The sequence below is a fragment of the Glycine soja genome, chromosome 19 (assembly GCF_004193775.1).
Source record: "Glycine soja cultivar W05 chromosome 19, ASM419377v2, whole genome shotgun sequence".
Classification (NCBI taxonomy): Eukaryota; Viridiplantae; Streptophyta; class Magnoliopsida; order Fabales; family Fabaceae; genus Glycine; species Glycine soja.
In genome coordinates this window covers 8,877,797-8,949,885 of record NC_041020.1, presented here as the reverse complement: position 1 = coordinate 8,949,885, position 72,089 = coordinate 8,877,797, and the positions used below count along the sequence as shown (strand labels likewise).

At 32.7% G+C, this 72,089-nt stretch overlaps 2 protein-coding genes and 1 pseudogene across 2 annotated transcripts; 1 reads left to right on the top strand and 2 right to left on the bottom strand.

The window, feature by feature from the left end:
* LOC114398576 overlaps positions 1–7,284 on the bottom strand; it is a 13,435-nt pseudogene extending 6,151 nt beyond the window's left edge.
* Positions 7,285–26,024: 18,740 nt separating this feature from the next.
* LOC114398575 lies at positions 26,025–26,438 on the bottom strand. Its single transcript, XM_028360757.1, has one exon. It carries the CDS (start codon positions 26,436–26,438, stop codon positions 26,025–26,027), a length of 414 nt encoding a protein of 137 aa, XP_028216558.1.
* Positions 26,439–45,852: 19,414 nt separating this feature from the next.
* Positions 45,853–49,145, top strand: LOC114399074 (pectate lyase-like). Its single transcript, XM_028361177.1, has 3 exons — positions 45,853–46,005; positions 46,779–47,519; positions 48,456–49,145. Exons 1-3 carry the CDS (start codon positions 45,893–45,895, stop codon positions 48,814–48,816), a joined length of 1,215 nt encoding a protein of 404 aa, XP_028216978.1. The 5' UTR covers positions 45,853–45,892; the 3' UTR covers positions 48,817–49,145.
* Positions 49,146–72,089: the final 22,944 nt, after the last annotated feature.

Sequence of the window (72,089 nt, the reverse complement as noted above, 5' to 3'; positions counted from 1 at the left end):
AAACAACAAATATGAGCATGTTAAAGGTGCCTCAAAATACTGTACTCACATGTGGCTTCATATATGTGCGTATTAGGTACATAAAACTATATGTCATTCTAAAAAAATTCTTTACAGCCTTCCAAGTTCCCTGCATAAATTAAAAGGAAAAAAGGTTAGCATAACTGTATAAAAACATAAAATTCAATTAAGTAAAATGCATTAGAAAAAGACATTTATAAAATATACACGACAAAATACCTAAAACCAAATTGCATGCAAAATCTGAAACCTAAGTATGGATACAACCTATAGTTTGTCTAAAGCTTAGGCAGCAAAAATTGAAATATGAAAAGTATTGGGAGTTGGATCTTGTTGGTCAGAAAATATAAAATTTAAAAATGTTAAAGAATATGCTTCTCTTCCCTTATCTAATGAAACACTGCCAAAAATGTCTTTGAACTTTTATAAGCTCTCCAAGCATCAAAAGCTTAAGAAGTGAGGGGGAAAATCAATTAATAGGTGGCGAAATACAAATGAAGATAGCAGCTTATTAATATAAAAGGTTACACCAAAATGAACTGCAATTGTCCAGTTTGGAAAGGTACAAAGTATAGGAGGAAACACCACTTGCCATTGAACAAATCAAGGAATTGTTGTTGCTTGTAGAATTTTGTTTTTTTTTTAACTCAAAAATCAACACTGTAACTTTTGTTAACTGTTAGAGTGTGATTCATTTAACTTGTTTTGAAGAGATAAAAGAGAATACCTATTTTCCAAAAAAAATCATTTGCCAAGCATGCACATAAGACAATTCCAAGACCTCCACTTAATAGCTTCAGCTCTTACTATTTGCATTTAATATAAGGATGCTGACCATATTTAATATAAGGCAAGTGGTTTGGCTAGTGGAAGTCTTAACCAATATCTTGAAAGAATATGTTCGTTGGAAAAGGAGTTTAGGAAACAAGCATCTTGGCCCCTTGTGTGTGCACAAGAGAGAACTTTACTTCCCATTGTAATGTTGCTTTATCTTTCTCTATTTTATTTTCCTAACTTTAATTTGAGTTTCATTAAAATATTGATTGAAAAATATATAATAGCCATAGTATGTATTCATAATAATGATAGTGTGTTGAATGTAACTAAAGTAATTCACTAATTACATTCCTAGTCTATTCACAAGAAACACAGTTGATGGTAGGTCTTGGGAAGGAGTTCAATGGTGGAGTTGGTATGCTTTGTGCACACAGTTGGAATGAATGAGACACACCTATTTTGTGAAATAACATATGTTGCATTTACAAGATAAAGTACAATATTTATATACAAGTACAAGAGAATAATCTCATAAGTTTAGGGATTAGACTCAATCCATTTATGGAAATAATCAAAAAACAATTCAACTTAAATATATGGGCAGTATTTTCATATATCTCTAATCATATTTGTCCCAAGTTGTCACGTGTTATTCTAGGTCCCTGCAAGGATTTAGTGTATTGGAGTATATGATAAAACAGTTTAGTTAGAGCTGTTAGGCATTCATTATGTACATGAATTGTCTCATATTATCTTAGATAGTTAAAATGGCAGCAACCTGGTCTTCTTTCTAGGGAATAGTAGCACAGACTACTCACCAGCAGCTTGTGATATCAGTCATAGGATCCCAGCTTTAAAATAGAAAATCTAAGATTACAATAGCAAACCTATATACTGTCTTTGCTCAACAATCATAGAAACAATTTGACGTGCTTTGTTTTAAGGATTACTTAAAGCTAATTATACTCATGCAATTATTTGACCAACCAGTTTTAGAAATATTTAGAGACCCCATTTTGGGCCAAACTCTGACGACCTCCTAAAAACTAAAAAGGTGATGCTAGTCATATTGTTTGACATGAGTGATTCCAATTTGGAATTTTCTATTCCGCTCATGAACATCATAATTATTGTTGGACAGCTCCAATTCTCAAAAACCCAGATAAAATTGTTTTAATTTCTAATTAACTCCATAGTCTTGAGCACTTGCAACACACTGCAAGAATGCAGCCCTTGCAGTGAGGTTTTTAATATATGAATGATAGTTTTATCTAAATTTTAATCAAGTGTGTTAGTATATGTCAATAAATATTATATATAATAATTATTAATGTTAATATATATTAAAATATTTTTATCTTCACACATCTCTTATATTACTTAAATTTATAAAAATATATTTTATATTCACACATGTTTTCATCTGATATTTTCCTTTTAAGAAAATTAAAATTTGATAATTCATATATAGCCATGTTTTATATTCTTTCACTTATATTCTGTCATGATCACTATAAATGGCTATCCACTTCTTCTGATTCTCTGTGCACTACTTTCTTTACTAGGACAACTCATGACCCATCCTTAGATGGGATATGTAGAAGGCAATGAATATTATACAACTTGAATCCCCAACCCATGAATATTCACCTAGAACCATTGTCCTTCCAATCAACCTACATATTTTCTTTCTTAATTATTATTCACATTCCCCCTTCCATAAAGCAATTAAATGTTTTGAAATGTAAGTTATTCCCTATTCTAAACTCTAAATATTATGCATATGCACATACAATATCACTTTCTTCTTTAATTTTCATGTTCTGATTTATTTGTATACATATGAAGTTATTTCAGATTTATCAATACATTAAAGTTATACAAATCTACTATTGAACCCCCAAAGTAAGTGTGTGAGTGTGTCCTTGTTGATGAAGGGGTCACAAAGATCCCAAACATTGTTTCATCGTCCCTGATGCAAAGAAAAGTTCACGCCAAAGATTGTTGGCAGGATACTGAAAGCAGGTGAGAAATAGGGTTTATTTTAGGTTGTGAACCATGGAAGTCCTGTCAATCTCACTTTTGTGAACCATGGAATTTCAAATTCATTAGAGTTAAAAATCACCACTTAAAAGATAATATGTACTTCCAAACATAAATGAAAATAAAAAGACAAATCAACGGAATCAAAATATGAACAGGAATTCAAGCAACAAACCCTATATCTTGTTAAACAAGAAAAGTTAGGCATCAAAGAACACGAACCTGGAAAGCGATAAATCTCCTTGTCGCAAAATACAACTAGCTAGGGGGTCCCAACCCAGCCTATGAACAACCAAGGGAGGAAGTTTCTGAAGATAGAAGTTCCTGAAAAAGTCAAAATTGGACAATATTAGTGCAACGAAAATACAATATCTCAAACCACCACACCCAACTCTTCATGCAACAAGGCCGATGTTACCTCCGTGAACAGTGTCACCCCGCAATGACCTTTGGGTTCTCAAAAGCTGAAAAACTCACTCAGAAACTCACTCACGAGCAACGTAGCGCGGAAAGGTTTGATGTGAAGGTTAGAAACTCACTCACAAGAAGCGCGGGAGGTTTCGTTCAAACGTACTCACGAAGGAGAAGGACGCGCGGGACCACTTTTATAATAGATACACCGGTGAATTTTTTTATAATTACAAAAATGCCCTTGTCTTGCCAAACGAAAACGTCCTTAAATATGTAAAATATTTACCAAAATGCCACCGCTCCTAATACAAAGCCGATCGTGTTGCGACCGACTTTGAAAGTACGTCGTAAAAAGCATTTATTTTAGTAGTGAGTCATCATTGGTCAAATGTGACTCTAGTTGTAAGGATTTGCTAGCAAAAGGAATAGTTGATGGCAGTCAAATGTTAATTGCAACAATGTTGAAAAAAAGAAAGTGCTAAAAGAAACTTAAACTTAAACCATTGATACCATGAAGAAATTGTATAATGTTTGTGTTCATTAGTCCACACAAAATATTCCTTTATTTATAATCAATGAGATTTACAAATAAGGAAACAAATAATGAGTAATAATGGGTATAATCCTATACTAATTTGTTGTACATATTTCCCTAATTACATAGAATCAAATAATATATTTGATAAGAGCCACAACTTTAATGAGTACCATGTAATTATAGGTGAAGAAAATTACCTTTATTTTTTTGCATCGATGAAAATGACATGATTTTATACATGCAGTTATTCTAGGAGAGGCCCTAGCCATGTTGATCACAAAATAAATACAAAGATGATATAAGGAGAAAACCCGGGAGAATAAGATCAAATTAGATTCAAATAATCTTATCTCAATCTTATTTACCAAAATTTTCTAGAATCCTTATTTGAATTTTGAAATAAAAATACATAAAATTGTGTTGTCGCGTGAAATTCAACTGATTAGATCAACTAGAAGCTCCAACATAATTCCAAAATAAAGATTAAGTGATTTGCATTGAAGAGGGAAACTTGTTCTCCAACAATGGATTTCCAAGTCGCTCCAAAAAGTGCTTGGTGTAGGTGAAGTGGCAAAAAAAGCTAAATTTAAAGTGATAAAAGGAAATTAAGCAAACGATAAAGATGATAAGGTTGTAAATTGCAAAAATAACTAAAAGATAATATAAATTGATTTGGATTTGAGTTGAAGGTCCTTTCATCTATTACATTTTGAGTATATATAGAAAAAAATCATCTTTCTTAGTTACATTGCAACTACTAAATCCATGATGTTAGGGTTAAGCATTATCTACTTGTTCCTTAATTCTAGGTCTCCCTTTCTATTGCCATGTCTTCAACTACTTTGACTCGGTCAAACAACTTCAGTAGCCCGTAGCTTGATTAAATTTAATTAATTAATTCAGAAAGGTCTCCAAAATCATTAATGGGCTTTGAATTTACTTAGACCCAATAAATTTTCTCAATTGGCAAACCCAAAATTGATTACCTTAACTAGTTGCCTAAATTTTAATTTTATTTACCAACAAATTGTCAATGTCATCTAATTTGTACTTGAAATTTAAAATAAAAGCACATACAACTATCAACACTTGTTTTCAAGTTGGTGCATAGATGTCTCACATGCCCAACTTATAAAGAATTCAAAATTAGGCCTAAACAATCTTTCTTAAGAATGTTTGCCATGTGGAGTAGGATCAAATGGTATGTAGGTTTGTCATCACAGCACAATTGAAGCTGGACCATCATGAGTTTATGTTGAACTCAATTTTATGCATAAATTTTTATTTTTTTTATATTTTTCGGAAGGGGCTAGGGGTGGCCAAGGACAGATAGAGAGTGGGGTGGCTAGGGGTTTGACCCCCCTTGCCACTTTTCATATACATAGATATGTATATTTTAAGTTAATTAATGAAAGGGTGAATTGGTTTCAAATCAATTTTAGACCCAATTGAAAACTTTTGCAATTTGCTTCATTTAATCCAGTTAATTGAAACAAGAGATTTAGGTGTGTTGCAAATACCTTTAAATTTCTTAAACACAATTAAACTTTTACACAATGATACAAAGCAAATATCAACCCACAAATGATAAGAAACTTAAACAATATGCAATAAAAGAGTTAAAGGGCACGAGAAAAAATGCAAACACAATTTATAGTGGTTTGGTTTCGAAGAAATATACATCCAATTGATCCACAATAACCTTACTTGGATCTTTCCACTATAATATTGGAGTTACAACCAAACTCACATGCAAATACAAAAATGCACTAACCCTTGAAAACCAATCAAGAATTACAAACCTACATGTAGAAGACCCACTACATGAACATAATTGAGTAACCCACTATATGAAAATGAAAAGATTCACAGATTAAGGAAAATATTCTCCTGATAAGTGAAAGTTGTGAAGATTTGAAAACACTTCCTATGTAGTATCAATTTTTCTTCATGATCCTATGCAAAGACCCGTTGATTCCAAATGTAAAAAGGAGTTTCTATCAAAAGGTGATGGCACTCAAAGTTCCTAAAGTTCTGTCAATGAAAAGTATACTGCAAAAATAAGAGAATAGATGTCACACTCGAGGTCCTTTGAAAAACTCATTTTTTTAGCCTCAGAACAAAAATAGTTAATTAAGCCATAGAGATAGTTGACTATATTGTTCTTTGCATCACCTAAGTTTCCTGAAGAATGGATAGTCGATTATATTCTCATGTAGTCTACTTGAAAAAACTCTTCAGACCCAAATAGTCGATTAGACATTAAGGATAGTCGACTAAATGGAAACCTATCTCAATTCTAAGATACAGGGGCCACGATTTAGTTTACTATATTAGCGTATAATCAATTATCTTGATGCAAAATTGCAGCTTAGAGATTTTAAAAACTAATTTATGAAAAAATCAATTTTCAAAAGCTAACCATCATGGATCAATGCAATGTCAATCAATTTGAGCATGTTGAATTACCTATCCTAGTCTCGGATGCATGTGTTAACATAGAGAAGAAAGGAGGCTAAGGTTCTATAACATTAGCAATTGTAAAGTGTATACAATACAAGGCACAAAATAGTAATATATATATATATATATATATATATATATATATCACAAAGCATCGAGAGTTTATCAGTCAGAAAATGGAAACATTTAATAGAATGAGATTTGGTGAACAAGTCAATAATTTGCATAGCTGAAGAAACCAAAGGAAAATTAATGGTGCCATGTTGAAGAAGATGAGGGAAAAAGAAAACCCTAAAATTGAGTGTGTTGAAGATATCTAAGAATATGAAGAATAGTTGCCAATGCACTTTAGTAGGAGAAACAACAAACTAGCTAATAACGTAGGTAATATCAAGTCTTGTAATAGTGAGATACACCAAATTGCCAACCATAGTACGATACAAAGTGGAATCAGGTAAAGGGACACCATCAGAGGAGACATATTTTACATTGAGCTCAAGAAGAGTGTTTGTTGTTCAAGTATCAGAAACACATACTTGTTCAAGAATGTTGGCAATATACTTAGACTAAGAGAAAAGGTCTCTTGGAGAATAGGCAACTTCAATCCCCAAGAAATAATGAAGAAGATCTAAATCCTTTATCTCATATTATCTTGTTATCTGTAATTTTAACTCTGCAATCTCATCCTCATCATCCCCTGTGATAAGCATGTCATCAACATATAAGGAGAGTATAATATGACCTTGAGGAGTGGTCTTTAGAAACAAGGCAGAATCATAATCACTAGAATGAAAACCACGAGATGCAATGATAATGGAGAACTTCTCAAGCCAAGCACGTGGAGCTTGTTTGAGACCATAGAGAGGCTTATTTAACTTACACCTCCCTAGATTATGAGAAATACCTAGAGGAGGTATTATGTAGACCTTTTCTTGGAGATCACCATTTAAGAATGAATTTTTAATATCCATTTGAAATATATCCCACTGACAAACAGAGGCAACTACAATAAGCGTTCGAATGGTAGTCATCTTAGCAACTAGGGAAAAAGTTTATGCGTAATCCATACCATATTGTATAGAAAACCCTTTATCAACAAGATGATCTTTGTAATGCTCAACTAACCCATCAAACTTTGTTTTGATCTTGTAAATCCAACAAGAGCTAATAGCATGTTTTCCTGGAGGAAGAGATACCACATCCCAAGTAGCTGTCTTATGTAAGGCAAAAAGTTACTCTTGCGTAGCCTATTGCCAAAGGGGATCAAGAATAACCTTTTTGTAGGAAGAAGGCTTAGACAAACTGTGAATGATGGTTAGGAAAGAAGCAAAAGAATTAGAATAAATGGAATAAGCAATCTAGTGATTAAGTGGACTTATGAACACATGAAGGATAACAAGGAGGAGGAGGAGGATCAACAACTGCAAGAGGTTCTTGGGAAGTCTTGGGGACATCTTGATCCGTAGAAGTACCAATCAACCTAGCAAGTCTCAACCTCAAAGTTATTTGGATCATGGCTATCCATGGGAAAAGGATCAATGTAGGTGAGATTAGACCTTGTAGGGTTGTGAGAGAAAACGTGAATAAAATGGTATGTGCTCAAGAAAGACAACATGACGGGAAACATAGAGTTTTTGGGTGGTAGTATCATAGTAACGATAACCCTTTTTACCATCTTCATAACCAAGGAAGACTCAACTACGTTCTACCCGTGGACGAAGAACAAAATAAGTAGAACCAAAAACCTTCAAAGAAGAGTAATAAGGAACACAACCATACAACTTTTGGAAGGCAGACAAACCTGAGGTAACAGAGGATGGGATTCTATTAATAGAATGGACAACAACAAGAACAACTTCACCCTAAAACTCACTTGGAACTAAGGTAGACAATAGAAGAGAACAAACGATTTTGACAATATGACGATGTTTTTTTTCTACAACTCTATTATGTTGAGGAGTGTAGGTACAAGAAGTCTAATGAAGAGTGTCATCAAAAACAAGTAATTCACATAATTTATTAGAAGTGTACTCACCACCCAAATCACATCGAAAATACTTAATAGCAATATTTTGTTGAGTTTTAACCAAAACACAAAACATATGATAAATATAAAAAATTTCATAATGATGTTTCATAAGATAAATCCAACAATAGTATGATCATCGATAAATGATACATAATATTGAGATCCGCCTATTGTAATAACTGGTGATGGACCCCATACATTAGAATAGTCCGAGTTAAACGGTGTAGAAGAGGTTTAAAAATGGAACCCATAACCTAACAAGACCGTTTATTTTTAATCCCTCGAGACTTACACTTTGAGACTCAAGAACTTTAGTTATGCAAGTGAAATTTCTCCCATAGTATTTTGAATCTAAAAAAAAAAAAAAAGATAATTTGATTTTAAAATAGGATTTATTTAAATATTTGCAGTAAAATTTGTATTTTTTTAATCCCTCAAATTCTGATGAAGAAGTCATTTTTTAATTTAAAAAAAAACATTAATTAACTTTTATGGAGCGGTTCTGATTTTATATTAATTTGTTAATATACTTCATTAGATTTTGCTTATCAGTTATCATTTTTTTTGCTATATAGCTAGCTTAAAATTGTTATTAACGACAAAATCTAATGAAGTATATTAACAAATACTTATATTATGTTGTTATTTTAAAATATAGTTAAAATACAAAATTTTAAAAACATATTAAAATTTGGATTAAATATGTTTTAGGTTGCTAGAAAATTAGCAAACTTTTTTATTTTCTTTGTAGTAAAACAAAATTTTTGTTTCTATCCTTGTTATTTTGTTTTACTCATTCTAGTATACTTATTTTTTATTTTAATTCTTATAATAATTTATTCATTTTTATCAATCTCTTTAAAAAAATATTTGATACAGACTAATAAATAATCTGCATATTTTTGAAACAAAAATGAAAAAAAATTAAAATAAAATAATAAGAACCAAAAATAAAATTATTTTATTAAAAATTCAACCCAAAAGAATTTTTTTATTAAAGAACCAAAATAAAATTTGTAAATTCATTCGAACTTATAAAACATGTTTAAACGTTGAAAATATTATGCTCATAAATAATTATTTTATTACTAATTACTACTAATAAAAAAACACCCCCTAATTAATATTCTTTAATGGGACTGAGTCTTATAATACAAATTCATATCTATCTATTCGTCCTTGTTCAATGCAAATTCGAAACGTAGCAAGCAGATATAGTAAATAAACACTGACAGTTTCAGATAAGACAACAAAATGAAGGACAAGCTTTCAAGTACATTGAAAAGAAAAAGGCAATAAGAATACATATGATCTAAACTTTTTTTTACCTCGCTTTCTTCCCTAATGAAGGTGGTGTGGTGGGATCATAAAGAAGCGTTGTAACCAAAAAGCTGTTCCTAGTTTTATCATAGACCTTTTCTTGTTGGGTGGACCAGCAATTAATAGAGAAAACAAAGAACAAAATTCAGCCATATGCATACACGATTTTATTTCATAGAAATAGAAATAGATTTTAAACAAAATAGCAAACAATGATTTTTAATTTTTAGTTCATTTATTATTAAATTTTAATACTTATTCTTAAATAATTTAAGAATTTAAATACAATGGAATGTCAACTTACTCATGTGTTAAATCGGCGATTTTTATGTTGACTAGCTGTCGATCGAGGGCCGAATACAATTTTAATTTCTCCTTGTAAGTTTAAATATCGGAGACCAATGTTACACAATAATAGTAAAATTAATAAAAATGTCCCACATAAAATGCAAGTATGATCGATGACTAAAATAGAGAAAAATATTATGATTATTTGTAATTACAAAGTATTTATCAAATTCAAGAATAAGTTTTATCATACTACTATAGAACAAGTGAGTGTTATACTTTATGATAGTGGACTTTAAAGAAACAAGAGAAAAAGGTTGGAGTGGTAGAAAGGAAAATGTGAAGTTGGATGTGCGTGACTATATACATACAAGAAAATAAAATGATTGTATATGATGAGAGATTTGGGGATCGCTAATTGAGAAAAAAATGACAAAATTAAGTAAGGTGGTTTCAACATATACAAATAATTGATACCATTGAAACCAATAGACTATATAGTGTTTGGTCCGGGGAAGAGGAGGAAAGGGATGCCAATAAAGACTTTGGAAAAATTGGTCAAGAGGGTCCCATGGAAAATAAGTAAATGGCATTGCTAAATCTTTGGTAGTTAACCAAGTTGAATGATGTCTTATGTAATCCATGTAGTCTATCTTAGTAGAATAAGGCTTGGTTGTTGGTAGAAATGTTATATAATGATTTTTTTTATACAATAAATAATAGTCATATTATTAATAAATAAATATACACTATATTTTTTAATGAAAATTAATCATTAACAAAATTCATTTTGTATGAATAGCATGATAACAATAAACAATACACATTACACTAAAACTAAATAAAAAAAAATGCTTTTAATATTTAATAATTCTACTTGGAGGTTTTTCCTTATATATATTTCATGTGATTTTTCTTGTGGAATATTTTATGGAAATCTATTTTAGTAATAGCGCTTGACGGTACTTTGAAAAATAGGTATAGGAGAATACTATAAGAAACCCATAAAGAATAAAAAAAAGTATGATAAAAGTGGTTTTCACTCTTGAAGAAGAGAGTGAGAGACAGTACTTTGAAAAATAGGTATAGGAAAATACTACAAGAAACCCATTAAGAATAAAAAACAAAGTATGACAATTAAAAGGGTTTTCACTCTTGAATAAGAGATCGAGAGAGACACTGATTTACTGTTTTAGTTTTTGGTTATCATGTTAAAAATGTGAACTATCAACGACGTTGTTAACTAATTTCTATAAAAAAAAATATGGTTGATTACTCTTAAGTGAGATTATTTAGTTTTTTATTGATAAGAATGGTAAGTTAATTTTGGTGATTTTTTCTTAATTATATATTTTCTATTTATATAACTGGCCGGAAGCCAGAAGTTTACCTAAGAAATTAGAGTCTGGTTTCATTCTGACCAACAACCATCAATTATTTTTTAATTTGATTACAATTCAAATTTACTTTTTACTCTCAAATATGCAAGTTCTCGAATTGTTGCCACATCAATTTCTTAGACATTTTATAACCACTTTACATTCTTTCTCCCTCACTAAGTGTCTCTTCAACTTTTTATTAACAATTGTTTTTCATATCCGAGAGTCTAAAAAACCATTATTAATTGCTCCTTTTTTTTTACAATCAACTTTATAAACAATCGATAAATTGTTAATTATCTGTATCACAACAAATTTTAACATATATATCATTTTTATAGAAAATACTTGATAAATAATATTTTTAAAAATATCTCATTCTAAAATATTAAACAATTTAAGTTTTATTTGTATGGGAGTAGTTATCATCTAATTTTTATCATTTGAACTTGCAGGTATATTAGTTTGTGCTGAAACTGGGCATTTACATCAAGGAAGAGAAAGCTTCAGAAAGCCGGTGCCTGGTAGTTACTTACTCAATCAGATGTTGACACCACACATTAAGTTTACTCTATTCCTGTAATACGTAGTTAGTTTATTCTTAACACATACTTTTAGAATTTTTTTATAATATATTTATTTTTATCTCTTTGTTATACTTAAAAGAGTTAATTACTATTTTCATCATCTAATTTATTTATTTTAACTTAAATTAGATCCTCTTATTATTAAAAAATTAATTAAATTTTATACTTTTTAAAAGTATTTCAATTAAATCCTTTAATTTTTAGAATTTTTAATTACGTCTCTTATTTTATAAATAAACTCAATTTAGCCCTATTTAAAATTAAATTTAATCTTATTTTTTTAGAAAAATGGAGCATATGGAAGAAGGATAGAACCAAATTGATCATATTTAAAAAAAATAAAGAATCTAATTGAAATTTCTAAAAATAAAAGGACTTAATTGATATTTTTAAAAATTAAAAAATCTAATTAAACCTTTTAATAATAAGGAAACTAAATTAAACTTTAAAAATACTTTAAAAGATCAAATAATTAAACCTACTTATATCACTCATCTCACTTTTTTTATATCTTTTAGTTAGTAAAGATTTGTAAAATCTAAGAGTATGAATTCCTCTGTGATAAATTAGTTTTTTTTACCTTTAATATATTATTTAGGTTTAATTTAGTTATTTATTTTTTTAATTTGGTTTTTTAATTTTTAAAATCAATTTATTTTTTGGAAAATATACATTTTGTAATGATTTAAATCTACTTAATAATAATTTTAAATTGTCATAAAATATGATTTCTTATAATTTAGATAAACCAAATAAATTTTAAAAATTAAAAGATCAAAATGAACTCAAAAAAAATAAAAAAGCAAATTAAAACAAAATAATAAATTAGAGAAAAATAAACTAATTTAATCATTTCTCTAAAGTTATAAATAGTACCCACCATGGAAATTAAACACGAACCACTTGTTGCTCAACAAGTCTTCAATCAATGTTCTCTTTCCTATCTCGATCACCAGGGAATTGTCATTATCTATTGTTCAACTACTTTTTATACACTGACCGATTCTTCTCCAAGTTGTTTCCTACCATAGCCAAAATATCTCTTTTTATGGCTTCTTCCTTCTCCCGTTCCGAAAAAAAAACACTTGTTTTCAGTCATTGTTTTTCTTCTCAACTCCTCACTTTGAGACCGAAAAAACTTGAAGGGCATCAACAACAACTTCTGCTAATTAGGTATATATTCTATCCCCTTACTTTTTTTCCCTGCCATGTGGGGTTGTTCATATCATCCTAATCCAAATGAATAATATAGGTTAATTAATTATGTATAATTTGTTGCTATCTATATTTATGTGTATATATATGCAGAGAGAATGAATGAAGAGGTGAACAATATCTTGAACAGTTTGTTGACAGAAGATAGAGAGCACAGGTGATCATACCCAAAAAAGCTTTTGTGTGTGAGCAGTTTTGTGCTCTCTATCTTCTGTCAATGTACTTCTCACCAACTAGCTAGTTAGAGTTCCTTAACTCTACATGAGGATTGAATACTCTTTGATTTGATTTTCTTCTTGAACATGCAAATTTCTCTGGTAAGTGCTTATTGTTACTTTAACCTCCATAGTTGTTTGTGTTTTATACTTATTTGTGTGTGTTTTGCAATTGTGACACTGCATTCCAAAACACACACACAATCATCTTTCCTTTTAACAGTTTCCTCCTTTAATCTGGGTTTGCATGATTTGTTGTTTAGTTAATAATATATGTTGTATTAACAAAGAAATGGAAAAGGCAAGGCACATTTTCACCTTTGGCAGTTGACTTGACCGAGTCACATGTGACTTGTGAGATATTAAAATGACTTCTATAGTTTATCTAACACTGTATCAAGGATTGAGGAATAATTGTGTCTCTTAAATATCTGATCTGTAATTTAATCTTCAAATCCATGTATATAGAAAAACATCGGTTAGAAAAAGTTAGTCTCGTAAATTGATCTCAATGTCTTCAAAGATTTCTTTAACATTCAATAGGGAGGTACTCCAAAAAAATTTTATAAAAAAAGTGAATTATAGTTTCAACAAATAGGATTTTCCCGGGTGCCATATATAGCTGTAATCTACATATATATGTTCAAATGTTGAAGAAGTATTTATAAATCTTACTTGGGTCTCATTTTGAGTTTATGGGTTTTATATATTATTGAGAAAAACATTAGCAGATCATAGTTGTTTATTATTGAAAAATAAAAAATATATACTAGTAGATCTTATTAAATGGGGTGGATCTGAGTTCATATATAGTGGGGGTTACTCTTTATTTAATATGATCCGCTTACAGTTTACTTGAAAATAAAAAGTATGTTAAAAATAATTATATTGGATAGTGACATTCTGCCTTACAAATCAACCTGTCTTTATTATACGTCGCTACTGGCTAGCTACGAATGTGTAGATAAATCAAAAAGCTTGAATGTGAAGCGTTGAACCGTTTTATTTAATGTTTAGACGAGCTTTGACGAATTTGATTTTGAATAAAATTATTTTAATTAAAATTAATTTTAAAATGATGTTTTTTGATAAGTAAATTAATGTTAGTTATTAGTATGTTAGGCAAGTGTAAGGATTTCAAATCCATTTTTTTTTTATCATTTTAATCCTTATTTCTCTCCCGCAATCATCAAACTATCTTGTGATTCTCTGATTTTATATTGATGTAAATTATATTTGAATATTTTTATTTTAGAAGTTAATAACAAAACTCAGTATTTTTTTTATCAAATACAAAAGCTACATACAATTATTTTAATTCATAATTAATTTTAGATTCAAATTTAATTCTTTATTGTGAAATTAAATATATGAATATGTATCTAAAATTATCCCAATATTTTAACATGGTTATAATTTATAAAGTATCTAATGGCAATAATAAATATCACGACATTGACAATGGTACTCCATGTTCACTTTTGATTCGTTATTCTTTAATTAGACTAAGTTGGATTTTAAGAGTTTTTGTACACTTATAGATAGAGAATCTTAAAAATGTTTTGGAGATTGACGGGGAAACAGACTTTAGCTGCATAGCAGATAATAATAAGTAAGGATACGTGCTCCCTGCTCATAACTATTTTGGAAAAGCCTTGTATTTTGTCCTTTTCAGTGTGAAAGCTTAGGGTATCCTTGTGCTCATCTTTTGGCTTTTTCTTGATTCCTATTCAAATTTTTTTTGTTGTAGATGCGTTCCGTATGAGAGTAGAAAATAACAGAATCTTTATCATTTAGAAATGCATATAAACAATCCATGCCACACACAAACTGTTCAATCTTATGCAATTTAAATAGTTAATTTAATTTCTCTTACATTTCGTGCTCAAATGTGAGAGCCATTAGGTAGACCAAAGAGACAAATTAATGTCATTAACAAGTAGAGGGGTTATCAATATTCCTCGTTAAGGTGGGTGCCATATTATTTAAGATACATTATATTTCAATCTAGAATATACACATGGATTCAGTTTTTCCTTCACCCTTTGTATTTTTCAATAGTGCAAACTAACTAAAGCACAATTGTGGGATAGAGGACAGTCGTTTTACATTATGCTTAAATGGGGTGTACACACACAAACATCTATGAATACATATACATACATCTACATGAAATACATTTAGAAATGGAAGAAATATAAGATAAGTTAAATCGTTAAGGGAGAAGAAAAGAAAAAAATGGTCATGAATTCGATAATCTCTGCTAACAAAATTAATAATTTTTGATAAAAAAAATTAAATTTAAAAAGGGTGTAAGATACAAGGAAGTAAAATTTAGCAACACAATTATATATAAATTATAAATATTATTTTAATTAAATCCATTTTTTCATTTACTTATTTTGATTAAGATTTGTTTTCTTACACTCATCTCTCACTTAGTACATGCCATGCTTTCTGTAGAAATTTTGTAGATTTTCTCATTATTGGACTAAATTTTACATGTATTTTGTTCTTATATTTTCATTCGATAAATTTGGTTTTAATTCTTATATTTTTAAATCAATCAATAAACCACCACAAAGATTATAATACAAAAACAAACTAGCTAGACACAACCCTACTAAACCGGATCCCATAAATATTCTTCAACTTGTGGCGGTTTAGAACTACCAATAAATGTTGAGTTCAAATATATTACACTAGTACATTTTGTAAAAGTTTATAGATATGCCAAAAATTTTATTTTCGTTAACAACACTCACACAGTTAAAAGGTAGAATTAGATTTACATATTTTTTTTAAGTTTGAGAACCAAAATAATTAATTTGACTGCAAATATAATAACAAGAAACATATTTTATCTAATTTTAAATTATTAATATTAACTTTGAAATTATGGTATTTTAAGTTATGTATATTAGTTATTTAAACTTATGATGTGAGGCTATGATGGGTTTTAGCCTTTTTACTTAATGCCCAAATGAAGAGTCCTAACTCTCTTCTAATATATATATATATATATATATATATATATATATATATATATATATATATAATTGTCTCCCATTAGATAATTTTGTGTGACAAACGCGGTGTGAAAATTAAAACTCCTAGCCATCCGGCAAATGCAGAAAAATATCATCTTCATTTTATTATCCGTGATCCCTTTTGAGGTAACAGGCATGAATGAAAGTTCATATTCTCTTCAAATGCATATTTTCCTACCATTTTAAATTGTAATAATAAATTATGAGCATGTCATTAGTATGCATGCATAAGTTTGTCCTTAAATTACACGAATTGGTATCAGAATTTATTGATACATGTTAATATTAATATTTTATCATAGATTTTTTTTTTTTATCATAGGATGTAAATCATTTGACATAGATACTATCGTCATTTTTTTTTCTTCTTTAAATCCTTGAATTTTCCGTGTGCTTGCAACCGATGCGTGCTTCAGGGGATAGAATTGTTGTCACTTTCATTAGAAAATGTGAGTAGTTTATTGTTTATGAATTGGAAAAGGTTGGAGATCAATGCACGGCACCGTATCATCATGAATTGTTTATTCCAATTTTCTTTATATTTTTCACAGTTTGTAAATTATTAAGTGCGTGACAAGCATTACAAGACATATTACCTTCACACTACTAAAAAAAAGTCTTTTAACCATGATTCTAAAAAAACTTTGACAATGATTTTTAATCGATGTTGAAACGACCGTCGTAAAAAATGATTTTTTTGATGACGATTTTCAGAACCGTTATAAAATAGCATATTTGACATGCCTCTAAACAATGTATTTGAAAATGGTTTTGTGAAAAATCATCATAGAAAGTGACTTTTGCATGACGGGTTTCTCCAAAACCAATTTAAAATATGCATTTTCAAAAATGGTTTTGTATAAAATCATCTTGGAAAGAGATTCTACATCAATTTTCTAGAAATCAATGTAGTTAGTGTAATTTTTTTTAATATTTGTTTTGTTTTGACAACAAATCCAACCTCTAATTTCAAATAGAACCAAAAAACCTAGGCAGTTTGTAACAAATAGATATAATTATATTCAAATTATTATCAATCTAAAGCAATTATTTCATAAATACTAATAAATACCAATAAATGATTTTTCATCATCAAATTAACTATATCAAACAAAAAAAATCAGTTGTTTGCCATGTTTACAATGTAAATCCAACCTAAAACTATATTAAAATAGGAGTTTAAGTATCCTAAATATTCTCAAACATTGTTTAGTGTTTAATTTTTAACTTATAAAAAACATATTTAAACCAGTCGAAAGTTGCTCCTGAACTTGATGATGTCTAACTATTTTTTTAGAGAAATAGGACCACTTCATTTCATTCATAATGTGAGAGTAAATATCAAATCAGAGTCACTTCTAACTCTTTCAAAAGCAAACTCTACCCCAAGCTTGACTTAACATAATATTTTTTGTTCTACCAAGTCATTGTTGACTCTAAACAAATCAACAAAACACAATTTTTACTATTTGTATTTATTTGCATCTAATAAAAATAATTAGGAGTCATTATTTGTCTTTAAGACATAAATATCTTTGACTTGACAAAATACAAATTGGTATGTGCTCAAAATTCTGGATGCTAGCATGAGATCTTGCTACCCTAGCCAAGGTATGGGCTATAAGATTAGGTTGCCTCTAGCTGAAACTCACCAAAGAGTTTGGTAAAAGAGAAGGGATGGTTCTACAATTATTCAAAATACAATGAAAATCAAGGGCACCTTTAGGGACATGTTTGACTCCCTCGACAACTACTTAGAAGTCTAGCTCAAACTCTGTGTGACTTTGTAGAGTCCTCAAGCTTTTGCTTCTTATGATTGTGGAGTCCCATTAAAGAGCATGGTTCTAGCCTTAACAAAATGCCCCTGGTCATTACAGATGCAAATTCCAGAACCATATTTGTTGTCATCCCTAAAAATGGAAGTGTCAACGTTGCATTTGTAAAAACCTTGACAAGGCTTTTGGCAAGGATTCAATACTATCACGATGTGATGCATGTCAAAGTTATTTGCTCCCTTTGTTGTGAATCTCCAGTCACTAAAGTTGCATGGCATTGTCAATTGATATGCGCAGTTGGAGAACGCAGTATTCCCAAACCTTCTCATTCCTTTGGTTCTAGATACACCACAAGACCATGAAAAATCTTATTACAGTATCATTTGGTAGGTTTTCAAGAGTTTGAAAATCAATCATACAATATCTTCCACCTGCAAGACATGTTCAATTATGAAATTTCATATTTGTGAAGTTTGCTAGACATGGTTAACATGTTCGCATCCAAAAAAAAGTGACATGATTTCTCTAGGTTTGGGGCTCCTTTGCACACCTTGATGCCATGAATAACACTTAAACTCTTTGCTGATTTTAAAAGGGCAAAAAGACCCTATGTGCAAATAATAAAGAGGTAAGGTGACAGTGAGTCACCTTGTCTTAGGTTTGAATCCTCCATTTGTAATCTTTGTGACATTAGCTCTGAATCCTCATTGCGCTTATTTTTTGATTGTCAGTTTGTCAAGCATCTTTAGAACAATGTGTTTGCCAATTGCAACCTTCCTTTGATTATAGCAGTATTAGGTCCATTTTTCGTATCTATTTGAGCTCTTGGGGTGACCAAGTGAAGGATGTGCTTTTCTTAATAGTCACTCATGTTATTTGTGGTATTTGATATGCTAGCAACTACACTAGATTGAGAACCACCTCTCTGTTAGGTAATATTTTGAAGGGTAGCATGGCTTCTCTAATGTTTGAATTTAATCTTATAAATGTTTTTGGTATTTTTGGCCATCCTTCAAAGCCTATTTTGGTCATCCTGGGCACTTGGCATCTGCCTCTAGAGGGTAGGATTAACTGAAATTCTAATGGGGCTAGTCATGGCTTCCCAAGCCTTTCTGGGGAAGGTGGTATTTTCAAAAACTCTCTGGGGCAATTTTGTGGGGGACTTTGCTGAATCTTTTGGACTTTCCATAGCTATTCATATTGAGTTGTTGGTTGCCATGAAAGCAATTGAAATTGCTTATAGTAATAGTTGGTGGTCTTTCTAGTTAGGATGTGATTCCAAACTTGTAGTTTATGCTTTTGTTGATGCTTCTCTAGTTCCTTGGAATCTTTTGAATAAATGGAAAAATTGTTTACATTTAACCTTACTTATGGATTTTCGTATATACAATGTCTTTAGGGAAGACAATACCTCTGCAAATAAGCTAAGCTTCCTTCGATGAATAGGTCGAGGTTTAAGTGGTGGGATTCCCCACCTAATTTTTTGATTCATGATATTAGCATGAACTTTTCGTTGTTTCCATTCCATAGGTTTAGATGATGAACCTCTTTTTTGGATGCTTTTTGCATGGTGGGTCCCTCATGGTTGTATATGCTCTCTCTTTTGTTGATGTTTAATATATCCAGTGATTGGATGCAGGGCTAACCAACCTTGTCCCTTTGCACTAGGCTTCATTTAAAAAAGAGAGAGATAGTGATAGCAGAAATAAGATAGAACATATTACATCCAATTTTTGTGATAAATTCAAAACAAAATGTTCAAATTTGCACTTTCAAATGATTAGAGACATGTCATCTTGTGTCTCCAAAATAAATCCAACCCAAAACATCTCACACTTGTTGTCAAACTACTACAATCGCCTCACCATCTTAGCCCTTCCCAACCTTCATATAACTATAATCTAAATGTCCCTTTGACAATGAAACATTCAAATGTAACATTTTATTTTATAAACAATCAAATATAGCATTAAATTTACTATAACACAAGCCTACTATTATTTTGCTTCTAGTGTTCTACCTTTGTCACACGTAATGCTTCAATTGACAACGCCTTGCAAAGAGATAAGACAAAATATAAATAAAAAAGTATATATAACTAAAACAAACTATGGTATGTGTATTGAATTTCCTCTTCATGCCTCATGTAGTTTTGCTTCGATCTTTAAATTTGAGGCTAACTTGTTCTCCCTTCATGTGTTAGGTGTGTCTTCTAGTATGGATCATGTATGGCCTCTTGTAGAAAAGTTTATAGAAAAATTCTAGAAAAGTTGAATGCTTAGAAACAATGGTAGAAAAGTAGCATAAACAAGTTTAAGTAAATCTTAAGTCTTTTTCTCTATGTTTTGACCAATTTCAATAATCTATCTATCAAAATCCTAGAAAATTGTTAATTAACTAGTCCACTTTAGCCATCTCCTAAAATCCTTCCATACAAACTTTGATAATGAAAGACTTTCAAAGAGTGATGATTATAAAATCCAAAGAAAATGGTATAGTAACAATTCCATATCAAAAGCACGAGCATATGCAAATTGTTTGTTGAAAAATCCTTTATAAAAACTAAGAATAAAATATGTTTAGGTTCTTCTAAAATTTGCAAAATCCAAATTTAGTCTTCCAAAAAAATCATTCAATTTTTGTCCCTTTAATTTGAAAATACACAAATTTTTGCTCTCAAAGTGTATTTTGTGTGACTTATAATCATCATTAAATGTTAATTGTAATCACTTCGAGTACCAAAAGTGAGTATCTCCAAATTAGAGGGATGGCAATAGGAACATTTATTTGAAAGACTAAAATAAAATTTGAAACATTTTAGAGGGACCAAAAACATATTTTATCCAAAAAATAATTATAGAAAACCAAATTCGAAGGCAAAGATCATAAAATGCATATTATGCATAAATATAAAGGAATCGAAAAAAAAACATGAGTATTTTTCCATGAAGAGGACATTTTAACACAATTAAGATTTGTGCATATTTAAAAAAAATCTATAAAAAGAGAACACAAGTCTTTTCTTTAAGAGGAGTATATCCAAAGCATTAGCATATAAGACATAATTTAAAAGTCATAAACATAAGTATACCATTTTTATTTTCAACCGAAACCCAAAACCAACATCCCAATACAATGTTAAAAACATGAGTTACCTTTTCATCAAGAAATGCGACTTCAGTACTTTTCATATGCATTATTATTGTATTTTTTTAATCCACAACTAGATAACTCGAACCCTTATCCTCATCTCAATCGTTTCAGGGATAATTTTGTCAATCAATGAAATTCTTGGCGCCATTATAATTTGATGGACATTGGACAATGTCCAAAAAGATAATACAAAATACAAGAGTATTATTGTTAAAACCAAATACATAGGACAATGTCCAACCCCTCAAAATGTATATGATTTTGATGATAACAAATGTATTAAAATTTGATGGACAAATGGACTTCATTAAGTATTACATGAATACTAATGTCCTAGACAACTTTGGTATCAAAATCCTAAACTTTTTTTTATAATATAACTAGCACCCAACACGTTGTCGATGAACAAGCGTCCAAGAATTTTTGAAAACTAGCATCCAAAGTGTTGAGTTACTTTGAGCATCCAAATTGGAATAAGAAACTTACACAAATGTTTTATATATAGGTTTTTGATCATTCAATGCTCACATAGTACACATGTACAAATCACAAGGATGATGTGCTATTCCCTAGTAAATTTCAAATTTCTAATCATTTGAATTTCAAGTGTGTACTAAGGTAGGACAAAAAAAAAGCATATGGCAAAAGAAAAAAAAAGCAATCAATAGGCCGCCACTCTTTAAAGGTGTTAAATTAATTATTGGAAACAAAGAATGGTAGCCTTCTTTGAATCCTGTCATGTGCACGTATTGGATGTTGTTGAAAATTGGAATCACGTCCTATATGATAAGGAGGTGAATGAGATCCCCATGAGCAGATGGATTGATGAACAAAAACAAAGATACTTGCTTAACTGCAAAGCAGAAAAGTCATCATGCGTGCTCTCTCTGAATAAGAATATACAAAGCTCAACGACTTCAAAAATGTCAAATAGATGTAGGACACTCTTGCTTTAATGTATGAGGGTTCCAATGAGGAAAAACATAACAAACTTAGTTTTCTTACTCATCGGTATGAGATGCTTAGTATGGATGAAAATGAAAACATACAAAGTATGTTTGAACGTTTATAGACCGTACTAAATGGGCTCAGATCTCTATCTATAACTTACGATAATTTTGGTCATATTGAATAAATCTTGAGAAGTTTGCCTAGACCATTGAGACCATAGGTGACAACAATAAGAACCTCAAAGAACTCGAACAACCTTTCTCTGGATTGTTTCAACTTACACTTAAGCCAGATCACACCAACATAGAAACCATTTTAACTTCACCTAAGAAAATCCTTGTAGAAACGATTATTCACACAAACACTTTCTAGAACCCTAAAAATCATACCTTTACCAACCATGGATGCCCAACCAGAAATTCCTACCACCACTAACCCAAAGGTCGTAAGGATTAACACAAACTCAGATGAGATCAATGTGGGTACTTCTTCAACATTGAAGAGCTTGAGAAATGGGGACTCAATGTCAAGAAGAATATGGAACTTTTTGGAATTAGGGGCTACTTAAATGATCAATAGTAGACCATCTAAACTGAGTTGATAAGGATTTTCTGTAGAAGAACGATATTTAAAATACCTATAGAGATTACTGGAGTGGTGCTAGGTATGAAGGTTGTCATCTCCCTTACTACCATAGCTTATGCCACTAGGTGTGAGTGAGTAGACAAGTGCCTTACTAATGCCTAGTCGGTGGAGTTTGACCAAGAAGGTACAATGGAAAGGGCTTTACTAAAGTAGAATTTCACTAAAGAGAAGATTGGAAAGGAAACTATCTATGATGAAATGTGCAGAGAAGCTAAGATATACCAAAAGTTTTGCAACAAAGATCTTGTTGCATAAGGTCAGGTCTAAGAACTCTACCCTAAAGATCCATAGATTTTTCTGATTTCACCTAGTGGAAGGCATCCCTTTCAACCTCCCACACACCATCTACATGAACATTTCCAGCAATTTAAAAGGCAATGAAGAAACAGAAGATGTAACTTATGCGACTTCGTTGAACAAGTTGTTTTAGAAGTAAGGTGTTTACAAAAAGCTCATGGAGAAAGTGGACGAGAACACCAAAAATGCCATCATTGTGAAAGGGAAGTGCAAGGCAATCCAACAAGTGTTTGGATCCACCAACATCAATCAAATGAAGCTTGGTTTTGATATTAAAGGAATGGAAGTTGCTCCCTTGAACAAGGAAGAAATAAGACAAGAAAAGGAAAGATGTTTATTCCTTAATTCATTCAAGGTTTTGAACCTATCAATGTCATGGGCATTGATAAGAGGATTCAGAAAGTCATGGAGATGCAAGCATCCAAGAGGACAACTAGAAAATATTTTTCCACTAAAAAAGAATTGAAGAAGTACTTGTATAGAGAAATGACTTCTCCAGGTGACTTTTCAGAAGTCATGAATCGAGTTCAGAAGGAGAAGGTAGAATATGAAAAAAAGATCAAAAAAGAAAAATGTAGGAGATTGGAAAGAGGTCAAGAAGGTTGAGACACAAAAAAAAGGATATAGCAATAAAAGCCCTTGTCCTAGCTACTTCCAGACCTGGTCAAAGGAACCCTATACAGAAGAAAATCATTTGGAAAACTGGCAAGTTTGAGCCAATTTTGAGACCACAAGGTGAAACGCCTCCACTGGTTGATTTAGATTATGATAATCAATTGTTAATTGAAAAAATGAAGAGAAAGAGAGCGAATGATAGAGTGGAGAAGAAAGCTAAAAAAGAAAAAAGCACAAAAGGACTAACTGTTGAAAATCCTATTATTCATTTAGTAGAGCATCCAAAAAGGAAGAAGCATGTAGCTAATAAGAAAAAGAAATTGATCCTGGGTGTGTTTAGTTAATCAGGACTTGAAATAATAATTGCTTATTCCATTCATTCTTATGTTACTATCCATAAACATGAATCACCTCACCCTAACCTCATCCTCAAATAGATAACTAACTACCTTCATCTCCAAACCCAACAAAAAATGTATGTAATAAGCCTGTCACTACTACTTTTCTGTCAGCAACCATCATTCAACCACAAGCCTAAACACCAACTATCTCACAACAAAAACCTTCAATAAACCAAACACAACCCACTTGCAAAATGAACCTTCCATAAGCAAAACTATAAACCTTAGATAACCAACCAACACCATTATCGCAAGCCATTCACTAGAAAAAGTTCTTAAGGCCAAACTTCACCTTTATTCTAGAAGGAGAAGTTGCTCTTGATGAGAAATAAAATCCCATTTTGGACTCTCAAGGAAACCCCGTAAGACAAAAACTAGTTCCTAAGGATCTACCAAATAGGTTTCTTAGGTGCACCAAATCCCAATATGAAGCTCCCTGGATGGCTTGGATTTAAACCACCATCTCACCAAATCATCTACACCCCACATGCCTTAGGACCACACCTTTTCTAGTCAAGCTACAAATGTATTGGATAACCCCAACTTTATTCCTATTGTGACTACCATAACTACTCATCCAAGGTCCATATCCTTAGAAGAAGTGTTTGAAGGGAAGGCTTAAAAGAAGGTAGATGTGAAGAATAAGTGAAGTCTTCTCTTTGCAAAAGAGAATTCACAAGACATAGTTGATCCCAATGACATTATTGAAAGAGATCCTCAACCATTTATTGAAAAGGTGTACCAATTTGCCTCAACTCCTAAATGGAAGAGATATGAATGGTATGAGCATCAATCCAGGAAGGAGTATAAAGCTTTGAAGAAAGGTTTGATCATTACTAATGGTCATCAATGTTGGTCCAAAAGGCTACATTCCAATGTTGTTAACCCACAAGTGCCCAAGACTTAACATCCTAGAATCATTCAACATAGGGTGCCTTTGATTCTAGAAGAAGAAGAAAAACAAAAGGCAATGAAAATGCTAGAATAGAAGTTAGTTAACCATTGTGTCCAAAGGCTCAAGTGCAACCAAGAAAAGATCAGTAAGGCAAAAGAAAAAGCAAAGGTAAGAAGAAAAGGAAGATTGCATCTGATGAAGAAATAAAGGAGCTAGAAGAAGCTATTGCCAATAGTTTGAAAGATATCACCTATGCCTACACCTTTACTGAAACTAAGTTGATTATTAGACTGTCCAAACTGAAGTTTGAGCCTTTGCATCCCATGGAACTAGGTTTCTATCCTACTGAAGAAGACTTGAAGTGTGTAGGAAAGGCCAAGACACAAGTATGGGTGAAAAAGCACGTTGTTGCTTATCCCCCAACACTTCAAATAAGGGATTCTACAGAATTCAAGTTCTATTTTGATATAATGTGCACTAGATTTCCCACCATTTACTTGAACAAGAAGAAGATTGAAAATCCAAAAGCACCAAAATAGTCTATAAAAACCAAGGTAAAAAATTTCAGAAGTTCTTGGGTATGTTTGAGAATCATTGGTATATATGAAGAAATATTATAACATTATATGAAGATAAGGAAAGACGATTCTGGTAACAACACCTTTGCGACTTGGCCAAGGAGTCTTAAAGTTCCAACTTGTCCACTGAAGAGAAAGTTGATATACCCACAATTGGTATTGGATGAGCAAGGTTAAGAGGCTACATGCATTACAACTTTGATGACATCATTGCATGTCAATCTGACTTCGACAACTACCTCCACATTATTGTCACCAATTTTCAAAAGAAGCAAGACATTGTGACCTTCGAGTTCAATGTAGTGATGCATTTTGACTAGCTAGAGAAGACCTATGCTAGATTCATGAAGCAATGGCGCATGGCATTGGAGAAGTACCTCAAGAAGTTGGCAGTGTGCACACAATTGATACACAAGTCCCCAAGATCTCCTTAATGGTGTCATTGAGATCCTTCGCCATGGAGCACGACCTCATCACCCTCGCAATATCAAAGATTCTATCGTGGGAGATGTTCCCGTTATGCTTATTGTTCTTTGTATTTTTTCTATCTCCCTTGTGTTTCTTAAGTGCCTTGATGACCAATGTGCGAGGATGAAGGGCACCATCACGACCTTTGCCTACTGGTTGTGCATGGTGAGCTTCACCGTCGTTGTTTCCTCCATTATGTCCTCTCTTATCTTCTTCGAAGTGAGTACCAAATGGTGGTGTTTCTGGGCTTGCAATTGTGGTGGCTTGGAGTTCTAAGTTTTGGTTTAAAGAACATGAGTATGGATTAGGGATTTGGTTACGCATAGTAGTAATTTTTAATCGTCGTCACATGTAAAATTAATTATTTCAAAATGTAAAACACTGATAATGTTAACAAACCGAAAATTAAACAAACCGAAAATTAAATAAAGTATCAAAATGATTTTTTTAAAATATAACGAAAATATGATTTTTAAAACTTAAAGGACAAAAAAACACTAAGACTAAATGACCAAAAATGACATTTTTTTTTTACTTATATATCTAATAAAAATTCAATCTATTGCCATATTATATTAATAATAGGATTATATGGTGATAGCATGATAGGATTAAATTTTAAAGTGTATATAGTTTAAATTTTATCTAACATTCAAACTTCAGGGAGAAAAAGTCAAATTAATTCATTCTTGTACATTTGCAAAAAGTGCTGCAAAATATACCGCTGTCTATATATAGTCGAGCTAGCTATCTAGATCTTGCCTGTTCATGGGGAAAATAAAAACTAATGACAATACTAAAAAAATTGGTTGTTACGCGGGAATCGTGATCTCGTGGTAAATTTTACAAAGCATCTATTTTTAACTTTTTTTTTCACATAATAATTAAGTTTATAAATAATATTGTGCATATTAAATTTTGTTATATATTCTCATAAATTTCGCTTACATTATAAAATTCTAACGTCAAAACACCCTAAGTTCCTGTTTATGCCTTTGAAGTTTTCACATAATGAATAGTGATTCCTGCAAGGCTCATGTGCTGTGATTCCATTTTTCAATTTATTCTGCACCAACCTCGAGACCTGAAATATTTCTTATCAGTTAATAGTGCTATGTAACTACTTAATTCCGACCATTGATTACTGAGACGTGAAACAATGGTAAGTCAAATGTGTTCCGCAGTCAGTGGAAAAAAGTAACATCATTTTGCATAATGGAAAATGTGAATTTTGGGTAATGCTGCTGCTCCTACAACTTGGCCTTGCAATTAATAAAGATGATAAATATTAATTAGAATTAGAATTAGAATATTAGAATAGAATCAATAAAACAAAACCTATCATATTGAATGAACAAGTGAGTACATAGTTATAAATGAGCTGCTCAATCTGTCCGGATTAGTGAATCCCTTGGTAAAGAAGTCAACAACAGCAATCATAATAAAGTAGGGTTGAGAAAATATGTCCCAATAATAGAAACTGCCCAAATCAATAGGAATCGGTTGTTCCATTGGCCCAAGATAAAGGTAATGTTGCCCAACTAACACACAATCAGGATAAAATTATGGTTGTTTAATTATATGTACCGCATGTACTGCCAATTCATTAGATTTTATACTGGCAAGGATTACGCGAAAAAGCAAAAGCTCTTCAAGTTAAAAAAAAATAATTAATAACATCGTTAGACACTTAGACTCACCCTATATATAATGATAAAAAAAAAAAGACGTCATTGTAGCTAGAGTCGTAAAAAGTATTTGGATTTATGATGACGATTCCATAGGATTGTCTTAAAAAGTATTATATTCTAAGACGGTTCTCCAAATTCCAAAGACCGTCTTAGAAAGTTTGTTTTTTTTTTTTAAATATCATTTGTTTTGATTGTCACCTATATATATATATATATAATATTATATAATTCAGGCCAACAATACGTTTTAATTAAACTTGCACCTATATATAAAGTTCAATGATTTTAGAAAGTGGACAAGGAAATTCCATAACATGGTTGGACTCAGCTTTTCAGCTATGTTCAATGTCTTCATTAATCCTCTTTGCATCAATAGATGCACCAAGAAGGTCATGTTTGGTGAAACCCTGTTTGGTGAAACTCACTGCATAGAATCCATTTTCACCTTTCCATCCATTTGGGAATGGCTTCCGGGGAAATCCATCTTTCTCACTAAACATGTCACTGCCCTGTTCACAGTAAATTTCAAGTCCAATCAATATGTCAATTATAATAAAGCAATCATATACTCACTACTGCACTAAATCAGGCTTCCCCTCAAGACAACTGATAATTTTTTATTTATTTATTAAATATATTAACAATGAGTTTTGAATAGTTTGTTTTTATGTTTTTGTCAATTTTTCTCATTTTATTATATTCCATTAATACTACCAATGATGAGAGTGAGCAAGTGTTGTCCAGCTTTTGTTGTAATCTCTTCTAAAAAAACAATCACAAATTTACACATCATATGATATTTTGGAAGCTCTAAGTTAATTACAATTTACTATTTATATAATGTTAGCATTAGAATATCCACCATTAATTTAATTTTACAGATCATGATCTTAACCCATTGAACATTCCTTGCTTGCTTCAGAGACAATCTCACTTTAGAGTGGCTTTTTCCCTTAAAATATGATACTGACATTTAGTAAAATTGATGAGGCTAGTTTGCTACACTAAAGGAAACTTTTGTCATTTAGTAAAATATACTTAATATTTTAGCACTTGACTCGAATTCATTTTTGGAAGAAACTAATATATATTGAGGCTTCTACTGCTGATCGAGGTACCTTCACCTTCCCCTGCAACAACTTCTTTACCTCAAGCTACTACTTCTCAAAATGATATTGTTACAATGTGCACAAAAGCTAAAGTTGGTGTTGTCAATCCTAGACTTCATCCTACTCTTCTTTTAGCTCATTCTAAGCACAAGTCAACAAAAGAGGCTCTTTCCAATCCTACTTGGTTTGCAACAATGAAGACTGAGCATGATGCTTTGATGAAAAATGGTACATGGACTCTTTCTGAATTGCCTCCATCTAGGGCTCCAATTGGCTGTAAATGGGTGTTTAGGGTAAAGTAAAACCCTGATGGCACTACCAACAAGTATAATTGTTTGACTTGTAGCAAAGGGATTTCATCAAAAACTTGGTTATGATGATTACAATGAAACATTCTTGTGAATCATGCAGGTTTTAACGATGTCCAAAAAGAATTCACTTGATAATGATTGTCATCACCAAAAAGGGGGAGAATGTGAATGTATGAATACAGGGTTTTGATGATGCCAAAGTAGAATCAAACAAGGTTGCTTACAAGGTTACTTCAACAAACATTTAAATGTTAAGCATTACTTCAAGATTAATTCAAAGGTTAAGCATTGCTTCAAGATTAATTCAAGGTCAAGCAAACAAGATTAAGAAAAAGATAAGGCCTCAAAAAATCTCATTGGTTGATCAAGCTTTTGCCTAAAAACACATTGTTTCCAACATCTAAGGCTTTGGTAATCGATTACCACGCAGTGTAATCGATTACCAAAAGACAATTTTGAAAATCAGCTTTTAAAAACGGGTTTTGAATTTGAATTTTGAATCATGCAATCGATTACCAGATGTTTGTAATCGATTACCAACAACGACACTTCAGAAAATACTTTGAAAAGTCATGACCCTTCAAAATATAATTGTGTAATTGATTACCAGAAACCTGTAATCGATTACCAATGAAGAATTTCAGAAAAAGCTTTTTGAAAAGACACATCTCTTCAAACCATTTCGAAAAGGCACGATGGACCTATAAATATGTGTGTCTGACTTCAAAAAGTAAGAGAGAGATATTTTAAGAGAACTTCAAAAAGGCACGATGGACCTATAAATATGTGTCTCTTGGAGAATCTTTGAACACAAGGGTGAGGGATCCCAAGGTGTGTTCAAAGTCTGTAAAGGATTTAAAGAGATAGTGGAAAATCTTAAGTGGGTTGCTTGAGGACTGGACGTAGGCACGGGAAATGGCCGAACCAGTATAAATCGAGTTTACATTTCTCTCTTCCCTTATCTCATTCATGTTATTGCAATCAATTTTTTCTTGCATGTTTAAAGAACATTACTAAATTAATTGCTACTTCTTCTATATTCTGAGCGTATCATTTAGAAGGGGGTTAAGAGTTTGTTAGTGGAAAATTTTGAAACTTAATTCACCCCCCCCCTCTTAAGTTATTGAGGCCACTTGTCCAACAATTCTCCTATAATCAAACTAGTAACAACAACAACCAACTTGTGTGCAAGCTACACAAAGCCATCTATGTCCTAATACAAGCTCCTAGAGCTAGGTTTGACAAACCTAAGGCTACTCTTCTTCAATACAATTTCAAGTCCGGCAAATGTGATACTTCATTATTCATATACACTGAATCCACCACTGTGATCTACATGTTGGTGTATGTTGATGACATTACTGTCACAGGCAACAATCCTAATTTCATTAAATCCTTGGTTACTAAACTTAATTCTAAGTTTTCTGTAAAGGATTTAGGCAAGCTGGATTATTTTGTGGGTATTCAAGTCAGACCTCAGCCTTAAGTATGTCAAGGTCATTTGGCAGAGTACACAAACCATTAAGTATGTGAAGGTGAATATAAACATGTAATGAATGAACTACTCTTCCTTTTTACATATTGAAATACACGACAAATCCTTTTTAAATTTTGTGATATAGAAGTCATTCAAGAGCCATAGAAGGTATTTTTGCTTTGAAAGTTTTCTAATGGAAGTCATCTAACAAATATTGATTCAAGGTAGATATATATAGAGAAATGCACATGCAAGTATCTTCTCAATGGGATGTTCCTTTGCTAAATTTACAGTGTGAGTAGCACCAAATGTCTTTGCTTTTTGTAGCTTTTCATCTCGCACGTCCACATCAATTATATCTTAGCCACCAAATGCTCTAGCTATCTGTAAACAACTGGAATGGGTGATAAAGTTAAAAGGATAAACAATTTGATTAGAGCCAATAGAGCTGATACATGGTCAACATAGGAAATCTACTGATTCCCAATTATATCGTAAATGAGTATTAACTAATCTAGTGACCAGTGGGGTTTCTACAATTAATATAGCTCTTCTCAAGTTCTCAATTGCCAAGTGGCTAGCACATATAATGTTTTGCATATGACAAACAAGAACTATATGTTTTTTTCTTATTAACTCAACATAAATAAGACAACTACAAAAGGCAATAGGCACAACTAGGTGAAGATTTAACAACACAAAAATCTTGGAAAAATAGATTATTTAGCTATAACCAACACCTCTAGTTCCAATAACAGCAACAGAATCACCATGACACACTTGAGCTACATGAGCCATAGCACCGTAAGCAATAAAAACAACACATCCTAGAATTGCATACTCTGTATATGGCAATGAGTCTGGTAATACAAATAATCCATTTGCTGGCACAACATAGTATTCAACAAGCCCTCCCATTAGTGGCATGAATGTTGGTTTTCCTATAAGTTGGAAACTTTTTTCAGTATTCCAAATTTCCAATAATGAATGATCGAATAATTAGGGATAAATACACTTGAAGAACATTGAAATTTGTACTAGCTGAATATAGAACATCATAGTAGAGAAAAAATGGGAATAATAAACACACACCTTTAGTATGAAGTTATAATTCATTACAAACAAATTTGTATGATAAATGAAAATATTGAGAAAATGCACTTCTTGGATGAAAAAGGAAGTTGGCGTACTTCAGGATTAGTAATATCAGTAGCATGTGTATACTATCAAGGAAAAAGTAGCTCAGGTGTCTGTAGTGGTGATGCTTGTAGTAGTGTGATAAGAAAATAACATAAAAAAAAGTCAAATTACAAGACTTATAAATAATATCCAAATGATTATTGCAGCTGCTGGTAGTACACATAGGGCAAATGTAGCAACATAGTTAGGCTTCAAATAATAGGTAAATCATACTAACCATTGTTTTGAAAAAAAGTCAAGTTTCACCATCATAGAGGGTTCCTTTTGCTCGGTTGTAGGGAAAGAAAGCTTCATATAGATCATCATGGCCATGTATACCACTTGGAGACAACATCAACAATGAACAACAATCCAGTTAACATACAGGTGTTTAACATAGTATTACCTTTGAACAGTAGGAGCAGTTTGTAAAGCATAGACCTAGCGTGCATATCCAATTGTTAATTAATAAGCATGAGTCATAGAAGTTGAGTATGAAACCAATATAAATGCTAGATAATGACCAATTGACGACATTATTGGCCAATTGAACGAACTTTCATATAGAATTAGAGATTAAAAACTATTTGGGGTTTCATAATAAACATACAACAATAAAATGCTTGACCAAAAAAATGACTAACCTGTGGAGCTGAATCAACACCTAAGGATATTGCAGACTATGTTTCCTTTAGTATATCACTCCACACATTGACTTTCCGTGCTAAAAAAAAGTTGTACCCCAAATAGTACTTTGGCAATAATACCGCTAATAACCGAGTGAAGGTTGTGCATCCCAAATACAAAGGCATCTTGGAATCTGTTTGTAATTTGTCATAATAACTTGCATGAGCCTCCCGAAAACCCTCTTGGCCAAGACCGCGTATCATGTCTTCTATACGAGTTGTTGTTTGTGCATCATTTGACTCAGTGTCAGGGGCAATTGACATTTGTGTCAATTCACCATGCCATATCCAATTTGTGCAAGTCAGACTGAAGCCTTCACATATAAGATGTGATCTAATGTCATTCACTGACTAGCGTCTCCCATTGACACATTTTACACAAGGACAAAAATATTTTCCACCTTGTGTTGATCCATTTTCTTGCGCAAAATGCAAGAAACTTTCTACTCCCTTCTCATACTTGTCACTTATGCGGGGTGCTTTAATCCTACTTCGATCCATGTTTTGTAGTTTGTGATACCGGCTACATTATGATATATGCATGAAAATCTCACTTTTTTCTTTTAAAGGTAAGGCCCTATCCCATTCAGGAACACCCTTTTTTACTTCATTCATTCATACAAGTTAAGTATGTTATGATAAATTTGATGAAATTTCGGCAATATTTTGCATTGGTCTCCAAGTATACGAAATGAAAGTGGTCACATCAGCTGACCACGATCAAGTATGCACCCAGAAAACAAAGCAATATGGAGAAAACCGAAATTTCATCAAATCTAACACAACATACTTAACCTATGACTAAGAATGAAGTAAAAAAATAAGTGTTCCCAAACTGTCCAAATGGAAAATTCAATATTCAAAACAATGATTAATCCAACCTGTCCATATTAATCACTGTATTGAACCTCAAACAGGAAACTAGGTTCACTCATAATGCATACAATTTGATAATAAACAAAATTCATATATTAACACAATTCTAATATCCAATTAAGTAAAATACCAACATACAAACCCGTAGTGCGGTGATGCTAGCTTAAAAACTGTATGAATGTATCTTCACTGAAGCAACAACAAGAGAAATGTGCGTTAACTTCCAATGCCTCTCAAATAGTATTACCTGTAACCAATAGGAGGCGATATGTGTAGGTGAGAAACATAAGCAATATTTTTTAATACATTGAAATGTATATATTGTTATCTAACATTGTGTATTCATGTAGCGATGCAGCACAAAGTAAAGCTTCACAAGTATGCAAATAATTTCCACTTTTAATGTTAGGGGTTTTGAATGACCTTCCATTGAACAAAGTTAAAAATTAAAGATTCACAAATATTATTTACCATGAAGTGCATGCAAGAATGTCACTCAATTAGAATTTGTAGTATGAAGGAGGAAACACAAGATTTAACAGTAATATTTGAAAGAGTGTAAGTTTTGAGGGGGAAAAGGGAAAAATAAGAAAAGAAAAGCAACACAAAGTAATAGTATAAAAACAAAGCAAGTAGCAATCGAGAACTCAACAAGTCACATTATCTTTCAATACCAGTCCTAGATGTTGGGGTTTTACATAAGACTCATATAGTCCATTTATCCAGGATTTGAATTATGAAAGTGGAAGCACCAGTGAGAACAATACATTTCAAAGGAGCGTAACTTATGAGCTAAAGGAAAAACGGTACCACAAAGTAATAGTACATGCACACAGAGAAAGTTGCAATGAAGAACTCAGCAAATCATATTAGTTTTCAATACCAATGCCCATGTGAATATTACCCTTCGCAAAGTACCTTTGTGCATAACTCTTAAAAAAATACATCGCTACCATTTAATGTCATGCATGCAACAATTTAATCCAATGCCTGGGGTTGAAGGGAAGAGCTCCTCCTTTAAGGACAACATTTTGTTTTTGTTTTTGGAGAGTACAGATGTAGAGAAAATGAAAGGAGGATTAATTTGCCTGCACCTGCTGCTTTGAGGAAATGAGAAAGGTGGGTATATATAGTGTTCACCTATGGAGAAGGGACAAGTATACGCATGAACGCATTTAAAAACCGACACAGAGAAAATAAAGCAAGGATTTAGCGGGGTCTCCCTCTATGGACTTTTTTTTTAGAGAGATAACACATAAACTGTGTTTCATGACTCATCATCATTTTAATTTTTCCCCAAATAAAATTAGTATTAGTATTTATTCACTACCTCCTTACACATGGCACTGTGATGTAAATGGAATTTTCCAATTTTTTATTTATTTATGGGGAACAAAATTTGTACTACTGTTTATGTTTATTTGCTTCTTACAAATTACAAATGACACCCACCTATGAGATAAAATAATCTAACAATCTAATGCAGAAGACACCTAATTTGAGAGAATTAAAAAAGTTTATAAAAAAATGACACCTAATTATTTTTTCAAATTCTTTAATAATGTGACAAGTCCCTAAATTGTTAATGTCGTTGTTAAGTCATCAACTAGCATTGATACTTGACATGGAGGATTAAAAGTGGTAAAAAAAATTAGGAATTTCGACAATATAAAATTTCTTACACTGTGCATATAAATTAAGCTACTCCTATTAGTGGCATAGACATAGCAACATCAAAGATACAATTGAACAGAAAAACAGGAAAGTTGCAAGAGGGAGAGGTAAAGAGAAATGCTAGCTTGCATTCAGTTCTTACAAAAGCTTACAATGAAGATTAGGATTAACAGAGAATCTAAGCCATCTTCTCTGCTCCATATATTTCAAACAAGGCCTTAATACAAGCCCTATGATGACAGTTGAGAAGCTTACAATGAAGACCTTGAAAGAAGAAAGAGCTAAGACCACAAATATTAGTAGTGTTGGAAGCACACACATCAATATAGCTCCTGTTTTCCTAACAAGCACTTTATAAGGCCTCTCGGCATATGGGAATTTCCTCCTTAACTTGACAAATTCCACGAACTCCATAAGCATCCCAAAACAGTATAAGAAGTTCTCAGCAACAACTATCTCTTGAAAGCTCAACCATGAAAGCAAAACCACCCTAGATGCATAGAACAAAATGCCAACAAGTCAATATTAGTATATTTTCAAAGAACTTCCCATTCTCTCAAATACTTAATCCAACGCCCAAAAGTATTTTGATAATTTCCAAGAGTTTCAACTTCCCAATGTTTCCAGTTTCCCCATCTTTTTCACCTTTGGATCCAGAACCATAGCTCCCAAATCAGAGCATTGGTGCAAATTTGTTGGGAGGGATGTGCCCCCCAATTATAGTCAAAAGTTTCTCACTCCCAAACTTTTTAAACAAGAAAATTAATATCGAAACACTATAGAAGTTCAAGGGTCTGGTTCCTCATTGACCTAAGGCCCAGTTCCTTATCTTCACTCACCCAACTGAATTCTCCTTCTCACTCATTTTCAATTGCCTCATAGACAAACTATTATGTTGCAGGTCATTACCACACAACAAGGCACATGACTTTTAACACCACTCATCAACTATAGTTCATCCAATCCTTTTCCAAGTCAAACCATGAGATCTAATACCACTTATTAGGGTCAAGGGCATCCACATTCAACAAACACCAAGGAGATTTGAATCCAGTGGACTTACCAAGATCACAACAATGGGCCACATACTATATCTCAACCCAAAACCATGAGGCATTAGGTTCATGAATCTTTTCACTTTATATGGACCTCAATTTGTCCATGTTTTTCCAATGTGGGAGTTCTTTACTCACACCCCACATCTCAATCATATTTGATTTCCCAACATAAAGGACCTAATTAGTATTGGTTACAACTTACAATAGATCAATCAAAGCTAATAAAATGCAAAGAACAAAATTAAAAGCCAGAGGAAGAGCAGTCGACAGTGCGAGTAATAGAAGGTTGATATACTTAGCAATAGCCAAGAGATAGAAGGGAAAAGTGGGAACATATATACAGATAGCCATAGACCCAGAGAGAGACAATGTGCTTCTCTCTACACTTGCACTATTGCAGGCCTCAACTTTGTTTGGTTTTGGATGGACAAAGTTGATATACTTAGAGAAACAGAAAGTGTACATCTTTCTAACATGTTTTCAATTTATTTCAATAAGCTTTCCAATTTAACTTGTGAAAACAACTTATAAGTTATATGAAAACAATTTAACCTTAATCTTTTTTTTCTTTGATTATAAAATCAGTCCTTGTGTATACTGTTCTAACAAATTTATATATATACACATTTTTTTAATTAATTAAAGATCATGTGAACCATAAGTCAAGTGTTTAGTAAATGTGATAACAACAAGAGCATCACTTTAATAGGCTGCTCAAGGTATCAAGCACAAGAGTTTCAAGTAATTATAAAAAAGTGACAACCACATTTGCATTAATATATAGAGAAAAAAGGATAAAACATGTTTTTAGTCCCTTTAAAATTAAAAAATTTTAGTTTTAGTTCCTCTAAATTTCTAGACGAACTAAGACTGAGGGCACCAAGGAAGGGAGAGGGAGAGGGTGCAGCGAGTGAAGAGGGCACAGAGGAAACCCATAGAGAAAAAAAGACTGAGGTATCAGCGCAATGGAGTGGACAAAGTGAGAAACTAAGGGTTTTCAGGGTTTTGGAGGAAACTGGGAGGCTGTACTGTACAATTTCACAAGCTTAGGTAAACTAACAAGTGTGGAAAATGTGATATGAGCTAGCGCTAAGAAAAGCACGCGTCATAAAAGCTCTGATACAACACATGTACACAGTGCAAAAAATGGAACAAAAACCCCCTAACATAAAGCAAGCAATTGGTCAGGAGAATATTTACCAAACACGACTAAGCACCCAGTTAGGATTAGCAGTAATAAGAGATTAGCAGAAGTTGACAAAGGAAGAAGCAGAATAATAAAAGAGAAAAAGAGAAAGGTTTGAAGTGTGAACAAAAACATTAAAAAGCAGGCAACACAAGGAATGAACATGAACATTAAAAAGTAGCATACAAGACCCACGGGAACCTAGCTTATGCTCAAATGAATCAATGAATGAATACAAACATTACAAATGAACATGAACATGAACCAAATGCAGACTATTATAAACATTACCTAAATTGGGGCTCAGCTTCACGGGAACCTAGCTTATGCACTTCGAGAAAGCAGTAGCGAAAGCAAGATTATGGCGACGTGACATGACAAACATCAAAGCGGCACGACAAACGACAAAACTTAAGCGATGTCAACACAACAGAGTGGGATGCTAGCTAGGGCACAGAGAACGTGTTGTCGGGGATGAGTAGTGAATTCGATCACCTACCTGGTCGCGAAAGAACGAAAGAACAATCACGTGCCTCACATGCAAGCACTAACCATACAAAGACAGTTTTTGGGACTAGACCGTCTTTGTATTGTAATCAAATAATTACAAGTTTTCCATTGTATGTAGTTCAAAGACGGGTTTGCGGAAACGTTGTGGTGTACCCAAACAAATGGAAATGCAAACATTCTATACTAAACATCCACTTAATCACCTTAATTATCAACTCATCTTTTCTTGCTAAATATTGGATGTCGAATTAACCGAAATAACACACTCCTCTAAAGTGCACTATGCACTTTAAAGTATAAATTGCAAACGTTTTCACCCTCTATGATATTAATGGTCCAAATCTATCTAGCTCATTTAAATTTAGCTTTTTATTTTTTTGAAAATATCATCAAACAAATTAACAAAAAATAATTTAAGTCTCCCCCTTTAGTTGGGCGTTTACAATCTCTGGCCTCCTGCTGCCCACAACCATCATTAAGAGAATCAACCTCCTTGGCGACGACCGTTGAGTGGCAAACACTATCTCAGGGTTCACCGCATCCACACCTTCGACGACTGTAACTACAATATCTACATTGGTATTCTTGTCGACATCCCTGACAGGAATACCGAAGTAACCAACCATGGTTGTGACGATAATTCATACTTGTGAGAAAAAAATACTAAAGAAAAGAATGGATTGGATTTGAAACAATCGTTCTCTCAAATATTCATATAAGGAGAAAAATAGATATTAAGGCTCTCTCACTGGCTTTTTTGTTTTGTTTTCTTTGTTCTTTCTTTTTCCTATCATGCCAAACCAATTGTTCTACAAGAAGAAAACCATGAATGTAAAGCACAACACAAAGGCATAAAATATTGTTTTCTTATTATATTAAGATTCCTTTTTAAAAAAACTAAATTTGAGTGAAAATCTTAAATGAGATTAAAAGATCTGGACCATTAATATAATAAAGGATGAAGATGTTTGCACTTTACACTCTAAATAGTACATAATGCACTTTAGAGGAGTCGTTTCCCAAATTAACATGTGGATAAAAATTGCACAACTAAAACAATGAGGAACAAGTTCTCGAAAAATACCATTAAGTGTGTGTGAATCTATTTGTGTAAGATTGTTCGAAATTAATATAGGTCTTAAATATACGGTTGCGTTTAATATTGAAAGAGATGATTTTATCACTCATAACAATCTTACTTGTTTCGAGCAAAATTGTCTTAAGGGAAAGATATCTATAGTCTATAAGAAAATATTTGTAATATGTAATTTAGAATTTAATTAGAATGCACTATCAATTTATGTGTGATAAATTTAATAAGAATGATTTTTAATAACTTTTTTAAGGAAATTATTTTCATTAGTTAATAGTATAAAATTAATATATCGTATTTCCTTTTGACCAAAGTATACCCGTTGTATTAATACTAAGAAAAAAAAAAACCTACCCACATTGTCATAGTATTGCTAGAGTTTCCTTAAAATATATATTAAGAATATCGATACCTTTTAACACATTTTTTGTTATTGGGACAAGAATGAGACTTGCATTATTTAATAACTTTGACATGTAAAGTATGTTGATATATGTAACGAGTAATTCTGTGGGTGATAATTGTGCGGGAAATTCTATTAGGAATGATGGACACATGGAAGGCGATTCGCAAAACTTGGCCACGGGAAGGAGCACAAGGGCCCGCAGGGAGAATGTGCATTTAAGGGGTTATGCTAATTGAGGAAGGGCATGATGTTTGTATGATTCTCTCTCTTCTGAACCCATCTTCTTCCTGAGCTCATCTTTATTCTCTAACCCCTTTTGTTAATTATGATTATTCATCTTCTCTCTGAACCAGGTTGACTCGAGTGATCTATCCATGTTGCTTCTGAATTCCAGTTTTCCATATTTTTATTTCTCTCTCAATATCATAAAAAAATCCAAACAAAAAATTACTACATTGTACTGTTCCTTAGTTCATATAATACATATTATATCGTTTCATTGTTTCATTGGTGCTTTCATTGACATCAATGGAGGACAACAACAATGATCGTACAAGGCTTCAACATATGCAGACTCAGATCAATACCTTGAATTCGTGGATAGAAGAGCAATGTAAGCGCGACATAGAAAATCAGCATCATTTTGAGAAGTTGCAAAAATCTATGGACATGTTACTTCAGCACCGATCTCTGTCCATTGGTGGTTCGAACTCAGGCAATTCTTCTTCGGGTGGTCTTCCGATAACTCCAATTTCTTCATCTGCACCTGTCAATGACATTTCTTTGGGATTTCCCCATTTTGATGGCCATACACCTATACTCGAATGAATTTTTAAAGCTGAAAAGTTCTTCAATTATTATCATACTCCTGACTCTGATAGAGTGGAGATTCCTGCGATTCATTTTGAGAAGGATGTCATACCGTGGTTTCAAATGCTTCAACGCATGGAGTCAGTGAATTATTGGTATGATCTAACTCGTGCTTTGGAGTCTTAGTTTAGACCGTCTCCTTTTCATTGTCCTGTGGGTGAATTGTTCAAACTTCAACAAACTGGTACAGTTTCTGACTACTATTTGAAATTCATGGCTCTAGCTAATAGATCTGAAGGGTTGTCTAATGAAGTTGTATTAAATTGTTTTTTGAGTGGGTTGAATGTTGATATTCGTAGAGATGTGATTGCTCAGAGGCCTACGACATTAATTCGAGTCGTGTCCTTATCCAAATTATATGAGGAAAAGTATCAACCAGTAAACTCTAATCGGACCCACAATTATTCTCATAGATATTCCCTTATTTCTGCTCACACTGCTAATTTCATTTCTACTCCTTCTAATGCTGCTGAAAATACTACCCAAACATCTTTGCCCCCATTGTTGCCTACTCCTAATACTCTTCTTCTTAGAAATAATTATGTTAAGAAAATTTCTCCTGCTGAGATGCAATTAAGGCGTGAAAAAGGGTTGTGCTACTTTTGTGATGATAAGTTCACATTTAATCATAAGTGCCCTAACAGGCTGATGTTAATGTTACAACTTGAGGATGATAAAGGTGAAGCTGAGATGAGTTTTGATGTTGTGTCTAGAGATAATAATAGTATTGCTGAAACTGTGATTGACAATCCTCACCATCTTTCCTTGAATGCCTTGAAAGGAGGTCTTGGTGGTGGCACTATTAGATTTGTAGCTCATATCAATACCTTACCCGTTAAGGTACTAGTTGATAATGGTAGTTCAGACAATTTTCTCCAGCCAAGAGTGGCCAAATTTTTTAAACTACCTATAGAGCCATCACCCTTGTTTAAAGTTATGGTTGATAATGGTAATTACATGACTCCTATAGGCATGATCAGAGAACTTAGCATTCAAGCTCAAGGCAACAGGTTTCAATTACCTGTATTTTTGCTGCCAATTTCTGGTGCTGACTTGATATTAGGAGCTATCTGGTTGAAAACACTTGGTTCTCACATCGCGGATTATGATTCCTTGCAAATTAAGTTCTTACATGATGGGGAATTTATAACCCTACAGGGCGATGATGATGGTACTCCTACTCAGGCTCATTTACATCATATTAGGAGAATGATTTCTACTGACTCTATTGCTGAAGTTTTCAGTATGCAGCTTATTGAACCTTCCAATTTTCAGTTTCCTTTATCTGAATTACCTATTAATTTAGAACCGGAGTTGGCACTTCTCTTGCATACATATGAATTTGTTTTTGAGACTCCCACATCCTTACCACCTCCCAAGTCTCATGATCATGCTATACCCTTGTTGGAGGGATCAAAACCGGTTAAAGTCAAGCCTTACCGGCATTTACATAGTCAAAATGATGAAATTGGGAAATTGGTGCAAGGAATGCTTGAGGAAGGCATCATCCAGCTGAGTAAGAGCCCATTTTTTTTCTCCAATTATTTTGGTCAAGAAGAGGGATGGTTCTCGAAAAGTGTGCACTGACTATAGAGCATTGAATGCTATTACGATTAAAGATGCATTTCCTATTCCAATAGTTGATGAATTGATTCTGTTTGGAGCTGAATTTTTCTCCAAGTTGGACTTAAGGTCTAGTTATCACTAGATTTTTTGAAACCTAAGGATAGGTATAAAACAACTTTCAAGACTCACCATGGACATTATGAATGGCTAGTTATGCCATTTGGGCTCACTAATGCCCCTACTACATTCCAAAGTCTTATGAATGACATATTTAGGGGAGTCTTGAGGAAGTTTGTATTGGTTTTTTTTTAATGACATTTTGATATATAGTCCTACATGGAATGGTCACCTCTCTCATTTGGAATTTGTGCTAAAAACCTTACAACAACATAAGCTTTATGCTAGACTTTCTAAGTGCTATTTTGGGGTTAGACAAATCGATTACTTGGGCCATGTTTTGTTCAGTGCAAGAGTGACTATGGAAACCACTAAGCTGGAAGCTATTACTAATTGGCCACAACCAACTATTATAAAACAATTGAGAGGATTTCTAGGACTCACTGGTTATTATAGAAGATTTGTTAAAAATTATGCTTCTATTGCTGGGCCACTCACTGATTTATTGCAGAAGAATTCCTTTCATGGTCTGATTTTGCTTCTCAAGCATTTGTGTAGCTCAAGAAAGCTATGACTTCAGCTCCAGTGTTAGCAATTCCTAATTTTAGAGAACATTTGTACTTGAGACTAATGCTTCTGGTTCGGGTATTGGAGCAGTACTGAGTCAATCTCAACATCCTATTGCTTATTTCTCTAAGAATTTGTCCCCTAGAATGCAGAAGCAATCTACTTATACTAGGGAATTCTATGCTATCACTGAATCCATGGCCAAATTCAAGCATTATTTGTTAGGCCATAAGTTCATTATTAGAATTGATCAGAAAAGCCTTAAGGAGTTGTTGGAGCAAACATTACAGACTCCGGAACAACAACAATGGTTACCAGAATTCCTTGGTTATGATTTCACCATACAGTATAAATCAGGTAGGGAAAATATCCCTGCTGATGCATTATCTAGAAGCTTGTTTATAGCTTGGTCAGAGCCTACTAATCATTGGTTAGCAAAAGTTGCAGCAGTTACTAAGGAGGAAAAGTTACTAAGTGAATTGATCAGTCGCTATGCTCATGGGGGAACCATTGATCCTAAGTATGATGTAAAGGATGGATTAATATTTAGAAAAGGGAAATTGATGATTCCTGAAGATTCAGCTTTGAGAAACTAGATTTTACAAGAGTTTCATGACATTAAAATGGGGGGCCATGCTGGAAGGACTAAGACCATTGCTAGAATTTGTAGTCAATTTTATTGGCCTAAAATGCAAGAAGATATTAAGTCCTATATCAAATGTTGCAGTATCTGTCAACAAGCTAAGGTGGATCAAGCAGTACCTACAGGATTGCTACAGCCATGACCCATTCCACAACAAATCTGGGAGGACATTGCTATGGACTTCATCACTAATTTACCATCTTCTCATGGCTATTCTACTATCATGGTCATAGTTGACAGGCTTTCTAAATTTGGCCATTTTATTGCTTTAAAAGTTGAGTTTAATAGTAAGTTGGTGGCAGATGCATTTATCAATAATTTGGCAAAGATACATGGATTTCCTAAGTCTATTGTGTCTGATCGTGATAGAGTCTTCATCAATTCTTTTTGGCAGCAGCTGTTTAAAGCTCAAGCAACCACTTTAGCTATGAGTTCATCTTACCATTCTCAAAGTGATGGCCAGACGGAGATCCTTAATAAGACTCTTGAAATGTACTGAAGGTGCTTTGTGCTTGATAATCCTAAGTTGTGGTACCCTATGCTAGCTTGGGCACAATATTGGTACAACTCTTCTTATCATCACAGTTTTGGTATGAGTCCATTTAAAGTTGTATTTGGCAGAGAACCACCTGCAGTTGTTCCTTATCAAGTCCATCCTAAGGATCTTGAATCTCTCTAGGAAACTCTTATTAATAGAGACAAAATTTTACAGAAGCTCAAGGGGAACTTGGCTAGAGCACAAAATTACATGAAAATGCAAGCAGACAAGAAGAGACGAGACTTTTAGTTGGAGGTGGGAGATTTAGCTTTGGTGAAATTACAACCATATAGGCAACACTCTGTTGCTCTTAGAAAGAATCAAAAGTTGGGAATGCGTTTCTTTGGACCCTTTGAAGTGGTGGAACGTGTGGGACAGGTTGGTTATAAGTTGAAATTACCCGAGGCTGCACGCATACATCTAGTTTTTCACATTTCTTTACTTAAGAAGTTTCAAGGAAGTTAGTCACAACAATACTTACCAATGCCAATTACAACAACAGAATTTGGCCCAATCATTCAACTTTAATACTGTTTTGGATACAAGAATTATTAAGAGGAATGATATTGAAATTCAGCAGGTACTGATTCAGTGGGAGTCATTTGATGCTAGTGAGGCTTCGTGGGAGGATTTGGCAGCTATTAAATAATCTTATTCTCGATTTATCCTCGATTCAACCTTGAGGACAAGGTTGATTTCAAAGGGAAGGGTGTTGTAACGAGTAATTCCATGGGTGATAATTGTGCGGGAAATTCTGTTAGGAATGATGGACACGTGGAAGGCGATCCACAAAACTTGGCCACGAGAAGGAGCACAAGGGTCCGCAGGGAGAACGTGCATTTAAGGGGTTATGCTCCTTGAGGAAAGACATGTTGTTGGTATGATTCTCTCTCTTCTAAACCTATCTTCTTCCTGAGCTCATCTTCATTCTTTGACCCCTACTGTTAATTCTGATTATTCATCTTCTCTCTGAACCAGGTTGACTCGAGTGACCCGTTAGTGACGTTGCTTCTGAATTCCAATTTTCCATATTTTTATTTCTATCTCAATATCATAAAAAAAATCCAAACAAATAATTGCTACATTGCACTGTTCCTTAGTTCATATAATACATATTATATCGTTTCACTGTTTCAATATATTAAAAATATATGTTCGTAATCCTCAATTTATATAAAAAGAGAAGCATATAATCAAATCAATCTCGACATCTATATAATAATGCATAAAAACTAAACTAAGGTTTTGACCACGATAAAGGGCATAGAAAAAAAAAAGTGTTCAACGAATAACAATTAATTGTGCCCGTCAAAATGATGAATTAGACACATAGCCTCATCGTATGTGTGCGCGTACATATATACTGTAATCTCCGAATTCCAAGACCTTAAATCACGTAGTTAAGTATGGTGCATGTATGTGGATCACACTCTAATGAAACATGGCACAATTTAAGGGGGAGAAGAACCGGAGAAGAAGGAGATATGTGTATTGTAGAACAACACTTTTAGTTAAGACATGACAAAGCCATAACATTGATGGGGAAAAAAATCAAATAGAGAACACATAAATATGAACGAGTTTTAGAAACATACACGAGAAAAAATCAAAGTCAATGCTATGATAATGAAAACACAAGAAATTAAAATTTGGTGGGGCATGTGCCTTTCATTGTCTACCTTATGCATCCGTCCACTGAGGTCAACCAATTTGACTTTGGTGCTTAAACAAATGAAATTCTTAGGGGGGTAATTAATGTAACGGTTTCAAACGATGTTTACCTGTTTTATTTTTAAGGTTATTACACTATATGTGAAAAATATTTATCAACTTCTATGACAACTATGCTTGTTTGTCAGAAAAACCTACCCAGATCACTTTTATATAGGATCTTTCTTTAATCACAGTAATTTTTTTTTTCATTTACAAAAATCAAATCTAAGATTTTATTTATATAAATTTAATTTAATTCAAGTCAAACAAACAACACATCTAACTGTATAAGAACTAAGCAAATAACCTGTGCATTAAAAGCTGAAATTACTATAATGTAGACCCCACTTGGAAAAATTTAATCACGCCATTACTCTCGGCTTTTCTTACTACTATTTTTGTTTCTTTGATTGAAGGACTTTTTCTTTCTATAAAACCCCCTCCATTCACCCAAAGTTCCCCACTCTCCCACCTTACAGCTCTACTAAGAACAAAGAGAACAGCAAAAATGGCTCCCCTTTCATGCATCATTGTTCTTTTTGCTCTTTCTCTTCTGACACCCTGTTTTGTTTCCTCCTCCGCAGTGAGAGACCCTGAGTTAGTAGTACAAGAAGTACAAAGGTAATAAACCAAAGAATCATTTGCTTCATATTCTGTGCTTGTGTTCTCAATCTCCATTATTCATTAGGTTCATCTTTAGCATCTGGCTATAGATATATTGTTTTTTTATTTATTTAAGTAACGGTTTTTTCTAAACTTCATTTTAGAAATCTGATAATAAACAATTACTTCCCTAAAATAAATAAAATTAAGAGTTTTATAGACATGCAGTGTTAGTGTAAAAGTTTGACTTAATTACATCTTTTCTTGTAATTCTTTTTCTTTCAATTTTACAAATTTAGACCCTCCATTTTTTTTGAATTTAATCTCTTCAGTATTTTATTGTGCAATTTTGTTTTATTTGTTAACTTAATATCCATTATTTAGAAAAAGTTGACGGTGCAATATGGTATATAATATCACATTGGTAAGAATGTACTTATATGATAACTTAGTAGATTGTCACGTCAACGTTTTTATTAAATATTATATATTAAATTGAAAGATGACAAAATTTACATTCAGACATAAAATTTGCTAAATTGAGGAAGTAGGGTCAAAAGAGTAGCCAGGCTTAAATAAAAACATTATCAATTAAAAAAATATTTGTGTTAATAAAAATTAAGAAATATATCATACATAAATAGTTATAATCAGATAATAGCATATAAATCTTTTCACAATAAATAAATGCTTGTATTATTTACTCTTGGTCTTGGGTGGTAAAATATGTAACTTAGGACGACTATATATAAAGCACACAAACATGTAACATTTTATTTTTCTCATTACAGAAGCATCAATGCCTCTAGAAGAAACTTGGGTTATTTATCATGCGGAACAGGGAACCCTATTGACGATTGCTGGCGTTGTGAATCCAACTGGGAGAACAACCGGCAAAGACTAGCTGATTGTGCAATTGGGTTTGGCAAGGACGCAATAGGAGGAAAAAATGGTCGAATCTATGTGGTCACCGACTCCGGCGACGACGATGCCGTGAACCCTAGGCCAGGAACCCTAAGGTACGCAGCCATACAAGACGAGCCATTGTGGATCATTTTCAAGAGGGACATGGTGATCACCCTAAAAGAAGAGCTTTTGGTGAATTCCTTCAAGACAATTGATGGAAGGGGTGCTAGTGTTCACATTGCTAATGGGGGATGCATTACTATACACTATGTTAGTAACATTATTATCCATGGTATTCACATTCATGATTGCAAGCCCACGGGGAACACCAACATTAGAGACTCTCCACATCACTCTGGGTTTTGGACTCAATCGGACGGTGATGGTGTGTCCATCTTTAATTCGAAGCATATTTGGGTTGATCATTGCTCTTTGTCTAATTGTCGTGATGGTCTCATTGATGCCATTCATGGATCCACGGCCATCACCATCTCCAACAATTACATGACCCATCATGACAAGGTTATGCTTTTGGGACACAGTGATTCGTACACCCAAGACAAGGACATGCAGGTCACTATAGCATTCAATCATTTTGGTGAAGGCCTTGTCCAAAGAATGCCAAGGTATGTACAAAAGTTAAAAATGTTAATATTATATTTTTAATACGCTATTTCTTATTAGTTAAAAACTTAAAATTTACCCTAAAAAAAAACATAAAATTTAAACTTTGTAGGCTTCCTGCCTCCTCCTTAATCAATGGGTCCCTGGCTCATAACTTAATAATTTCTAATAACGGTTTAATATGTTTGTTAGTGTTTGTAAATATAGCGAGTCTTTCTTTTAGTATCTTTTAAAAAAAATGCTAGTTTTTTTATTATAAAATTTAAAAGTTTTGAAAGTAATCTCTATTATTATTTACTAATGACATGACATTAGACATGTTACAGTTGCATGCTATTTCAGAGTACTTATAATTAACATAATATGCTTAGATATGTATATTTGTGACTCACTAGTGTCAACATAGTAACGGGATTTATCACTTTTTCCATTAATATATATATATATATATGGTTTATCGTAGTAATTCTATCATAGAACTCCAAGTTCCTGCCAAAATAGCTATATATACATTCATACGTATACACACATTTTATTGTTAAATTTTTATAAAGCCCCAATATCAATATTAACATAATCAAGTTCTTTTATATTTATTTCCATATAATTTAAAAGTAGATATTAGGTTCATTTAATATACATGAAAGAAGTTTTCACCAATCAAAATTAAGTAGAATGTTATAATATTTAAATAAAAAATAGATCTTGTCAACTAATATCTCTAGGACATAAAAAAAATATTTATTATAAAATTATAAAAAAAAAACGTACACAAAGTCTAAACAACACAATTTTACATATCTCAATAATTTTTTCTTTTTAGGTTTTTAACTAATGCTCTAAAAACATTAATTAACATTTTTCATAAAAATTATCCAATAGTACAATCAATGTGACTTTTACTTATACTAATTATAAAAGTTATCTTAATGTTGCAGGTGTAGACACGGGTATTTCCATGTGGTGAACAACGACTACACCCACTGGGAAATGTATGCAATTGGTGGGAGTGCAAATCCTACCATCAACAGCCAAGGGAACAGGTTCCTTGCCCCAAACATCAGGTTCAGCAAAGAGGTAACCAAGCATGAGGATGCTCCACAGAGTGAGTGGATGGGGTGGAATTGGAGGTCAGAGGGTGACATGTTCTTGAATGGAGCATACTTCAGGCAATCTGGTGCTGGTGCCTCTTCCAGCTATGCTAGGGCTTCAAGTCTCAGTGCAAGACCTTCTTCTCTTGTTGGCTCCATGACCACCACTGCTGGTGCACTTACCTGTAGAAAGGGCAACCGTTGCTGATGATTGATGAATTAATGATGATCACTTTAATTATTATTAGCTAAGAAATGAAATATATATACAGCTGCAGGGTTGCAAAAAGAAAAATTAATATGTATGATTTATATGAATTAATTCACCTTATGCTTAATTTGCTTCCCTTGCAGTAAACTATATATAATACATCCTCTGCCTTTTGCTCTTCAAAAGATTGTTTTTCATATAATATGACATAATTGACAGATAACATTACTTTTTAAGTATGTGATCAGTCAGACTAGGTTTTTCAAGTTCATGTATTTGAAAAAACATATATTGAAAAAAGTCAAGCTCTTAATGAGATTTTGATATTTTAAGATATTAGTCTTTTAGATTCACCGAGATATCTTGGGTCACCCAAAAGAAATGTTTTCTATTTCTCTTTTTTTAGTCCTCTTTTGAAATGGATATAATTAATAATATACTTCTAAGTGTGATCACATTCATGACAATCTTGCATAGTTGCATGTACAATGGAAACGAAAGTTCAGTAAGTGTTGATCCGATTCAATGATCTTTTGTGCTTTTTAATGTGCACGCTTCTTCTACTAAAGTCCTATATACTATGCATCTTTTGCTTTGGTGATCCATTTTAGGAGCAGCTTCTGTTTCTTTCTTCTCTAATCACTGACTGAATGGTGTCCTTCCTTCTTTGCATGCGCGGCTATCAAAGTGAAAGTTGGTACCATTAATTAGCATAGAAGGAATCAATAAAGCCATATTATATTCTAAAAGCTCATGGCAAATAGCCGAATATAAAAGAAGGACCACAACATCAATTACTTTTTTTTTGGGTGAATAAGTAATTAATAGCAATTACTTTATCGTATACTATATATATACTTTTTATTTTATGTGACTCTAGTTAACGCTAAAAAAAAGTATTGCATTGTGAGCTTATACTTTTGGTCCTTGAAAATATTACAAATTTTGATTTTAGTTTCTATAATTACTTTTAACCATTATATTTTAACAAAAACACACATTTTAATTATTCTATATATAGTAAAAGATTAAAATTACATCATTTTCTATCAACGGATATTTTTTTGTCTACTAAAAGAGTGAGAACAATGTGATTCTCGTATATTTATTGATGAGCCAAAGGCTGTACATTTATGGGTAGTAGGTGCATGTAGCAATATTTCAAATGCACCTAGAGATAATCCTAACAACTTGCATATAGATAATTACTTAATTCAAATAAATGTATTTATCTAAATGTATAACCGATCGAATTCAAATAAATGTATTTATCTAAATTTGTAACTGAATATCATCAGCTAATATCTACAACAATAGTGATAACAAAGTTTGAACTATATATCTAGAAACCCTGTACAAATTATACAAACTTCTTGTGACTTTTGTTTTTTTTTTTTCTTTGACGGAATGACTTTTGGTAAATGCATGTAAACTAAAAATATATAAAAAAAAATTGTAGGAACTAATTAAAATTAAAATTCATGATATTTTTATGATCAAAACTAAACATATTTAACTCAATTAATTATTTACCATTAGACAAATTGTCAAGCATGAGGATTGTCTTTATTAGTATAATAATTGTCTAAAAGAAATTTAACTTTTTTAATAAACACTAATGAGTTTATATTATTAGTGTGATGTGTATTGTCATATTTAATACATATAATATATATCAACATTCTATATCAACAGAATAATTTGTTAATATGATATATATCATTCTGTTAGTATAAACGTGTGATATTTATATTATCTATAGACAAAAGCTATATATATATATAGTTAGTTAGTTAGTAAGCGTGTGATGTTTACCTTATTATTTAATTTCTAATTAATAGACAAAAAATATATTAATAAAACACAATTCACTGTTAAACCGCTAGTTATTTGAAAAAGTGGATTAAGAAAATGAAGATCTTTTTCCGCCAAACTCATTGCTACTTGTCATGCGAGGGAAGTTGTTGGTTAGTTATATAATCATTTTACCCTAAAAATACTTCTCACATATTCAAGTCACAGGAGGTTTTCTTCCGTCAATCGTGCGCAAAAGATTACTGGATAGTGGGCACAAGGTATCCCACATATGGGATGGGGTCTGCAGTTCAAAAGAATCAAACCCATTATGGAGGCAAGGGAAGAAGTGGGGCCCCTCTATCACGTCAAGAAACACACTCAATTGACCTACCAGTCATAATTGGAAAATGTTCATCTGTTGCGTTCATTTTAATCCCATTCTGCTTTGTTCATATGTAAAGAGTTTAAGAGCTTATAAAAATAATGGAATTGAAATTACTTTTTTTAATTTGCGTCTGTTTACGGTGGCGATGCGTTTTTTAGTTTTAGTTTTAGTTTATAAATGTAATTTTGAAAATAAAACACTTTTGATAAAAATGAAGTCAAAATGGTTTTAAACTAATCATTAGAACACTTTTATATTTATATTCAAAATCAAGAAAAAATATTTTATGAACTAGATTTTTAATTTTAAAAAAACACATACTCTTTCCATTTGACTTAGTCATCTCTACTACCACTTTAACTGTCATCACTTCTATTGTTACCATCATCATTCTTATCATCGTTAACGTCGACACCATCATCATGTATAATAATTGTTGTTATTGTCACATCATCACTATCACACAAAAGTAAGTATTCTTAAACTAATTTTAATAGAATATGAAATTTTTAAAATGAGTTTATTTTAAAAATAAATTTTAAACTAAAACTAGTTGTTATTCTTAAAAATTTTAAAACTTTGTAATGACCATGTATGCCATTGCATGAACACTAAAGCTATCACGTGAAAAGATTTACTTTTAATCCTTTTAAAAACTCTCAAATTTATTTAATTAATGAAAATATGCATGAATTTTTCACAATTCTAAGCATGTTGTATAATCATCACATATGAATATCATCAAGTCATAAAACATAAAGATACTTGTGCCTTAGAGCACTGCAACATCAAAACATCACAAGATATCCAAAAGAAACCTCAAGGGTTCCCTTAAGCGAATAAATGCAACATAGTTCCATAATCATATCTAATTCCTAAGTTGCATTGGTCCCCACTAAAACAAAACATAAATTAAATGGTAAGGGTTGGATCTCATCCCTAAGCTCGCCATCAAGTCCACTTCAACCATGAGTGATATGTTCCTCAAAAGCTACATCATAGTTTGCTCCCTGTCAAATAACACGATCATCACAAATCAACAGAAAATGTAAGGTAAGCTCATTTTAAATAGAAAATAACATGTGGGAGAAGTACACAAATTCATTTCAATGAAAAGAGATTTGAAAATCATCTACACTATTAACATGAAAACCTTTTCATTACTCATCAAGTATTACATCATTCTCAAGTCATAAATGCAAATGCACATGTTATAAATCATGATATGTCATGTTGAGGCTTTTACTCCAAGGAGATTTTCACCTTTTTGAGCAATTAACCCAAATACATCCCTTAACATAGCCATCTATCTAACCATTCAGAGAGACTCAGAGTAACCCTATGGATGAAGTATGGTTTTATCAAAAATAGATGAGTGTGGGTAACAACTTACCTTAATAACACTTGCAAAGACCTTAACCTCTATAGCTAGGAATTCACATGCCCATCTATTTTATAGGCTCATTCAACATTGTCACCACGAAAGCCTTCAGCATTAGGTTAAGGGTCCATCAAACACCCTCAACTTACATGCCTACTCATATGTAATATCATTTATCTATGTATGCAAGATATGCCAACTCAATCAAAATCATAAACCATCATAATTACATTCACCAATTCTAATCATAATAGTTCACTTTATCAAAAATTCATCATTCATATCTTCCTCACTAATTATGAACCCTTCAATAGTTCATCGTTCATCATGAGACTTTCCACACCACAAGTTTTGATAATCAATCACCAAAATATCATACTAATGTGAATTACATGAGTCAACTCTATTAATTCCATTTATGGTTCGTGCATACAACAAGAACATTTTAAAATTGAAGTTTAGTTAGAATTCATAAAAAAAAAGTAGACACTCGTGCTTAAGTGACATGTCTCAACCTATGCTTAAGCGCGAGCTCCTCCTTGACTGGCCACACTACCACCCAGGGTTTGCTTAAGCGCCACCAGCATACCGAAAGACTCACTCCTCTCTAGATCCTATCACGCTTAAGCGCCACAGGTTTGTAAGGTCGTAAACAACATTTAAGTGACAATGAGGTTCACAAATTCAAAATTTCAACAATATCACATAATTAAAATAATATATTCAAAATGATTAAAATATTCTTTTTGAAATAAAATTTTAATTTTGACAGTAAAAATATTTAAAAATTAGTAATTATGAACACACAAAAATGTAAACATAATAGTATTTGCTATATAAAAAAGAATAATCAAATTTAAATAATTAAAAGTTTACATTTATTACATTTTTTAATTTTTACATTTCATATAGGTATTAGATCACAATTATAATTAGAGTAAGAACGAATCAAAATTAAATTTAATCAACTTAATATTTTCAAAGACAACATCTACTCAAATTAAAAAGATAATTAATTATCTTCTTCAATTTTAACATAATTATATTTAATATGCTATTAAATATTTTTATTAAAATATTAATTATATTTATAACTATTAGAAAATAAGTATTTAACATCGATTTTTATGGACATTCAACATCGGTTCAAAATTGATGTTGAAATGGTTGTTGTTGAAAATAGGTCATTTTTAACATCGATTATATAAATCAATGTTAAAATCCACTATACAATATCGGTTCTATCCAAAACTGATGTGCTATATTAGCAAATAGCCAAAAAAAAGCAAAAATCACATCGATGTTGTATAGTACTCACAACATTTGTTTTGGTCAAAACCGATGTTGTATGTTGCATTACTACGTCAGTTTTTCCAAAATTGATGTTATATGGTGCATTACAACATCAAATTTGGTCAAAATCGATGTTATTTTTTCATTTTTTAATATTTTGTTTATTTATTAAATGAACCCAAACCTTCAAATTAAAAGCAGAACCAATTTAGGCCAGAACCAAACCAATCCAGACAGTATATATTATATTCAAATTATTATTGAATAAATACTAATAAATAAAGAAACACTAAACATGCATGAAACAATAATCTCAATACACAAATATCATGTATAACCTAAGCTAAACATAACTCTAACAATTCTAAAATTACTTAAACACTTAATGTTTCATTTCTAACTATTAGTAAACATTTTGCCCACTGAATGTGAATTATCTTTATTATCTCTTGTTCCAATGGTCTTGGATCAGTAAAATTCTACATCATACAATAAAACATAACTTAATTAATATAAATAATAATAACTACAAATGAAATTAGTTATGAAGTAAACAATTACTAATTTCCAATTATCCTTGAAACCTTCTAAAACTATGATTGACATCCAATGAGTGACGTAATAGTCACACTCAGTGTTTCCTCTTTGCTTATTACACTAAATTCAATAACAAATTCAAAGTTATCCCAGAATTAGTGAACTAAGTAATAAAATTTCATTTTGAAGAGATCAAACATTGTTTAAATTACTTACTTTAACTTGAATCCATTTAGCAAGTGCCTTGGATTTACTCCTGTGTTCATCGTTGAATCTTTTCAAAGTACTAGTTAAGAAAAACATGCTTGTATATTGTAAGATTAAAATATTGATCTCAAATACTAATGATAAAGTAAATGTGTTTCAAATTAAAACTGACTTGTTAACTATTCCTTTCAGTAGTTGTTGGGCTTATTGTAAAAGAAACAAAACTAGACAATAACATTATCCTTAGGACATATAACTATCAGTTTCCAATGTCCACTACATTGGAGAATATTAAGTTATTATAATGCATACATTACTTAAATTTATTTCTTCAGTTTTACTTACCCATTCAAGAAGGCTCCTAGGTAGACATCTCTCTATGAATTCTGCATCCATTTCTTAATATAATCCTCAGATTTAAACTGTGATTGCCCAGATCTTTGTATGGACTATGACTCAAGGAATCCATACACAAAGTTATTCCCTGATCGCAGACTTAACTCACTTACATGCATATTTTTGTTGAAATAAATTAAATTAAGCATCAATTCAATACAATCAATTAGGTAATGGACTACAATTTAAATTTTCTTACATAATCCATAATTTTATTACAACAATGTTCAGACATTGACCCCCATGTGCTACTTCCCCAAGATCTTCATGCTTTATGTATAAATGGAAATTATCATTTTACACCTCAAACATAGTTGCATTCTACAACACCTGCATAGGCTTGAGGAAAAGTTGTGGGATCATCAATGTCATCTAGTATATGGGATCGTCATCATGTTCCAACTTATTAACAAGCTTTGCTGGTCCCTTTAGTAGAGTTGCTTATCCTATACAGTTAATAAACATAAGTTAATGACAATCAACACTTTATTTGTAAAAAAAATCATTTTTTAATAATAATAAACACAACAAAAAAGAAATACCTTTTTTTTTAAAAAAGGTTGTATAAGATGTTTGGGCCAAGCAATGAAGGTGTTAAGGGTCTGCCCCACTAACTGAACCTTTTCAATGGTATAGGGACACAAGCATAAACATCTCAGACTTCTTCAACACCCACCTTCACCATATTATTGCCTAAAGGCACGTGGTGCACGATTGTCGATCTCTCATAAACTCTCCCAAGGACAACCAGCAGGAACTACCTCTGGCTCAACTGGATGTACAATTCCTTGGAACTGCATTTGGCTGAAGAACGACATTAGTTGTCTCATCACTTTTTCAATGATTGATTGTTCCAGCTCGTCCATGATATTCTATGTCAACTCCTTTTTAATATTTTGTTTCAATCGATCCAACTCTTATGGGCTTATCGATGTAGATGTGTGGGAGCTTGTTGATGTTGGTCCAAAGTATTGTCTGATTGTCACATCGGCTCCAACAGTACGGACACGGCCAAGGTGGTCTAGTCGCCTAATGGCAGTAGTCAGTACATCCTAATGTCCATGGGCTACAAAGCTACCCTGTGCAGACTGCTCTTCCAGGAAATCCTACAACCAAAAAAATATGAAATTATTTATGGACTATTGTTGTTATTATATATAGAGACAATTGAAACTAAATATTAACTTAAAATCCTATGAGCAATTTGGCGTGTCGCCTTAGATATCATCTAACCCGATTAGGCTTCTTGCTCCAATCATTTCTTTTATTTTTCTTCCATTAACTTTTGTTCAAGAAAGTCATAACCCCAATGAGACAACATGTTAGGGGCAGTGTTTTGTTTTTCGATGGATTGTGTCTTCATTCTAATATCCTGTGAGAATTAGGTAGTATGTCAAAAAATGTTTAAATCAATTATAAATGTGAATTTCAAAAACAACAACCACAACTAACCTCCCATGAAGGGTCTCTATGGCTTTGACAAAATTGGTTCAACTTATCCTTTCCAATACCATACTTCTCACAGACTTCGTCATCGTTGTCATCCTTTCCTTTTGCAAGAGCCCATGTGGAGTTCAAATTGGACTTAAATTGTCTTCAGTGCTTTCCTATAGTCTGGAGGATTTTCTTCTTCGTCCTTTTATCAGACGCTTCAAGATTATCCAATTTAACCTTGGATACAAAATGACATGTAAGAGTTACTAAATAACAAAAATGTGTTGGTTTAATATATCCAATTACCATAACATACAATGTTTAATTGAAATACCTGAATGTCTTCCCAAATCAAATCCTTCTGAGTTACAGGAACCTGTTTCCAGTTAACATATGTGACATCCACCTTATCTCGAGCGATGACCCCCAAACAAGTCCTTAATTTCTTTTTGTATGGACCATTAGCTTTCCTAGTGGTAGGATCCACATGAACCAGTGGTCACTCCACCCCCACGGGTCTGGCAGACAATGATCTGAGTCATGTGGCTTTTCTAATCATCTTCAATGTAGACAGTGAAGGTGTTGACTTAGGAGGAGGGGAGTTTGGTGGTGTAGTCATGTGCCTATTAAAAAACAACAATAATTAAAGTCAACTCAAAAGTATAGTAAGTTATGTAATTGTAAATATAGAAACAAGTATATATAAAAAAAGATTACAATATACGATGTTAATTAATTCTCCTTCATCATGATCATTATGATTTTCATGTACGACATCAACTTCATCTTCTCCATTGATGCCAGGAATGTGTGTGGAGAAAGGAGAATGACAAGTATGAAGGGTTGAATCATTACCTTCAACATTAACACCAATGGTTTTTGTGTGTAGAACCACTAACCACCTTCCATCATAAGGATCTTGGACATAAAACATATGTTTAACTTATTCTACCATGATGAAAGGCTTATTTTTATAAGCTAGTTTCTTCATATCTACCAAAGTAAATCCGAAATCATCGATCTGCACAAGGATATTGCTATCAACCCACTTACACTTAAAACACACACAATGAATTTAACATAATTAAGCTCCCAGATTTTTTCAATGACTCCAAAGTAAGGCATGGATGCCAGACGAGGATTGTCAACATTTATAGTAGCAAAGTGTTGGAATTCAGCCTTGAGACTAACACCACTGTTTGCACTGTATCTTTATCATCTTGTGATTTGGTGTAGAATGAATACTTATTGATATCATATCCCTGCTAATTTCTAACATTTTGTTTAGGCCCATCTGCTAACTTCTTTAACGTCTCAGAAGCATTATCATCACCAAAGATTGTATCTTTAAACCAATTTAGGAAAATCTTGTTATGCTTTTTCAACACCCTATTCTTAGTCATTTTTGGGTTAATTTCGTTCACTAAGGCTTTGTGATGAACTATGTATGGCACAACTTCATTAATGTTATTCAATATATACAAATGCACTTGATTTAATTCCTCTAAACCCAGAGTTGTAACATTCAATCTTGAACCCTTACCTCCCCCTCTTTCGTCATAACGAGACTTAAGAAGCCCAATAGATTTTTCCTTTTCAGTGTATTCTGAACATAACTCAATAGTTTCCTCTGCAATGTACCTTTCAACAATAGATGCTTTAGGACAGTGTAGATTCTTCGTATACCCTTTTAAGATCTTCATGTATTGCTCAATCGACTACATCTACCGTAAATAAACGAGACCACACAGTTTAATTTCTCTCACCAAATGAACAATTAAGTGAATCATGATATCAAAAAATAAAGGAGGAAAATACATCTCCAACTGACACAACATAATAACAACCTCGTTTTTCAAGTCATCTAACTTTAAGGGGTCAATGACTTTGCTACATATGGCATTGAAGAATAAGCACAAGCAAGTTATGACATGCTTGACTTTGTTAGGCAAAATGTCTCGTATCGCCACGGTCAAGAGTTGTTACATCAAGACGTAACAATCATGAGACTTTAAGCCAACTAATTTTAGATCTTTCACCTGCACAAGGCTTTTAATAGTTAAAGAGTATCCCTGTGACACTTTCACCCGCCACATACATTGACAAAAACTTGTCTTCTAATTTCTTGACAAAGTATGGCATATTGGAGGCAAGTATATTTTTCTTACCATCAGACCTTAGATGTAATTGGTCAAGTATACTCATCTTAGCTAAATCTTGATAAGTATTCAAATCATCATTTGTCTTACCCTGAATGCTACGAAGTGTGTCGATGACACTATCACACATTTTTCTCCACATGCATAACATCAATACAATGTCTAACATCTAAATCGGACTAGTATGGAAGATCAAAGAATATCGACCTCTTCTTCCATATGCAAGTTTTACTTGTCTGCTTCTTTTAGGTCTTTCCAAATATAGTATTTATGTCCTTAACCCGTAACTTGCTTACCAGTTAAAGGGTATCAGTGCAATTTCATGATAAAGTTTGAGAAACGTCAATGCCGAGTGTACACTATTTTTCTTCCATGTTTTAGTTGTATGTAATGTATGTCTTCTTCATAGATAGGGCATGCATAATACCCCTTAACACTATATCCATTCAAATTCTCATATGATGGAAAGTCATTAATTGTAAAAAATACCAATGCACACAACTTAAATGTTTCATTTCAATTCCCATCAAACACGTCAACCCCCTTGTCCCATAACTTTCTCAAGTCTTCAATCAAGGGACTTAGATAAACATCGATGTCATTTCTTGATTGTCTTGGCCCTGATATCATCATAGACAACATCATGTATTTTACTTTATGCATAAACAAGGAGGCAAGTTGTAAATTACTATCAAAGTAGGCCATAAATTGTGTTTAATGCTTAAATCGCCAAAGGGATTCATTCCATCAGTGGTAAGTCTAAGCCTAAGATTTCTTGCCTCTTTCCCAAAACCTAGATACAAACGATTAATTTTCTTCCATTGGGAAGAATCTATCGGATGGTAGAGAATTACATTGCATTTTCTCCCATCTGCATGTCGTGTAAGGTCTTTTGCGTCATCTCCATTAGTAAACAAACACTTAAACCTTAGAATGATAGGAAAATACCATAACACCTTTGTTGGAGGGTCTTTCTTTGTGCTTGCATCACTACTACACTCATTATCATCCTTCATTTTGCACCGTGATACCCTACACCTGGGGCATTTATGCATTTCTTCAAACTTAACTCTGTACAGTATGCAATCATTAGGGTATCCATGAATTTTCAAATACTCCATACCCGTCGGACACAATATCTTCTTTGCCTCATAGTAACTTTTTGGCAACGTGTTTTCTTCTAGAAGCATACCTTGCACTACCTTAAGCAATGAAGTGAAGCTTTTGTCACTCCACCCATATTCGGCCTTCACATTAACCATACGTAACACTGTTGATAATAATGTCAATGACTTCTTGCACCCCAGATACAAAGGTTTCTTCAAATCACTTTTCAATGTATCATACAAAGGGGCTTAAGCTTGATGAAAAGAAAAGACTCTTGTCTAAGATCACAAATCATATCCTCTAATCAATCTCCCATTTCTACATCAACCTGCTTAATTTAGGATCCATTTGCATGTTTGTCAATTCACCATGTCAATCCATGTTGTATAATTCTTCTTAATCCCATCACAAAGAAGATGTTCTCATATGTCGTCTACTACTTGTTGTCTCCCATTCAAACAGTTAATACAAGGACAAAATATTTCTCAACCTCATCCAGTCGAGTTCTTTCTAGGCAAAATTCCAAGAACTCTTCAACCCCTTTCTCATACGTAGGGCTTATGCAACTTGCATTCATCCAACTTCGATCCATCTTTACTTTTTTTTTTTAGTCATTTAAAGTTATTCCATCCATGAATATTGCACTTTTTTTCAGAAAAGGTGTGGCCCTATCCCATTCAAGAAGATATTTTTTTATAGTAGATTCATGCGTGTAGGTTAAGTCTCTTTTCTTAGATTTGATAAAATTTCAACAACATTTCACATTGATCTCTAAGTACACGACATGAAAATGATGACATCAATTCCACCACAGTCAAGTATGCACCCAGAGAACAAAGAAAAATGCATTATACCAAAATTTTATCAAATTTAAGAAAAGAGACTTAACCTATATATATATATATATATTTTCATCCCTCTTCTCTCTCTTTACCGATCCTGTGCGGCTCTGCCGCCGCTTCGGTTTCTTTGTTTATGAAAACCTGGGATTTGTAAGCCGGTCTCCGGTGTGCCCTTGATATCTGTTTTACAAGTTTATATTTTTCTTTCCATTTATCATACTGCATTCTTACTTCCTATTTGTCCGTTTGTTCTTATTCCGCTGACCTCCGGTATCAGAGCTTGATGGGGAAGTAGGAATAGTATCCGTAAGGGCATATGTTAACTGAACTTATGTGTCTAAACCATGTACAATTGTTTTAATTTAAACAGTATGTGTTTGAACAGTATTTTCTGGAAGCACAGCAGTCTGATATTTTAGTTGAATGATACTGTAGCAGTAAGTCCTGTGGTTGAGAAAGGGCAGTAAGGCTAAGGTGCATTGTTCAAATAAAATATTGAAACATAATATACTGGTGGCTATAGGAATAGTGTTCAAACTATATTGTCTGTAAAAAAAAATCTTTTTTCATTTGTTCAGATCCAAGAAGTTTTGTAACATATAGCCTTATGGAAATATTTCTATGGAACCAAATGAAGGCAAAGATATTAGAGAATGTTATAATCATGTCTAGACTATTGCGCTCTTTTTCCCATATCTCTTTTCAATCAAATTCTTCTTCATCATCTTCTTCAAGAAATTCCAATTTATTAAGTGATCAAGATAACCAGACCTAAGAGGTCGCCCCCAAACACAATCTCTTCGATGAGGAAGTCCGATTCGAAGATATCAATCAAAACATGGATGACTGGAACATTCCAGAAATCCCTCAGGATCAACTATACGTTCCTGAAACAATTAAGGACAAACACAACTTTGATTACATAATCAAAATAGTAGAAAACAATATTCCTCTAGGACAAGATATAGGGGAAGAATTTCATTTACTTTCAAAAAATTCAATTTATGAACATAGTCGTAAGTATAAATATCTACACATCGGCTGTGTACAAGTAGCCATCAAGCCCTTAATTGACATAGGCATAGATGCAGCAGTTTTAATGTGTCTAAGAGATATTAGGCATAATAAATTTGAAGACTCCCTAATTGGAACAGTCGAAACTAGCCTAGGACAAGGTCTAATATATTTTAATTGTTATCCAAACAAAACAGTGAGTCTGATGGACAGAAACATTCTTGACTCTCTGTTTGTTCTTAAACATCCACTTTCATGGCCTTGAAATGAAAAAATGATCAATCCCAGCAGCCTTAATTTATAGGATCCAGTACAAGGTCATGAATACTTGTGCATCTAGAGTCCTGCTAAAACCTCAAAAAGGAGAAACAACTTTGTTTATCACTGATATGACAAAGGCTAACGTTTCTCTCCCAAGAAAAATAAAATGGGATGAAGTAACTCTTCTCGAAAGATGGGTTATGGATAAGGCCACACCGTCTGTTCCACGACCCGCTCCAACCATAGAGCATATTAAGCAAGATAACTCCAGTAAGGTAGAAATAACCTTCAATAGGAGAAATTATTTTTCATCAAGAATAGAAGCCTCTAGATCTGAATATGAGTCAGCCAGAAGGTCTTTTTCGGTTAGAACCCGTTCAATTCCAGTAGGACTAACCAGATCTGAGTCACATAACCAGTTCCCTACTATAAACCTCCAAGGATTAGACACTACTTCTAGCATACCTAGAACAACTTACAGCCAAGAACAAGAGGACGACCAAAAGTCGATCCAATCCCCAACATACTCTTCTATGGAACCTTATGATGTTATCTGACAACTTTAGCATTGATAAGGAAACCCTTAGGAAAGATTTTTATTCTCCGGAGAATGAGCCTCAAAGGAGATGGTTTTTCCAACATTAAAAGGGTACAAACAGAAAACAAATCCAAGACAAGTTCTATGAATTTGTCGAAAGAGTCAAAATTAATGTCCTTTTCTTTGATTGGTTTCATGCTTATGCCATCAGAAAGGATATAGATTACCCTTGGAAACAAGACATCATAGGTGATCCAACAACAAATGTCAACAAATTGGCAAGTGAATGATGGTGAGTTAATCCAATCGGAATTACCTCCCGCAACACAATATCAACTACCAAATATCAAAGACAGTAACAATAAACCTGTCATGGCAATTTCATTCAAGACAAAAGATGTCAACGAGGAAGTAACCTCTAAAGACATGAAGAGCCTAATGGAACAAGCAAATTATACCAATAAATATTTACAAGCTTTAGGAGAAACCATTAAAACTAAGGTAGTTCCTAAACAAAAATCAATTGAGGAAGCTTCGCCAAGTATCCCCATTGAAAAACCTTTATTCAAACCTTTCAAAGTTAGTGAGAAGGCTAAACGAAAAATTAGGGAACTTAGAAAAACTAAATCCTTAATTGAAGGCGTAGGTGACAATCATAGTGAATTACTAAATAAGATTGGTTGTTTACTTAAGGTCATTCCAGATACTCCCCAAACCTCGAAAAATACTTCCAAAATGGTAACAAGAAGTACCTCCAAATTAATTAATGTTATTAATGAAGATAGTGGCCAAAACTCAGATAATGATCAGTATCAGAAAAGAATATAAATCCAATTAATTCCAAACACTGGAAAACACCCTCCAAATTATATTATCAACGTCCGACTGCCCCTGATCTTTTATTAGAAGAAAGAGGTGAAAACAATTTTAAAAATTTTAGTGCAAACAACATCTATGAATGGAACATAGATGCACAAACAAAGTATAACATCACGAATACACTCCAACATATGACCATGGTAGCTACAGCTTACCAAACCTCCCAAGAATGTTCAGAAGAGACCATTATAGATATCTTAGTGGCAGGATTTTCTGGACAACTAAAAGGATGATGGGATAATTATCTCACCAATGAAGAGAAATAAAAAATTTACAGCGCAGTTAAGACATATCTCAATAGAAAAGTCATTACTAATGACGATGATAAAGAGATTCCTGACGCTGTTAACACATTAATTTTTACAATAGCCCAACATTTCATTGGAGACCCATCCTTGTGGATAGATAGGTCTGCAGAATTACTATCAAATCTTAAGTGTAGAACCTTAGCAGACTTTAGGTGGTACAGAGATACTTTCCTAACTAGGGTTTACACCAGAGAAGATAGTCAACAACCTTTTTGGAAAGAAAATTTTCTAGTCGGTCTTCCCAGGTCTTTAGGAGACAAGGTTAGAGATAAAATTCGTAGTCAATCTGCCAATGGAGATATTCCATATGAAAGTTTAAGCTATGGTCAATTAATTTCTTATGTCCAAAAGGTAGCCTTAAAAATTTGTCAGGATGACAAAATTCAGAGGCAATTAGCCAAAGAAAAGGCTCAAACAAAGAAAGATTTAGGTTCTTTCTGCAAACAATTTGGTCTACCGGCCTGTCCAAAACAAAAGAAAAAACAATCCTCTAGAAAAGAAATCCATGAGAATAAACCGGTCAATACAAAGAGATTTCCAAGGAGGAGATATTCACACAAACCATCAACCAGTAGAGAAATGGAAAATCCTAAACAAAAAATAAAATCAAAAATAACGTGCTACAGTTGTGGAAAACAAGGCCACATTAGCAAATATTGTAGACTAAAAAAGAAGTTAAGAAACCTTAACCTAGAACCCGCAATTGAGGAGCAAATAAACAATTTGCTTATAGAAACCTCAGAGGAAGAAACAGAAACTTCATCCTCCGTGCTTTCCGATGAAAACCTAAACTTAATCCAACAAGATGACCAACTATCATCAATAGATGATGATGATGGGCAAATCAATACTCTAACGAGAGAACAAGATCTCTTGTTTGAAGTAATCAATTCCATACCTGACCCCCAGGAAAAGAAGGTTTTTCTAGAAAAACTCAAGAAAACATTAGAGGTAAAACCTAGACAAAAGGATTTTATTACAAACAACAAATTTGATGTAAGTAACATACTCACAAGATTAGAAGATTCTTCAACCAAACCAAGGACAATCCAAGATCTCCAAACAGAGATAAACAATCTAAAAAGAGAGGTAAAAGAACTTCGTCAACAACAAGAAATTCATCAGATCATTCTTTCTCAGCTTGAGGAAGATAGTGATTCTGAAAGTGCCAACAACAGTGAGGAAAACCAACCAGAAAATCTAGAAGATGATATGCTTATGGGATTAATCAACAAGATTAAAATCCAAAAATTTTACATAAACATAAAAATAATTATTAATGATTTTGTTTTAGAAACGATGGCCCTATTTGACACAGGGGCTGATTCAAACTGCATTTTAGAAGGATTAATTCCTACAAAATTCTTTGAGAAAACCACAGAAAAATTAAGTACGGCAAACGGCTCAAAATTAAAATTTAATTTTAAGCTATCAAATGCAATCATTGAGAACCAAGGTTTTAGGATTAACACAAACTTTCTTCTGGTAAAAAACCTTAAGAACAAAGTAATCCTAGGAACCCCCTTCATTCGAGCCTTGTTTCCTATTCAAATATCTAATGAATGAATAACCACAAATTACTTAGGAAGAAAAATTATATTTAATTTTTCTACTAAACCAATCTCCAGAAATATAAATCTTATAGAAAATAAGATTAATCAAATTAACTTCTTAAAAGAAGAAGTATCTTTTAATAATATTCAGATACAACTGGGAAAACCCCAAGTAAAAGAAAAAATTCAATCTTTATTAAATCATATTGAATCAACTGTCTGTTCTGATTTGTCACATGCATTTTGGGATAGAAAGAAACATATTGTTGATCTCCCTTATGAGAAAGGCTTTAGGGAAAAACAAATTCCAACAAAAGCCAGACCAATCCAAATGAACGAAGAACTCTTCAATACTGCCAAAAGGAAATCAAGGATTTGCTTGATAAAGGCCTAATCCGAAAAAGCAAAAGCCCATGGTCTTGTGCGGCTTTTTATGTCAACAAACAATCTGAGATTGAGCGTGGAACGCCCCGCTTAGTCATAAATTACAAACCACTAAATCAAGCATTACAATGGATTAGGTATCTTATTCCAAACAAAAAAGACTTACTTAATAGATTAAATTCTGCAAAGATATTTTCAAAATTTGACATGAAATCTGGATTCTGGCAAATCCAAATCCAAGAATCAGATAGGTACAAAGCAGTGTTTATTGTACCTTTCGGGCAATATGAATGGAATGTAATGTCATTCGGACTGAAGAATGCCCCTTCAGAATTTCAAAAAATTATGAATGATATTTTTAATCCCTATTCAAAATTTGTCATTGTCTACATAGATGATGTTTTAATCTTTTCCCAAAACATTGACCAACATTTCAAACATCTCCAGACTTTCATCCATATCATCAAACAAAATGGTTTGGCAGTCTCCAAATCAAAAATCAATCTTTTCCAAACTCGAATTCGATTCCTTGGTCACAATATATATCAAGGTACAATCATTCCAATAGAAAGGTCAATAGAGTTTGCTAGCAAATTTCCCAACCAAATCTTAGACAAAACCCAGTTACAAAGATTTCTAGGTTGTCTAAATTACGTAGGAGAATTTTCCCCCTATTTAAACAATATTGTCAAGCCATTGCATGATAGGCTGAAGAAAAATCTGCCTCCTTGGTCTGACCTCCATACACAAACAGTTAAAGAAATCAAAGTCAAAGTCTAATCCATAAAATGTTTGTATCTTCCTATTCCACAGGCATTTAAAATTGTCGAAACTGATGCTTCAGACATAGGTTATGGTGGCATCCTCAAACAAAGAATCCATGGCCAAGATCATGTCATTGCATATACATCAAAACTTTGGAATCCTACACAATTAAAATATTCAACTGTTAAAAAGGAAGTTTTAGCAATTGTTTTGTGCATTTCCAAATTTCAATCGGATTTATTAAACCAAATTTTTTTAATCAGAGTTGATTGTAAATAAGCCAAAGATATTTTACAAAAAGATGTTAAAAACCTTGCCTCAAAACAAATTTTTGCAAGATGACAAGCAATTCTAAGTGTCTTTGATTTTGACATAGAATACATCAAGGGCACCTCAAATTCAATGCCTGACTACCTTACCCGTGAATTCTTACAGAAAAGTGGTAATGCCTCCTAAGGCATCGGGAATCTCCCTAAGGGGAGGAAGAAGTACAGGCAAAGGAGCCAAACTGGCTCTTCCAGAGCCAACCATTAAGAAATCATCAACCTCTTCTGGGTCACCAACCCCGGCTGGGTCATCTACCCAGAAAACCAATTTAGAAGGGTCATCAACCCAGATTGCCTCAATCAAACCTGAGCCATCCACTCAGGAATCTCCCAAACCGGCAACCGCCAAACAAACATCGGTCGACTATGCATGGCCAATTGAAACCCTTTAGGCCCTTCAAGACATGGGTCTAACCAAATTTCCAAAAATAATCAAAAAATCTTGGGCAGACATTGCCTCAGAATCTGATGATGAATCTAAATCAAATTTACAAACAATAATCCAAAATGCATCAATGACCAAAACAGCTACCAATCCTAAAGGGAAACTGCCTTTAGCCAAAGCTCAAACACCACCTACCAAACAAACTAACAATTATATTTATAAAAATAAATTTGTAACTGTTTTGCAGATGGAACCTGAATTTTGGGACAAAAATCCCTTCAAGGCGACGGCCAAGGCTTTCCCACCAGGATTTCACTACAACCAACCACCATCCTGAAGACAAGAACTTTTTATGAATTGATTTTGGTAGATTCAAATTCAGTATCTATCAAACATTTCAAAGACCCAAAAGACCAAACATTAAACACCCACTCCACAATCCAAATACTAAAAGTTCTTCAACCAAGACACTTTGGTTCGGACTTGAACAAAGGAAAGAGATTTTCAGTTCCATTTGATCTGGTAGGTTATACCTATTGGGATTATGTTGATGCTTGGACTAAGGTGTTTTGGCACCAAAATACCCGCTTCAAGCATTCATGGCTGATATATTTCAAGACCAATACAATTTACAATTTTCCCAATTGGTTTTTGCAATGGTGGGACTTCTTTGGACCAATTCCAGAGATATTCCCAAAAACAGTCCAACAAGGATTTGCTCAATTTGAGAGACAATACAATTCGCAGGAATCACGAATTCTAGCAGATCTTAAATACTTTTCAAGCTTTGCACTGTCATGGATCTTCTCATGGCAATATCGTTACAGCAAGACTGAAAAGACAAACCAATATCCATCACTACAAAGACACACATTTGTAAAATGGTGGACACAATTTGACTCATCCAAAGCAGATCAAGAACAAGTAAAACTCTGGTTCCAATCCCATCCAAAATTCCTCAAAGCAGCTGATCCAAAAACTTCTGTGTTTTTGAACCAAAAGTCTCATCTGGCAGCATTTTTAGCAGGATCAAAATCAAAGGAGGTCCTAACTAAAAATCTAAAGGAAGTTCTGCAAATGTTACAGCAGGAAGAAGAAGGTTCATCCTCAAAGAAGGAAGAAACAAGTTCTTCTTCTTCTGAAGAAGAAGACCCCTTTTACCAAAACGAAGATGATTGTTTTGGTATCTGTTTAGATTAAATTTAATTTCGGTCACAAAACCGTCTATTTGTAATTAATGTGTAATTAATGCTGGACAATACTACCTATCCTGTAGCCATTAAAGTCTCAGTCAAAACTACTTGTCTTGTAACAAACAGTCAAATAGTCCCGGTCAAAACTACCGGCAACTACTGGTCTTAGATTTTTGGCTATATAAGGAGTCCTCAAGTATGTTGGGAGGCACCCTTTCATTTGGGCATTTTCATGTTTCAGAAGAGAGGTGCTCTGAAACAAGATTTTTGTAAGCGCTTCTTTCAAGTTTCAATAAATTTCTATTTTTCCATCCCTCTTCTCTCTCTTTACTGATCTTGTGCGGCTCTGTCGCCGCTTCGGTTTCTTTGTTTATGAAAACCTGGGATTTGTAAGCTGGTCTCCGGTGTGCCCTTGATATCTGTTTTACAAGTTTATATTTTTCTTTCCATTTATCATACTGCATTCTTACTTTCTATCTATCCATTTGATCTTATTCTGCTGACCTCTGGTATCAGATATATATATATATATATATATATATATATATATATATATATATATATATATATATATATATATATATATATATATATATATATATATATATATATATATATATGAATCTACTATAAACAATGACTCTTCCTAAACTGTCCAAACGGATAATTCAATATTCACTCAACGATTAATCCAACTTATCCATATTAATCATTGTATTGAATCTCTAATGTGTGAATGTATGAATACATGAATTTTGATGATGCCAAAGATAAGCGCTTCTCAAGTTTGATCCAAGTCAAGAATTCAAAAATTTAGAAAATAACTCCTGAGAGTCACATTTGTTCAAGAGATTTTTGAATGGTCATGAAAGGCCTATAAATAGGTGACTTGGGACACAAAATCAAGAAGAGAGTTTTGCTGGTCCAAAATGTCTTATCCTCTCAAAAGAAAATGAGAGAGATATTCCAAGAGAACTTCATTGCCAAATGCTCTCTCAAAAGAAACTCTTGGGCAAACACTTGCAAATCCGTCAAGGGTTTCTCCATGGATTTCAATTGTAATATCCTTTTCTTCAAGAGAGAATTCTTTTTTCTTTCTTCTCATTCAAAGAGAATGATTAAGAGACTGAGGGTCTCTTAAGTTGTAGGAATTCATGAACACAATGGATGGGTTGTCCCTGTGTGGTTCAGACTTTGTAAACGGATTTTTACAAAGGGAGTGGAAAATCTCAAGTGGTTTGCTTGAGTACTGAACGTAGGCACGGACTTTGCCAAACCAGTATAAAACTGAGCTTGCACTTTCTCTTCCCTTAAACTCTTTTATTTATTGTTGCTTTACATTTACATTCAGATTGGTTATTTTGAATCATCTTTTAGAAATCTATCTTTAAAGGAACTTGGAACTTGCATTAAAATCAAAGTAGAATTTTTAATTGGGAAAATAGTTTTTTATATCTTAATTCAACCCCCCTTCTTAAGATATCTGAGGCCACTTGTCTAGCAAGTGGTATCAGAGCTTCATTCTTGTATAAAGTTTAGAAGCTTCAAGAATAATGGCCTCAACAAACTTCTTATTCCCAGAAGGAAATTCAATAAATAGGCCTCCTATTTTTAATGGTGAGGGTTATCATTATTGGAAATCCCGAATGCAGATCTTTAAAGAAGCCATAGATTTAAAGATATGAGAAGCCATTGAATTTGATTCCTTTATTCCTACAATGGTAGAGAGAAATGCAACTACATAAAAAAAACTAGAGAAGAAAGAAGATGATGATGAAAGAAGAAAGAAAAAGATTCCTCCTTAGCCCCAAAATGCTGAATGCGATCAATCTGGGCACATGAGATTCAATTGTCCTGTCTTCAAAAGAAGAATGAAAAATCTGACAAGAGGAAATTCAAAGAGAAGAAAGAAAAGAAAGGATACATCACTTGGGAAGATAATGTCATAAATGCTTCAAGTGATTCAGAGAATAAAATCATAAGTTTGGGTATCATGATGAAAGACTATGAAAACGGAGAAGAGCAAAGTCAATACATTGATAGCAATTTCTCCAAACACATGGCATGCATTAAAGTTTATTTATATTTCTTCCCAAGATAAGTGGATATGTGATTTATGAAGACAACAAACAAAGGCCACATTTCTCCCCAAGAAAAGTGAATCTCAAGAAAAGTGAATATGTGATTTATGGAGACAACAAAGGCCGTTTGATCAACAAGTCCAACAAGTGATATCAAATGATACCAACAGGTCACTTGTCTTTGATTGATTACTTTTGATGCTTGTTTTCTACTTGAGTTTAGATTGTTCTTTATGATTGTGATTGAATTTGATTGATTGTGTTTTTTATTGATGTGTTTGTCTTTGCTTGATTGATATTCAATGTTTGTTAGTTTGATTGATTGATTATATTTTATATTTGATTAATTGTGTTTGATGATTGTTCTTGATTGAGTTTTGATTGTCTTTGATGGTTGTTCCTAATTGAGTTTTTGATTGTCTTTAAAGAATCTATTAAACTTTTCAAATTAGTTTCATATTTTAAGAAAACTATTTCAAATTTAGAAAAGCAAATTTTGAAATTGAAATTTGAAATTTGAAAAGTGAAATTTGAAAATTGAAATTTGAAATTAGAAGTTGGAAGTTAGGAATGGAAGTTATTGGAAGTTGAAAGTTGAAAATGGAAGTTATTGGAAGTTGAAAGTTGAAAATGGAAGTTGAAAGTTGGAAGGGGAAGTTACTGGAAGTTGAAGTTGGAAGTTGGAAGTTGGAATTTGAAATTTAAAATTTAAAATTTGAAAATTGAAATTTGAAATTTGTAATTTGAATTTTGAAATTTGAATTTTTTTTTTAATAAAAATTATTGTGCATAGTTAGTTGATTGTTAATTTAATTAATTTGATTTAAAATGTTTGATGATTGATTGTGTTTGATTGATGTGTTATTTTACTTTTTTTTTTGCTTGATTAATATTGAATGATTTTTTTAATGCCTAAGATCCACTATCAGGAGCCGGAGGTGCTTACTGCTCTGTTAAACCAGCCTCATGTTGTGCCCTCCAGTTTAGCCTCACATTGTGCTCTATTAATATTACAAAATAGTTTGTTTTAATGCCTTACTTGATTCTCATACATTGCAACAAGTGGTAACATTTTTCTCCTCTCTATTCATGATTTGTTTTTTATGTTGACAAAGGGGGAGAGATAGATAAAAGATGTATGAATTCTTTATGAGACAGTTTTTTATATATGAAATCTATGAAATCTTCAACTGTCTCATATAAGCAATCATTGCAAAACAAAGGGAGAGTAAAACTATATACAAATGGATTTTTTTTTGTTGTTGCTCCTAACCTACAAGTGGTTGTCATCATCAAAAAGGGGGAGAATGTGAATCATTAAAATTTTGATGATGTCAAAAAGATCAAGCCTTGGATAATGAGCGTCATCGTCAAAAAGGAGAAGAATGTGGATCATGAATTGTTTTGATGATGTCGAAAAAAAATCACTTGATTGTCATCATCAAAAAGGGGGAGAATGTGAATGTATGAATACATGAATTTTGATGATGCCAAAGATAAGCGCTTCTCAAGTTTGATCCAAGTCAAGAATTCAAAAATTCAGAAAATAACTCTTGAGAATCACATTTGTTCTAGAGATTTTTGAATGGTCATCAAAGGCCTATAAATAGGTGACTTGGGACACAAAATCAAGAAGAGAGTTTTGCTGGTCCAAAATGTCTTATCCTCTCAAAAGAAAATGAGAGAGATATTCTAAGAGAACTTCATTACCAAATGCTCTCTCAAAAGAAACTCTTTGACAAACACTTGCAAATCCATTAAGAGTTTCTCCATGGACTTCAATTGTAATATCTTTTTCTTCAAGAGAGAATTTTTCTTTCTTTCTTCTCATTCAAAAAGATTGATTAAGGGACTGATGGTCTCTTAAGTTGTAAGGATTCCTGAGCACAAGGGATGGGTTGTCCCTGTGTGGTTTAGACTTTGTAAACGGATTTTACAAAGGGAGTGGAAAATCTCAAGTGGGTTGCTTGAGTGCTGGACGTAGGCACGAACTTTGCCGAACCAGTATAAAGCTGTGTTTGCATTTTCTCTTCCCTTATCTCATT

Excerpts from the sequence above, each read along its gene's own strand:
- LOC114398575 (XM_028360757.1), bottom strand. The coding sequence starts at position 26,438 with ATGCGTAACCAAATCCCTAATCCATACTCATGTTCTTTAAACCAAAAC.
- LOC114399074 (XM_028361177.1), top strand. The coding sequence starts at position 45,893 with ATGGCTCCCCTTTCATGCATCATTGTTCTTTTTGCTCTTTCTCTTCTG. Across the intron at positions 46,006-46,778 it reads GTAGTACAAGAAGTACAAAG|AAGCATCAATGCCTCTAGAA; the intron begins GTAATAAACCAA and ends TTCTCATTACAG. Across the intron at positions 47,520-48,455 it reads CTTGTCCAAAGAATGCCAAG|GTGTAGACACGGGTATTTCC; the intron begins GTATGTACAAAA and ends TTAATGTTGCAG.